We start from the raw sequence: 57,392 nt of genomic DNA, 5'->3' as shown, positions 1-57,392 counted from the left end.
GCTTCATCTCCAACTGCCTTCACAGTCCCCTGAATTTCACTTTAATCATGGCCAGCCTCGTCCAATTGTCTACCATGCTGTTCTGCACTACCTCACCCCCTTACAGCTTGAATGTCTCCTGCCACTTGTCCCAATCTCTTCAATGCCTCTGTTTTCCCCACCAGCCTTAACTCCCTCAGCTCTCTTGGCAGTAATCCCTCTGTTACACTATAGGCATTCAGCTCTCCCCTCTCCTGAACAATCAATTGTCAACCCCTCAGACCGTAATCACCTCAGACATCTGACAGCCCTGGCACATGACAACCTCTGGCCCAGACTGTTGATCTGTTTGTGATGGCCCTGGAGTTGTCCAGTCCCCTGACTATCATCAGATAGATCCCGTGACATCGTTTCCATCATTGAGAGTTAGGTGCAGCAGACTGTCATGGACTACAAACCAGTCATTGGTCATTTATTAGGACATGGAGTAAACCCCTCTGCTAATTTAAACCAGCAGCACAGATAAGAATCTGTTAAAATTTGAAAGACAAAGAATGATCCCAAAAGTCACAATTTTAAAGTAAAAATTGACTATTATATTTAAGTCTAACAGAGCTTAATTAGCTAACAACTATTTACGCCTCCTTTCTCTTAAACCTATCCTTTACCTCCCCCTCTACAATACTAGTCCAATTAAAAATCCCGATTACGATTTACAGAAAAATCATCACATTTTAAAACCTGTCAGCTTTGCTGAGGTTCCTCTGTAGATTTTCCTCTGTAGACTCTCTCTCTAGGTTGGTTTCAATATTTCTTCCTATGCAAATGCCTTCTCCAGATAGGTACCTCTCAGAGAGCTCTTACTAGCGACCCACATCCTATTGGTCTTTTGGTAGTTCTCTTTGGCACTCTGGCTAACTGTTCAAAATGTCTGATTTTTACACCCCAAAACATTGGATCATTTCATTGGTTTTAAGATTATCAAAATACTAAATTCAAACTCGATTGGAGTTTGGTATCTTCGGGCATAATTTAAACAGATTGGCTGAATTTGAATTTGTTTTTGTCTCATGGCAACCCAGTTACTCTAGCTGCTTCGACCAACTGTTACATTGTTACCTTGTTCCAGGCTCTCTTTGCCTCTCTAAAAAGTTACCAACTGGCAGTTCAATCCCATCCTCATCTTCCTGGAGCAGTACAGCTCCAACCCCTATGTCACTAGCATCAATGGCAACTTCAAAAGGTTTTGAAAAGTTTGGTGTAGCTAAAACTGGTGCGGTGGTTAATATTGATTTCAAATGGACGAATGCCTCCTGGCATTGTTCTGTCCACCAAAACTTTGTTCTTCTTCAGCAAATCGGTTAACGTGCCACTACACTGCTGAAGTTTGAAACAAACTTTCGATACAATCCATTGAGTCCTAAGAATTGAAGCACCTCTTTCTTTGAGGTTGGTCATGGAAATTCCTCGTTGGCCTTCGTCTTTGCGTTCCATGGGGTCAACCTTTCATGACCGTCGTTATGTCTCAAGACCATCACCTCTGCTTTTTTGAATTCAGTTTTAAGTTTATCACAAGTTTTGCTTCTCGTGGTCATTCAAAGAGCTCTGCCACCTGTACCATGTGATCTTTCCAGGCCTGACCAAAGATCACTACAACATCCAAATACACTGCACAGTTTGTTAATCCAACCACAACTCTGTTCATGTGTCTTTGGAATGTGGTGGGTGTGTTCTTCATTCCAAAGGGCATCACTTTAAATTGATTTAGCCCATTTGGGGTTACAAATGCAAAAACTTCTTTCGCCGTCTCTGATAAAGGCATCTGCGAGTAACTACACATTAAGTTCAACTTGGTGATGGAACTGGCTTGACTGACTTTCGCAATACAGACCTCCAATCTCAGAATTGGATATGAGTCCAATTTTGTAACAGCGTTGACCTTTCAATAATCCATGTAAAATCATTGAGTCCTGTCTAGTTTGGGAACTAAGACGAACGGCAAACTCCACTCCCTCTGGCTTGGTTCTATGATATCCCCATCCAGCATGGCCTCCACCTCCTTCTGGAACTGTCTGGTTTTGAAAGAATTAGGCCGATAGAGACATTGTGTTATCAGAGCAGTATTCTCTATGTCTACTTCATGTACAATAGCATTAGTCCTCCCCATCTGATTCTTACATTTGTCTTTATACTGCAGTAACAAACCTTTCAAATGCATTCCATGCTTCTGAGACAGATAGTTTACTAACCTCTCCCACGCCTCAAGGACTTCTTAATTTTTAAATCTATTTTGAGGCACATCAAAATCCACATCACCTGGATTTGATTCCTCACTCTGTGTGGCAGTAACTAACACCTGTTTCTCCAGTTCTTTCTCTCTAGTATAATATAGTTTCATGTTCACATGACCAACTCGATACCTTTTTTTCTATCTGCCGAGTTCACCTGACTCAATGTTTTCTCAATTTGATAGGGACCACTAAACCTGACTGTGAAGGGATCTCCTATCACTGGTAACAGTACTAACACGTCATTCCCTTGGGAAAACATCTGAGTCTCAGAGTTTTGAATCTGTCACCTGTTTCGTTCTATGCTGTGCCCTCTTTAGGTGCTGTTTAGCTAACTCACCTACTCGATTTAATCTCTCCCTCACCTCTGATACGTAATCTAAAAGTGAGATCTCTGCCTTTGTTCCTGTCGATTTTTCTTTAATTCATGTCAAATTCATATTTAATTCATATTCATGCTTGAATATTAACTTGAAGGGAGGAAACTGAGTAGATTCATTTGGGGCATCTCTAATGGCAAACAATATGAATGGGATACCTTTATCCCAATCATTTGGGTAATCCTGACAGTATGTCCTCAACATGGTCTTCAAGGTCTGATGCCACCTTTCTAAAGCTCCCTGGGAGTCAGGATGATACGCACTGGATTTAAAGTGCTGTACACCTCAGCTATCTATAACCTCCTTAAATAGCCTAGCAGTAAAATGTGACCCTTGGTCTGACTGAATCTCTCTGAGTAGCCCACACCGTGTGAAGAAAACTACTAACTCCTCTACTCCAGCCTTGATACTCCAGAATTTGAATTGCCTCCAGAAATCTGGGAGACACATCAATTATGGTTAACAAGTACTGGTTCCTATGTTTAGTTCTCAGGAGGGGACCTACACAATCAATTATAACCCGCGTGAAAGGTTCTTCAAATGCAGGAATTGGCAACAAAAGTGCTGGTTTTATTACCGCTTGTGGCTTACCTACCATTTGGTATGTATGACACGTACGGCAAAAGTTATCCACATCCTGTGCATTCCAGGCCAATAAAAATATTTTTGTACCTTAGATTATGCTTCTCATATCCCTTGGTGACCTCTTACAGGTAGTTCATGTGCTACCCATAATACTTCCTATCTGGAAGCTACCAGCAACACAACCTGATGTACTTTAGTCCATTTCTCCTCTACATTAACCTGCCGTAGTCTCAATTTCCATCTTAGGATTCTATCCTTCAAATAATAACCTTCAGGAATATCATCTACCTCTTTATTGGAGTATGCACCCACATTTTAAAAATCATTTTGTCTTTCTGTTCCAAGTCTCTTAGCCTTTCAGGACTAAAACCTTCTGTCTGACCCTCTGCCTGTTTAGGTTTTTCCTGCACTATTACATCAAACAGGGTATCCGCGAACTGAATGTGAACTCCTTCATCTCTCTCTTTAATTTTTGCTTTGTGCTGTGACTTATGATTGTGGGATCTGATTACCACACAGTCTAGGAAAATACCAGGATAGTTCTGTTTTAACTCCTTGGTTTCTTGGACTTCCTTGGGCTTCTCCACAACAAGGGGTGTCACTCCCACCTTGGACCCTGCTAAATCATTCCCAAGACCAAACTGAATTCCTGGAACTGACAGTCTATCAATCACTCTCACTGCAACTTCCCCAGTTATAAATTGGCACTCCAAACTGATTTAGATTAGATTTAGATTACATTACAGCGTGGAAACAGTCCCTTCGGCCCAACAAGTCCACACCGACCCGCCGAAGCGCAACCCACCCATGCCCCTACATTTACCCCTTACCTAACACTACGGGCAATTTAGCATGGCCAATTGACATGACCTGCACATCTTTGGACTGTGGGAGGAAACCGGAGCACCCAGAGGAAACCCACGCAGACACAGGGAGAATGTGCAAACTCCACACAGTCAGTCGCCTGAGGCGGGAATTGAACCCGGGTCTCAGGTGCTGTGAGGCAGCAGTGCTAACTACTGTGCCACCATGCTGCCCACTGATCTTACATCAGGGAATGCTAAATTTCTGTCCATCTTCCTCACAAATAATCACAGTCTCAGCTAACAAGTCAGAAAGAGTGCATATTCGCTCATCTCTTACAATCAGTGACTGGTTCGATCCTGTATCTCTCAAAATTATAACTTCTTGTCCTTCTCCCCCTGTTCTGTCTGAGAAGACTTTACCCACAGAGGCAAATTCTTTGAAGAGATCAGGTACTAAGTCCATACCCAGCCCCTGCCTCAGCTATACATTCTACTGCAGCTCCTCGGCTATTCTTGGGGTTTCATTTACTACCTTCACTAATGCCACTGGCTTAGCTAATTTTACCACATCTTTTCCCACAGTGCGTTTCTGTAATGGCCATCACGCTGAATTTATGTGTCCCACTTTACCACAGTGGGAACACATGAAGCCTTTTACCTCCATTCCACACTCTTGGACTTCTTTTTTAACCTCTGGTAAACATCTACCAGTGTTCTCTACTCGTGGTTTCGTAGTGTAGGATCTCCCCTTCACCCAACTTCTATCCCTCACAGGACGAAATTCTGGCTGGAAGCTTGTCTTATGCACCAACATATAGTCATCTGCTATATTGGTGCATATTGATCAGCACAGTGGCACAGTGGTTAGCACTGCTGCCTCACAGTGCCAGAGACCCAGGTTCAATTCCCGCCTCAGGTGATTGTCTGTGTGGAGTTTACACATTCTCGCTGTGTCTGCGTGGGTTTCCTCCCACAGTCCAAAAATGTGCAGTTTAGGTGAATTGCCCATAGTGTTAGGTGAAGAGGTAAATGTAGGGGAGTGGGTCTGGGTGGGTTGCACTTCGGAGGTTCGGTATGGACTCGTTGGGCTGAAGGGCCTGTTTCCACACTGTAAGTAATCTAATGTAATTCTGCTGCCCTTCTTACTTTCTGTTCTTCCACGTGAATTCTTACCATCTCTGGAAGTGAGTTTTTAAACTCCTCTAGCAGAATAATCTCTCTTAGAGCCTCAAAGATCCTATCTTTAAAGCACACACCCACCTATTAAAATGACTACGTTTAATTCTTTCGAATGCAACATAAGGCTGACCTGGTTCCTTCTTTGTGTTTTTGAACTGCTGTCTAGATGCTTCTGGTACCAATTCATAAGCATTTAAAATATCCTGTTTAACTGCTTCATAATCTCTTGACCCCTCATCTGATAGTGCGGCAAATACCTCACAAGGTCTGTCTACCAGTTTAGTCTGAACTAGCGTTACCCATAAATCCTCGGACCATTCCATCTGCCTCGCCAGCTTTTCAAATAAAGAAGGCTTCAACATCTTTCTCATCAAAATGTGGCAGAATTTTAACATATTTGCATATATCGCTACCTTCTCTTTTACTCTCCATCCTGTTAACTTGATTTTGCTGAATAAGTCACAATTTCTGAAGTTCAAATTCTCTTTTTGCTCAGCTAAGAACCTTCTCTCTCATTCTTTTTCTTCTCTCTCTCTCTCCCCCTTTCTTCTCCCTTTGCTCAGCCACAAATCCTCTCATTCTCTTTCCCTCCTCTCTTTCCTCTCTCTCTCTGTTTATGTTATAACTCCATTTTCCTCAATTGTAATTTAAGCTTTTCTACCTTTACTGCACTTGTCTGTTTCTCTGATACACTTAAGTGTTTGAGTAACTCCCTTCCAATTTTGGCTTTAGCTTTGTCCTTGGTCAAACCCAAATCTAACTTATTGCTAATTCTAAAAGTATGGTCTTTTGCTTTCATTCTAAACTTTCTTGGCAAATTTGAGAAACATGTTCAAATCCCAGAATCTCTTCAGCAATTTTAAGAACCATTTCTCTTATTTTTAATTTAATGAACCACAAGTCATCAAAATTTTTAAAAATTTGTTTCACCTATGTTTTATTGAAAGATCTAGGACACTAACCTGCAAGTTTTAAATCTACTGGGCTTTTTTCTACCTAAAATCTATTCAATTCTGTCCAAATCTCAAACTGGATCTGTCCAAACCAGTTCAAATCACGAATTCAAAGCTCAAACTATTCAAATTCTGGCACCGAGCCCACAAACTGTTCAAATCCAGACAAGGAGCCTCCAAACTGTTACAACACAGAGTAAGCCCCTCTGCTAATTTAAACCAGCAACATAGATAAGAATCTGTTAAAATTCAAGAGGCAAAGAACAATCCCAAAAGTCACTATTTTAAAGTAAAAATTGACAACTTTATTTTATTTAATTCCAACAGAGAATATTAGCTAACATCTATTTATAACTCCTTTCTCTTAAACCTATCTTTTCCCTCTCCTTCTACAATACTAGTCCAATTAAAAATCCCGATTACGATTTACAGAAAAATTATCACGTTTCGAAACCTCTTTGCTGATGTTCCTCTGTAGATTCTCTCTTCAGGTCAGTTTCAATGTTTTTTTCTGTGCAAGCTCCTTCTCCAGACATATATGTCTCAGACAGCTCTTACTAGCAGCATGCATCTGTTGGTCTTTTGGCAGTTCTCTGGCTAACTGTTCAAAATGTCTGATCTTTATACCCCAAAACATCAGATCATTTCATTGGTTTTAATATTATCAAAATACTAAATTCAAACTAGATTGGAGTTTGGTATCTTGGGCATAATTTAAACTGATTGGCCGAATTTGAAGTTTGTTTTTGTCTCATGGCAACCCAGCTACGCAGCTGTTTTGACCAAATGTTACATTGTTGCCTTGTTCTGGACTCTCTGTGCTTCTCTAAGTCCTTGCTAGATTTTCAACTTCCTTAACGGTACAATACCCCCTACTCCTTCATTACACATTTAAGTTGCATTTTGGGGGAAAACATTAGGTCCTATTTATTTTTGTTCCTGTTTCCTTTTGCTGACTGTAAATAAAAGCTCGTATTTGTAACTATCCAATTGCTTACCTGTGAGTGACATTCCCTTATTGGAACAAGCTGCAGGTCTCTAGTTGGCACGAGGGACAGGGATGGTGTTTGGGTGGAATGTAACAAAGAACAAGTAAACTAGGGAGAGACAGTGTTATGAGCAATGTGGTTTTGTGGCATTACACTGCCAATGAGGGGCAATGCCAAATTGCCGATACTTATCCTTGTGTACAGCAGCCTTTCAACGATTGTGAGTGTGATACCTGCTGAGTGGCAACATGTTCAGTGAATGGCATCTGGTAAGTTAGGAATGGAATCAGATGTGAAGGACACTATAATGGCAAGATAGGCATGGTAAGATTATGGCGATAATTCCTGCTGGTCTCATATGAGAATTCCTCCAAAACACTCAAAATAATTTGCACTGAGCAAAAGATACAGCCCAGAGTGTCTGATTTGAAGTCTCTAAAAAGGTCTCCACAGGATATTAGCAAGATCCATTAGGTGGTTGAGCCAAAGAAATATTACTGATTACAACACAAAATTGGTTTTATCAATAGAAAGTCATGCTGTTTGAAAAATTGTTTGTGGATTTTTCATTCCAAAGACTAAACCAGCAGGTTTTAGTTACAATGCAACTGTTTCATCTACATCAAATATTTGATTTTCTTCCACCAAACCTGGGAAGAATATTTACATCATTTGAATGAATCGTTCAGTTACAAAGTGCCAATTTGGCCATACATTTGTCTAAAAGTAAATTTGCCAAAGCAGAATGACTTGGGTCCATGGTGGGCATGGTCAAGGAACACAGAGCAACAAATAGAAGAGCTCGCTCAGATTTTACTATGTCTAAGACAAAATGTGAGATTCTGTGATACATTAACATGAGCAGATGAAAGGTACTTTCAGAAAAGTTGATGGTGCCATGGTGAATTGTGACATTACATCTTGCTTTTACTGCTTTTACTGTTGACACTGTATTAATAATGGGTAGTCCAGCTACCATAGTATTTACATGGTTGGTGCAGTTTAATTGTTGATCAATAGTAAGCCTCAAGTTGATTGGAGGGATTCCGCAATTAGAGTCATAGAGATGTACAGCATGGAAAGAGACCCTTCGGTCCAACCCGTCCATGCTGACCAGATTTCCCAACCCAATCTAGTCCCACCTGCCAGCACCCAGCCCATATCCCTCCAAACTCTTCCTATTCATATACCCATCCAAATGCCTCTTAAATGTTGCAAATGTACCAGCCTCCACCACATCCTCTGGCAGCTCATTCCATACACGTACCACCCTCTGCATGAAAAGATTGCCCCTTAGGTCTCTTTCATACTTTTCCCCTCTCACCCTAAACCTATGCCCTCTAGTCCTGGACACCCTGACCCCAGGGAAAAGACTTTGTCTATTTACCCTATCCATGCCCCTCATGATTTTGTAAACCTCTATAAGGTCACCCCTCACCTCTGACGCTCCAGGGAAAACAGCCCCAGCCTGCTCAAACTCTCCCTGTAGCTCAAATCCTCCAACCCTGGCAATATCCTTGTAAACCTTTTCTGAACCCTTTCAAGTTTCACAACATCTTTCCCAGAGGAAAGAGACCAGAATTGCACACAATATTCCAACAGTGGCCTAACCAATGTCGAGTACAGCTGCAACATGACCTCCCAACTCCTGTACTCAATACTCTGACCAATAAAGGAAAGCATAAAAAACACCTTCTTCACTATCCTGTCTACCTGCGATTCAAGGAACTATGAACCTGCACTCCAAGGTGTCTTTGTTCAGCAACACTCCCTAGGACCTTACCATTAAGTGTATAAGTCCTGCTAAGATTTGCTTTCCCAAAATGCAGCACCTCGCATTTATCTGAATTAAACTCCATCTGCCACTTCTCAGCCCATTGGCCCATCTGGTCAAGGTCCTGTTGTAATCTGAGGTAACCCTCTTCGCTGTCCACTACATCTCCAATTTTGGTGTTATCTGCAAACTTACTAACTGTATCTCTTATGCTCGCATCCAAATCATTTATGTAAATGACAAAAAGTAGAGGATCCAGCACTGATCCTTGTGGCACTCCACTGGTCACAGGCCTCCAGTCTGAAAAACAACCCTCCACCACCACCCTCTGTCTTCTACCTTTGAGCCACCTCTGTATCTAAATGGCTAGTTCTCCCTGTATTCCATGAGATCTAACCTTGCTAATCAATCTCCCATGGGGAACCTTGTCGAACGCCTGACTGAAGTCCATATAGATCACATCTACTGTTCTGTCCTCATCAATCTTCTTTGTTACTTCTTCCAAAAATTCAATCAAGTTTGTGACACGATTTCCCACACACAAAGCCATGTTGACTGTCCCTAATCAATCCTTGCCTTTCCAAATACATGTGCATCCTGTCCCTCAGGATTCTCTCCAACAACTTGCCCACCACTGAGGTCAGACTCACCAGTCTATAGTTCCCTGGCTTGTCTTTACCGCCCTTCTTAAACAGTGGCACCACGTTTGCCAACCTCCAGTCTTCCAGCACCTCACATGTGACTATCGATGATACAAATATCTCAGCAAGAGGCCCAGCAATCACTTCTCTAGCTTTCCACAGAGTTTTCGAGTACACATGATCAGGTCCTCGGGACTTATCCACCTTTAACCGTTTCAAGACATCCAGCACTTCCTCCTCTGTAACCTGGACAGAGTAATGCCATCGAATGTCAAGAGGCGATAGTTAATGTTGTTTGGTTGGAAATGATCACTGCCTGGTCCACATATTACATGCAACTTATCAGCACACCCAAACATTGCTGCACATGCTGGTAGATTCCTGCAGTGTGAGAAGCTATAGAGACACTGAACACTGCACAATCTTCAAAGACATCCCAGCTGAAATTATATTGGTCACTGAAAAAGTGCAGGATGGTTGGCATTAGATACTATCTTGTGAAATTGATGTTTGGTCTCCAAAAGCCACAGCTATCTTTTTTGATGCCTCCATAATCAGTCGAGTTTTTTCATATTCTGATCGACATCAATTCTCTCAGGACCCATTATTATTACAGCCTTGATAGCTTCTTGTATGATGTGTGCTCATAAGGGAATCCCAGCCTTTGGGAAGATATCGAGTATTTAAAAATATGAAAGTGGACTGCACAAGATAATTTGGGGAAAACTAGGGGTTATGAATACAAAGCAATATAAAGCAAACAACTGTGGTTGCTGAAGATCTGAAACAAAAACAGAAATTGCTGGAGATTCAGCAGGTCAGGCAGCGTCTGTGGAGAGCAGTCAGAATTAATGTTTCGAGACCAGTCATTGCTGTCAGCAATCACTCACTAATGAGTCTGATTGTCTACCAAAGAAATTCCGTGTCACAGGTCATGGGTTTAGTGTGTCCTTTTGCAGCTGATAAGCCTGATTCTAGAGCCACATTTCCCACCAAACATTTGGCAGGCATTTCCAGGAGATAGGAGTGGCCCTTTCCTTTGAAATCACTGACATTCCTTTTTTTTGGTTTTATTTCTACATATCCTCTTGCTACTGGGTATTCTTGAAAAATTGTGTCCCTTCCTACAGGAGTTTCCACTAGGTTGGTTTCTTCTGATAAAGGGTCTCTCACTTGTTGACATTCATGTTGCATTTAAAGTCAGAGATGTACAGCACAGAAACAGACCTTTCTGTTCAACCCGCCCATGCCGACCAGATATCCCAACCCAATCTAATCCCACCTGCCAGCACCTGGCCCATATCCCTCCAAACCGTTCCTATTCATATACCCATCCATTATCAGTTGCAACTGTACCAGCCTCCACCACTTCCTCTGGCATTCCATACACGTACCGACAGAGAGTTTTTGAGATATTGCCTTTCTCCACCTCTCATTCAAATGTCTTCCTTGATCCAGAACTCAGGCTTCCTAAGCATGTGGCCAGACCAGCGGAGTTGGTTTCGGATGATCAAGGCCTTGATGTTGCTGATGTTAGGATACCTGTCCTCCCAGCTGATTCAGAGAGACCATCTCGAAGCGTGTTAATGGTAATTTTCAAGGGTCGTGAGGTGGCATCTATACATACACCAGCTTTTGGAGCCATAAGGAAGAGTTGTTATATGCAAGGACCTTGGTATCAGCACAGATGTCACTGTCATCAAAAACTCTCATCCTTGTGTGTGTGAAAACAGTACTTTTAACATTTGATGCAATATTAAATCACTTTATCAATGTTAGCCTTACATAAGAGGATGCTTCCCAGTTAAGGGGAACATTCCACGGGTGGGTGGGGGAATTTCTCAGTTGATCTTAATGGAGAGATAGACTGGACGATGACCTGAAATGGGTTGGTAAAAGATTTGAATCTTCTGAAGGTTAAAGCTGAGACCATGTCTTCGGTATGCTTCCATAAAAGGCATTAAAATGTTGGTTGGAGATACTCTTCTGAGATAGCAGAGATGAGATTCACATACTGAAGTTCCAACAGCAAGGACGGTGCCATTTCCTTCTTGGATTTCAACTGGTTGAGGTTGAAAAGATTTCTTCCTATCCTATGGACAATGTCCACACCAGTGGGTAGCTTGTTATTGACAAGATCAAGAATGATGGTGATGAAGACAGAAAAAAGGGTGGGTGCTTGACCCCTGTTTTGACCTCAAACAGATTGTCATATTACTATTGGTAAGGTTCTTCGCCGACATCTGGTCATAGGGGAGTTGGAGAATGTTGATGAATTTCATTAGATAGCTGGCCTTTGACAGGGCCTTCCATCGCACTTCCCAATTGACAGAGCCAAAAGCCTTGGGACAATTGGCAAAGGCATTATGGACTGGTTGATGTTGTTGCTGACATTTCTCTTGGGAATTACAAAACAATGAAAGCCATGTCCATGTTCATAGTTTGGTTGAATGCCACACTGGCTTTCAGGCAAGATCTGAGACTTTGAGATGGTGCCTAGCCAGGATTTGAATGATGATTTTCCTGTTGATAGCAGCACCCCTCAGATCACCAGAGATTTTTTTTAATCCTGAATTTTCAGAGCAGTTGATGGAAATAATGAGTGACCCTCACTCGTCCAAGTTGGAAATTCACTGCTAGAATCCTGTCTACTCTTATGGCTTTTTCATTCTTCATGAACTTGATGACAACAGTCAACTTCTGCAACACTAGATGGGAGACAAAGATGGGCAGTGGGCTATTTCCTCAACTCATCCTAATTGATGATGAGATCACAGTTTAAAAGACTTTTGAAGTTTTCTATCAGATGCCAATGTTTCCTCTGTCTCTCAAAAGGATACCTTCCTTACTCCGCAGCAGTTCAAAGGAAAGTGTGCTGTGTCCGTATATCACTTTGGTGAATAGAATGAAATCGCAAGTGTCGTGACTGTTGGCAAGGAGTTGCAACTCACAGTCATAGAGATGTACAGCATGGAAACAGACCCTTCGGTCCAACCCGTCCAGATATCCCGACCCAATCTAGTCCCACCTGCGAGCACCTGGCCCACATTCCTCCAAACCCTTCCTATTCAAATACCCATCCAAATGCCTTTTAAATGTTGCAATTGTACCAGCCTCCACCACTTCCTCTGGCAGCTCATTCCATACACGTACCACTCTGTGTGAAAACGTTGCCCCTTAGGTCCCTTTTATATCTTTCCCCTCTCACCTTAAACCTATGTCCTCTAGTTCTGGATTCCCCCACCCCAGGGAAAAGACTTTGTCCCTTTATCCTATCCATGCCCCTCATGATTTTGTAAACCTCCATGAGGTCACCCCTCACCTCCGGTGCTCCGGGGAAAACAGCCCCAGCCTGTTCAAACTCTCCCTATAGCTCAAATCCTCCAACCCTGGCAATATCCTTGTAAATCTTTTCTGAACCCTTTCAAGTTTCACAATATCTTTCCCATAGTAAAGAGACCAGAATTGCACACAATATTCCAACAGTGGCCTAACCAATGTCCTGTACAGCCTCAACATGACCTCCCAACTCCTGTACTCAATACTCTGACCAATAAAGGAAAGCATACAAAATGCCCTCGTCACTATCCTGTCTACCTGTGATTTCACTTTCAAGGAACTATGAACCCGCACTCCAAGGTCTCTTTGTTCAGCAACACTCCCTAGGACCTTACCATAAAGTGTATAAGTCCTGCTAAGATTTGCTTTCCCAAAATGCAGCACCTCACATTTATCTGAATTAAACTCCATCTGCCATTTCTCAGCTCATTGGCCCATCTGGTCAAGATCCTGTTGTAATCTGAGGTAACCCTCTTCGCTGTCCACTACACCTCCAACTTTGATGTCACCTGCAAACTTACTAACTGCACCTCTTATACTCGCATCCAAATCATTTATGCAAATGATAAAAAGTAGAAGACCCAGCACCAATCCTTGTGGTAGTCCACTGGTCACAGGCCACCAGTCTGAAAAACAACCCTCCAACACCACCCTTTGTCTTCTACTTTTCATCCAAATAGCTAGTTCTTCCTGTATTCTGTGAGATCTAACTTCCTATAGGGAGCTTTGTCAAATGCCTTACTGAAGTCCATATAGATCACATCTACCGCTCTGCCTTCAATCTTGTTTGTTACTTCCTCAAAAAACTCAATCAAGTTTGTGAGACATGATTTCCCATGCACAAAGCCATGTTGACTATCCCTGATCAGTCCCTGCCTTTCCAAATACATGTACATCCTGTCCCTCAGGATTACCTCCAACAACCTGACCACCACCGACATCAGGCTCACTGGTCTATAGTTCCCTGGCTTGTCCTTACTACACTTCTTAAACAGTGGCACCACATTAGCCAACCTCGTTTTTCGGCACCTCACCTGTGACTATTGATGCTACAAGTATCTCAGCAAGAGGCTCAGCAATCACTTTTCTAGCTTCCCACAGAGTTCTAGGGTACATTTGATCAGGTCCTGGGGATTTATCCATTCAAGACATCCAGCACTTCCTCCTATGTAATATGGATATTTTGCAAGATGTCACCATCTATTTCCCTACAGTCTCTATCTTCCATATCCTATTCCACAGTAAATACTGATGCAAAATACTCATTTCGTATCTCCCCCATTTTATGCGGCTCTACACAAAGGCCGCCTTGCTGATCTTTGATGGGCCCTATTCTCTCCCTCGTTAACCTTTTGTCCTTTACGTATTTGTAAAAACCCTTTGGATTCTCCTTAATTCTATTTGCCAGAACTATCTCATGTCTCCTTTTTGCCCTCCTGATTTCCCTCTTAAGTATACTCCTACTTCTTTTATACTCTAAGGATTCACTAGATCTATCCTGTCTATACCTTACATATACTTCCTTCTTTTTCTTAACCAAACCCTCAATTTCTCTAGTCATCCAGCATTCCCTATACCTACCAACTTTTCATTTCACCCTTCGAAAGTTCTTACCTAATAATGTCAAAATTGGCCTTTCTCCAATTTAGAATTTCAACATTTACATCTGGTCTATCCTTTTCCATCATTATTTTAAAACAAATAGAATTATGGTCGCTGGCCCCAAAGTGCTCCCCCACTGACACCTCAGTCACCTGCCCTGCCTTATTTCCCAAGAGTAGGTCAAGTTTTGCACCTTCTCTCGTAGGTACATCCACATACTGAATCAGAAGATTGTCCGGTGCACACTTAACAAATTCCTCTCCATCTAAACCTTTAACACTATGGCAATACCAGCCAATGTTGGAAAGTTAAAAACCCTATTATTCTTTCAGATAGCTGAGACGTCCTTACAAGTTTGTTTCTCAATTCCCCTCTATTAGAGGGTCTATAGTACAATCTCAATAAGGTTATCGTCCCTTTCTTATTTCTCAGTTCCACCCAAATAACTTCCCGAGATGTATTTCTGGGAACCTTCTCCCTCAGCACAACTGTAATGCTATCCCTTATCAAAAATGCCACTTCCCCATCTCTCTTGCCTCCCTTTCTATCCTTCCTGTAGCATTTCCCTGAGCTATGTTTCTGTAATTTCGATGATATCCCAGTCCCATGCTCCTAACCATGCCCTGAGTTCAGCTGCCTTCCCTGTTAGACCCCTTACATTAATAAATTAAACTGCATTTATTTCAGTCGTACCTTGTCCCTGCCTGCCCTGACTGACTCGCTTCTGTTCTCAACTGTACCAGTCTCAGATTGATCTCTTTCCTCACTATCTGCCTGGTCCCAGCCCCCTACTTTACTAGTTTAAATCCTCCCTAGCAGCTCTAGCAAAGTTCCCTGCCAGTATATTAGTCCCCTTCCAATTTAGGTGCAATCTGTCCTTCGTGTACAGGTCACCTCTAGCTTCCGCAGTTCACTATTGGCTCCTCACTTCCCTTACTCTTCTTTGTAACTCCACCTTAACCGTTTATGATTTTCCTCATGATCTCTCTGGTGACATGGGTTTGTCAGACATGGAGAGCTTTCCTATTCTTATTGATTATGTCTTGGATGATCTGCATGATTTGGAAGTGCCTGTGTTGTACTGGGACGTACAAAATAAAAAAAATCACACCACCAAGTTATAGTCCAACAGGTTTACTTGGAAGCACTAGCTTTCAGAGCACTGTTCCTTCATCAAGTAACCACCTGATGAAGGAGCATCAGTCTGAAAGCTAATGCCTCAAATAAACCTGTTTGGACTATAACCTGGTGTTATATGATTTTTAGTGGTCATTCTCATTGAACCAGTCTTGGTGGTTCTTGTAACCGATGGGTTTCTTCGCCACAATATGATAGCTACCTTCAGCTCTTTCCAGATTTCCTCCACTTCAATCAAATGAATTCTCTAGAGATTTTGGTGAAGACATTGCTGTACATTCACTGGTCTGCTTGGTGCATGAAGCCACTCAACGTTGAGATTTTTTCCTGAACGGTTTCACTGTCTTCAGCTGCTTCTGGTGGCATTTGATAGACATGTCTGCTGGTCATTGCTTTCATAATGAGGTCATCCTTTAGGTCTCTGGATCAAATAATGATATGCTTTGATTGTGAACTTGTCTTTTTGGTGGAAGCGTGTTGGTGATGACCAGCTGATGTCCCACATATTTGATGAGCAGAATCCCATTGGGGTTTGCAATTTCCAACCGCTTCCTTTCCAAGAATTCCTTTCCAGAGTTGAGCATCCTTTCAAACCTTGTATTGAAGTCCCCAAGGAAGATAAAATTATCTTTATTAGGTGAGTATGGTGTCCACCGCAGAATAGGAGTATTCCTTGGACTCTTCTGTGGCATCGAGAGTTGAAGCTTAGGCTCTCACAACCATTGCCTGCTGGATCTTGGCAAGTTGTGGACAGAGAGTGACACTGATTGTTCATCCCAACAGGGAGTTCCAAGAGTCAAATGACAAGCTTGTCCTTGACAGTGAATCAAATTCTGGGTTGATCCTTGGATTTTCCTCTCCAGAAGAGGTTAACCACCACCTGTTCCTGCAGGACAAGAAATCAATGAAATGCCCAAGTTAACAGATGGTTCCTCAGTCGGGAAGACAGTTGCTCATTATTCATGAACGTGTACATTCCTGATTCTGAGATTGAGCTCGACTCTGGTTTCCAGATTGCAGGGAGGAGAGCCTGCTCTATGTCATTTTCCAGCCAGGTTTGTAACAGAACAATATTTTTCCTGGCACCTTCGCAAGCCCCTTCCTTGCGTGGGGTGAGCAGAGTGGATCTAGAAGGAAGTGAAACAAACTGCCATAATAGGAGTAGGAGAGCATTTTAAAAACTATCGAATCAAACTCTACCACCTTCATGCCAGTCCAAAGCTAGGGACCTGCAGATCTAAACTCTTGCTCCCATCTCCTCTCATCATAGAATTTGTGCATGTTTTTGGGAGTGGGTGGGGATTGGATTCCACTTGTACTGGACATAGTGTGTGGTAATGCGGTTGCCTGGTTCACAATTGAGGCCTGTAGCTCCTCCCATCTAACCTTACCACCATAGGAGATAGGACAGGGAAACACTTGGAAAAAAAAATTCATATCAATGGCTGAGATAGCAGGTAAAGCCTGCAATAGGAAGATTTAGCTATCAAGGTTTCCCTGCCACTGGAACTCTACCTACCTTTGAATCAGATCCAGAATTCTCCTCAAAAGGCAGTGGATGCAAAGTTTTCAAAATCTAGCTGTGCTTGAGTTGATGAGCTGCCATGTCAACTGCTGCAGACATACATTACTGGAGCTCCCTCACAGCATTGTGTACTTTAACATCTGGATGATGGTTTAAGATGGGAACAACAGGTTGTAGTACTCTCACAAATGTGCTACCCTTATCCTTCTGAATGGCAGTGCTCGTAGAATCCTGTCTAAAGGAGTCTTGACGAATTTCTGCAGTGCATCAACATCCACAGTAGAATTCAGATGAGCTTCAGTAGGAGTAGGACAGTGTTTACAGATACAACATCTCAATACGACTACAGCCATATACTGCCATGCAAGAGATAGCATAAACATGTATTTTTAAAACCAGGTTTATCAGCTGTAACATGTATTTTAGCTAAGCTTAGCACTCAATATGGTGAGGTGAAACATAAATCGCTACACTAGACCTCCTTTAGTGGCAATTCAGAATGGACAAGCTGCTTATTTGCATAACAGAAAAAACAGTTTTTCAGTATTTCTCTCCACAGTTTTCAGCAGGGAAGGGGTAGTGTAAAGAGGAAAGGGATGACCCAGACAATGGATGTTTCACAAAGCTTTTTGAGCTAAAATCAATACAGCAGTTGCTAGGGAAAAGAAAGTGAGGACTACTGATGCTCGGAGAGCCAGAATCAAGAAGTATGGTGCTGGAAGAGCAGCATCAAAAGATGTTTTGGACAGCTGCTTCAAAAGAAAGTTGTGTGGAGTGTTTTATTTGTGGAATGCTTCCAGCGAGCAACCGGAAACTAATTGCAAATACTGTTTGTTCAAGCAGCAAAAGAAGGTCAGACAAGCTGGAACAAAGTCAAAGTAGAGATTCAGCCAGCAACAAGTAGCCAGTTGGCCTGTGGATGAGTGACAGGTTTAAAAAGGCACAAGGCCAGTGATTGCTTTTCAGTAGGTGAGCAGCTTGATGAAGTTAAGAGAAAGAGCTCCACCAGCTCAGGAGTGAATGGCTTAGTACAGGAAAAACTACTGAAAGAAACCAGTTTAATTTTCCTTCAGCAGTTGCTGCAACATTTCATTAATAAGTCAGGCTCTTTGCAAGTGGGAGCCAGCCATCCTGTTCCTCGTGCAAGCTAGTGAAAGCATCTGGAGAAGGAAGATTCAGCAGCAGTGTTTTGATCAGCACAAGCAATCATCTCAGCAGATGTTATGAGCAGGGACAGCTGAACTACTTTCCCTTCCACCCACACATTCTCCCCATTTGTGTATATAGAAGTTATTAGTTAGACAAGTAAACTAACTCAGTCTTATTAACAATGGTAACCTGGGCCATGCTTTGTCAATTTGGGTCAAAGACAGGTAAATTGGACAATTGGTATACTTTCATAAAATTTTTTGCTTCTACAGAAGTGAATGATGGGTCTCAATTTCCAGTACACTAAAAGTGATGCTGCAAGTCATATTAATGTGTCAATCTAGAGTTAATCAAATCTACCCAAGTGAAAATGAAATGCGATTTGGCAACTCCACTCAATATTAATTACTACTTCATTAACTATTTCAGTATACAACAGTCAAGTCAGAAAACCATTTTGGGGAATAGAGGGAAGGTGGGAACTTTATTCCCAATGCAGAATAAAAAAAAAATCAGTTGTTACAATTTTGGCCAACAACTTGCATTGCAGTAAGAAAGCTTAAAGAGGTTTCAAAAGCATACAGCAGTTTATTTGAAGACCATCTAACTTTCTAGTACAGAAGTCATTTTGTGCCAAGTGGTCATGACAGAACTTTGAAGCTTTGATATTTCACTGCATTTGGTTTGATCCTTCCAAATCAGAGATGGAGAAGGCATTCACATCCATCTGTTTGAAAATTATTTCTTCATTTGGCTAAAATTCAAGTTGGCTCTAATGTACATTGGATTACTTCAATTCAATGCCAGAGGTTACATTAGGTTTTTAATAGACTAGCGACACCTCTGAACTCTTCAGTCAACTGGATCTACAGGAAGCTTAAATGGTGTCAGCTGATTATTTGAAACCCCCAGAAATGTAAACAAGATTAAAAATTATACAAGTGTCTTTCATGTTTATAAATGGCTGGTGGTATACATGTTTTTATTATGAAGTTGCAGTTCTACATAGAATCAATCCATCATAAACTGTTAGTTGATTACACAAATGAACTTTGAACCCATTAAATGTTAGAGCTAATGTTAGAGCAGATGTTAAAGCAGACGGCAGTAAATATTTCCACAAAAATGGAATATTGATTTAGCATTTTACAGTTTTCCACGTTTACAGCAAAGAATGCATCGAATTACATCCTGGCTTCCCAAATACCTGCTACACCACCCCCCCACCCCCCATCCCAATGCGCTGCCTCCAAAACCCTATCAGACATCAGTAAATTGTCTTCTTTGGACAACATCCTTAGATATCAGCAAAATTTACACATGATGCCAAAGACAACTGATGGCATTTCCATCTAGAAATCAGTGCAATACTTGTCAGGATCTTGAAGACGCGATTTAAAAAATAAGCAGGACCCACAATATTAACTTCCTTTTCTGCAGTGCTCACTAGTTTCCTTAATGAGACCCACACTGAATCTGCCAATTAGGTGTAGACTTCAGAGAGTTGACTTTGAACCTTAGTGCTGCTCATCCTCTCCAAAGATATCATTCTGCTTCCGCTTCATTTCTTCAAAGTCAAACTCAACCCCCATCATCCTCCTGTAAATATCTTTGATGTCATCACAAGTGGTCTCAAAGTGTGTGGTTGCATCATATGTTCTTGAAATGAAAATCTGTTGAAAGATAAAAATAAATCCGTTAATTCAGAAGTGAGTTTGCTGCATGGCAGTTTTCCACTTAGTTATATAGAACCTGTTGTTATCTAAACTATAGAAGACCTCACCTCATTATCCAACTCTGAGCCAGTTACATTTAGGTTGGCTGTTATCCACTTGATTGGAGCCAGGGTACTTTGTTTATTAACTTCTCTTGCCATCACTTCAGATAACCCACACGAAATCTAAACTTAGCCCCATCTTCATCCATACCCTTTCCCAATCAGCATTAGGGAATCAATATCTACACATCTGCAGATATCAACCAGTTTAAAATTCAGACTTTTCAAACCTTTGCTCCTGCAAACCTTAACCATACCAAGGGAGTAGGAAGTAAAGTCTCAGATGATCATGATCACACCAAGTGATGGAATGGGTATGATGCACAACAGCAATACCAGATCAAGTTAGACTACAAAACCACCAAATCTGGATCAACTCTGCTAAAAAAAGAAACAAAAAAAGTGCTCACTGTTCATGTTGAAATGCTTCAGCTTCCTGCTGCCTCCTTAAAAAGGTCTCTCCTCTCCAAATCTCATTTAACATCCAAGCTCAATCCATTTATATCAGCTAAATGGAGATTCCTTGTTCAATTACTTTGCAAAGCCAAACTTCCTCAGTTTTTCCTATGGTCCAAACCTTGAATACACAATCATCTCTTCACATACCTTTTGAATTCACCATGACTAATAACTACCTTGTGTCATCCTCATTCCCACTAGACAACTTCTCTTCATAGCCACCATGCTAGTTGGTTCATAAATGGTGATTTGTACTCAAGCTCAGACCCAGCTCCTTTTTAGGAAGTCCCACTTCCCCAGATGCTTAAAAACCAAGATGTGGAGCTCTAGGAAAACCACTCTCCAACTGCTGGTGGCACAAGAGCCTGAGCGTGTTGCCTCCCAAACTTATGGCCATCTTTCCCCACACAATTTGGAATAGCTGAATCTCTGCTTCCACCTCATTTCAACAATGACTGCTCTAAAAAGTAGGGTTGAATTCAATCTCCCAACTTTATTTTGCCACTAGACTAAACAAATCATTCAACTATTACCAAGAGTGATCAAGCAGTAAGCACTGGTCAGTTGCCAGAAACTTAAATGAACCTTTAATTCCACTGGCTAAATAACCAATTCACATTTGATTCTAGAATGTAATGAATTTATGTCATATTCTTACCTGGCTTTCAGTTCCCACGTCAGTTGGAACATACATATCACTGATGCAAACAAATCTGAAAAGTAGACAAAAGTACCAAATTATCCCAGAAAATTCATGTTACTTTGGTAACAATTCAAACTACCTGCTTATCTTTAAATGGGAGGAGCCAAAATTCAAGTCATTATTATTATTATTGGAGCCATTCCATTAATAGGTGCGTGAAACTTTTAATTTTATGCTGTGACCTAAATTTAGCTGCAAACTTGTAAGTTTGTACAAGATTGAAAGTATTTAGTTAGTATTGCAAAGGCATATAGCAGCTATAGTGGGCTATTTGGTCCTTCAAACCTGCGCCACCATTCAATAAAAAATGTTGACCTAGTGGTGGGCTCAGTTCCATTGTCTTGCCCCAACATTCTAACCTTCAACACCCTTTTCTATTAAAATGTACAACTTACCCTTGAATAAATGACTCATCTACTATTACATCCTGGGCAACAGGATTCCACACTAAATCCACAAATAAAAATTTGCACATCCTGAAACAATGAACTTAGTCTTAAAGTAGGTCCTCTAGCTCTAGTCTCCTCAACCACTTGGTATCCATTACTTGATCCACTCGTAGTTCAATTTAGATCTCCTCGGACTTCCAAACACTAGAGAAATTTTATTGAAATTGATATCTAGACAATGAAAACAAGTTAAAGATGTACTGCAACACCATAATGTACTCCAGTTGTGACATTTAAATGAGAGTCAAAGCAAAAATGAAGGGGGAGGAGAAGAGCACACAAACAGGGGGAATGTGTATTTGGAGGGACAGCATGCAAACTTTGCGGGGGGGGGGGGGGGGGCTGGAAATTGGCTTTACTTTTGATTGGGCTTTCCCACTCTTGTACCCAATATCTGGGCACCTACATCATGGCTTCGGTGCGATCACAAAAAAAAAAGTTTTAAAAAACAAACTTGTTAGGTCCTTAAACAAATGCTATCCATGGCACACCAGTTTCTTTTTAGAGCTTCTCGTCTACACTGTGGTCTGGGACAGCTGACCATTTACTTTAGGACTATTACATCAAGAAGGTTGGACTAAAATAAGGCCAGGATGTTAAGACATACTGTCAAAAAGCAAGCTTACTCTATATTGTTTGAATTAAGCATTGTCCAAAATCTCCAAAACAATTCAAAATATTAAGCATACTTTTGTTCCACAGGTTCCAGAAGTTCCAACGCTGGTTTAATTTCACTTTCTGGATCACTGGTCTCCACTGTTGTGCTAATAATAGCAATGTACTTTCCTTGAGCAGCCACATTGTGTGCGCAGGATATCATGCAAATGTAGATGTCTAAGGAATGATTTTATAAAAAAAAACACTGCTAAGTCAAACAAGTTGAAGCAAGCCAAGTCCTCCATTTTCTAAAGACAATTTCAATGAGATTTACTGCTCCAGAAATTCTCATTTTAAATTTGAAACTTCACTTCAAATTTTTCACAGTTCTATAAACAAAATTGTATATTACCTCATCAGCTTGATGATTCAATGCCCTGTTAACACTAGTTAGGCACTAGAACAATACATTAACTACCACTCCTCTGCTTTGCAAGTGTACCTAGTCTCAAATTATGACTATCTAATCTTTTACTGTCAAAGAATTTGGACCCTTTACACTCTGCTCCCATCTTGTGCAAATTGATCTTTTAAACATATACCAACAAGCAAAACAAGGCGGCAACATTTGTAGGCCTTCCTCATATTAAATAGGCTAGCCGTAAATTGCCACAGACTACTTGGTCTAATTTGTGGAAAACACTTCTGCAATCAAAAGTTGAGCATGACTATCTACACCTCATGGTACCAAAAGAGTGAGTGTACACAATTCTATTGCTAGGATAGAATGAAATGCAGATTTATCAAAGTTACTCACCAGACTTTCTGTTGACCTGAGTTTGGGGAATAATAATCTGACAGGAATTTATATCTGCTATGGTTTTAATGGGGTGACTCATGATGCAGATAACTCGAATCACCTGGCCACTCTTCTTCACACGCTCAGGCACATAACTAGGGTCACAGATCAGCTGCTTACAGCGAGCAATCTGAAAATAAATAATTTGACTAAAATTTAACAGTACCAGAATTTTCATCTCAAAAGCAAAAACTACTATGGATACTGAAAAGAATGGGGAAACTCAGTCTGACTGTATCTGGCAAGAGAAAAACAGCTAATAGTATGAGTCAGTGACCTTTCATCAGGACTGGGAGAAAATGCTGGAAGAAGGAGTTTATTTTGGTGGAGCATCGACTTACCAACATTTCATTCGATCCAGTCTACTGAATTCATTGCTCACACCTGTACACTGGGGAGACAAGCCAGGAGAGAGCAGACAGATGAGACAACCACTTTGCCAAACACCCACGCTAGGTCTGTAAAAATGACCAAGCTTCCAGCTGCTTGCCACTTCAACACAACTTTGTCTCAGACATGCTGTGGTACTCCAGCATAACATCTCATCTTCCACCATGGACTCAATGTATTTAATCTCAGAGCATGGACTTCCTCCCCATATTCACTACCTTCTCCTGACATCCCTAGTTGCTCTGACCCAAGTTCAGCTATTCATAACAAGCAAGTGACAAAGGAGAGCTAGTGGACACTATCCATTTGAATTTCCAGAAGGCCTTTCACAAGGTACCACACAGGAGGCTGGTCAATAAGAAAAAAGGCCCATTGTGTTAATGGCAAGGTACATGGCACAGACACAGATTAGCTCTCAGTAGGCATGGTCTGGATGAAGGGGTCTTTTACAGGATGACAGTTAGTGACTATGTGGCATCCTATTGGAATCAGGATTGGGACCACAACAATTCATGCTATACATCAACAATCTGGATGAAGAAACAGGTGGACTTGGAGTTATGTTCGCAGATTACAAGGTGATAGGTGGAGAGACAGGTATCATTGATGAAATGGGGAGGTTGCACAAAGCCTTGGACATACCAGGAGTAGCTTTTGCACTAGGAGACACTGTAGCATAGCCACAGACACTTTAAAATGGAGGGGAGGAATTTCTTCAGCCAGAGTATTGCAAGTCTGTGGAACTCAATGCTGCAGAAGGCCTTGGGAGGTCAAGTTAGAGTGTCTTAAAAGACATACAGGGAGAAATGAGGACTGCAGATGCTGGAGATCAGAGCTGAAAATGTGTTGCTGAAAACGCACAGGTCAGGCAGCATCCAAGGAGCGAGAGAATCGACATTTTGGGCATGAGCCCTTCCTCAGAAATGAGGACAGTTAAAAGACAGTTGAATAGACCCTTGACTAAACAGAATCAACAGGTACAAGGCGGCAGGAAAATGGGGTTGAGAAACATATCAACCGTGATTGAAAGGAACAGCAGACTTGATGGGCGGAATGACCAACTCTTGTCTTATGGTCTTATTTACACTTCCCATTAGCATCCTACCAGTACTTCTCTCTCAGCTTATCAATGTTTGTTTGACTATCTTGATCTCTCTCTGGGCAGTCACCATCTACTCTAGTCAAACCCCACCCATACCTACCAAAAGAAAATCTCATTACTAATACCATCCTTTTCCCAGCTATTCAGTTCTGGAGGGCGGCCACTGGACTAGAAACGTCAACAGTTCCTCTCGATTGATGCACACAGACCTGCCAAATCTGTTCATACTTTGTATCATAGAGATATTTGGTCCATTGCACCTCTGCCAGTATGCAATAGTTTTGCTGCCAACAGTTTATGGCAAGGTATCCAACTCAAATGACATCTTCACAAATAATCCATGGATTGTTTTGAGGATTGCTCTGTTCTTCAGGTGATTAAAAATGATGAAATTCCAAATGTTCCAACAGTAAAGCCAAGGTCTCTCAAGAGGCCTTAATTCTAAACTCAGCTAACAGAACACAAGAATACACCATAAAATCAGTAATGTAAGAAAGGAAGTTGATTAGTTTAACATTTAGTGACTAAAGCGAAACTTTAGCATTAACTGATAAATATTTACTTAAAAAATGGCCAAAAATGTTTCTCCATTGATTTTCATATTACATTAAGCTGTATTTTGTTGACTAGTTACATCTAATTAATTTAGAAATTGGGAAGCAGATTATGAAAAGATTGGCCATTGACTGCATCTGCTAGTTCAGCCTTTGTCATTTCTTTGCAACTTTACATGAATTCATTTTGTTAAATATGCCCTGAAACGTCCCTCAATCCTGTGTACACTGCTTCTTCAAAGAAATTAATGATTCATTGTCTGATAGACAATGTGCTTTGGGTTTGAAAAGAAAGAAAAAATGTTTTGGTGTCAGGATGTTTGAGCTGAGGGGTTGGGCTTCAAATCTCAATGGACAGGCGGGTGTATATAGAGCTGTCATAGCAGATCACTTTTTTGAAGAGGTTTTGAAAATTTATTTCAAGGCGGCATCTGGATGGGTATATGAATAAGAGGGGTTTGGAGAGATATGGGCCAGGTGCTGGCAGGTGGGACTAGATTGGGTTGGGATCTCTGGTTGGCATGGACAAGTTGGACCGAAGGGTCTGTTTCCATGCTGTACATCTCTATGACTCTAAGTAGAAGTAAGTGACGGCTAACTAAGGTCTTGCATGTGGAACATCTGCAATTTAACTTTGAAGAAATCACTTAGATGTGCTAGAGAGACTTAAACAGTCTGGACTGCAAATGACTATCCAAGTACAAACAAGATAGTCTGCATCACCACTCAAAAGCAGTGATTAGACTACAATAGCTCTCCATGGCAGATTCAATGTGTAACATTAAGTGGGAGTCTTGGGCATCAAGCACTATTTGTAGTTTCTTCAACCCTGAATATCTCACTATTTTGAATGATGGAAATGATTTTTAAAAATCTCAACCACAAAGGATGTAAAATGTTTACACATAAATCTTATGATTGCAGAACTATCGCAGGTCTGTCACCTTCCAATTGTAAATGGAAGACTCAATAGAGTTTCTTTACAACAGAAAGAAATTTCATTGGCTAACTTCAAATACTAATTCTTGCTCAAAAGGTTTAAAGCACTCACCTCTCCCTCAGACTGGACTCCAACTACTTTCCCATTTTCAACAATTATTTCTTCAATAGGCTTGTTTAACATATAGGTCCCACCATAAATGGCACTTAACCTAAGGAAATAAAGCCAGCATTAATACATAATGCTAATTGCTTTGAATAGCTAGGTCAGCCAAGGATAGATTGTGGCTGCAACCTTTTTGTACCTTCAAGAATCAAATCAAAAGATCATAAGAACAGAGACAATAAATTATCAGAAATATTGCCAAACATACATGACATGGGAAATTTGTTCAATTTCCCAAAATACTCCACCATTTCATGGCTCTGCTCAAGTGTGTTCTGTTCTATGGCACTTGTTTCAGATCACAGGACAAAAAGTCAAGAAACATGCAACTTTCTTACATTCAGTTAGATTTTTCAAGTGGACTTTTTTTTCCAGTCCAGGAGTCAAATCAGATACATGAAATCTAGGAGTGTATTCAGATATCAGAAATCAGGATTGCAAATATTGATGTTAAGCCACAACACGTTTATCACTCTGCATTCCAACAACACATGCAAAAATACATAATGCCTTACAAGTGTAAATTCAAAACCTTCAAAGTAGTATAAACACCCCAAGCAGAGAATGAGGATTTGAGGGCATCTTGTACAGGATAAGCATTCATGTTTTAGCCAGGAAATTGCCAGACAATTTGATGGCATATAGCCAAAAAAGGTTTTCTAATAATTAACAAAATATATCATGTTTTATTAAAAGAATGCTGCACGCTAATACTGCTGTTCAATATCTGTATTTGGAAATAGCTCAAAATATTAAGCGGGTTCAAATTTCAAGAGACATTTGAGATCAGGCATTATTTAAAACTGCTGAAATCTGTTAAAGTTGAACATGTCCAGTTTGAAAACTGGTTTCTAAAAATGTGCATTTGCCAGTCTAAATGAGTGGTGTCAAAATTTTCCATTTTTTTCCCCCAAATGTTAGGGATTGGGTGGACAAGACAGGAATACACACAATCTTAAATTTGCACAAATTAAGACGTAACCATCAAAAAAGGTAATGTAGACATTGGTCAATGCCTACATTACCCACACCAAATTAATGATCCGAGCTTCAGTACCATAGAGGACGTTCACGGAGAGGTTGGTACTTTCACCAAAGACAGGGACAAGTGGAATTATGCTTAGTGTACATGTACTTCCTTGCAGGCTGATGAGTGCCAGCAGAAAATGTCTCAGACCAAGCATATAGGACCTGAGCTAGCCTTTAACGATAGGGTTATTATTTAAAAAGTTCTTTTAAGAAAAAGATACTTTGACAAATACACAAGTAAATCTCTTTAATCAAGATCTAAAATTATTAGAAGAGGTTTGTAATTTAGAGCTAGAATAAGTCTTAAACCACAATTCAAAAGAAAGTTCAGTGCCAGAAGTCTAAACTAATTAAAAATGCATTTCATCATTTAACAGAACATTTACCAATTATAATTCTCACCTGGCAAAACCCTGAGGCAACTCTCCAAGGCCGTAAAGAGGGTACAGATATGGACTTTTCCCATAACGAGCCAGTGATTCACTGTAGAGCTTAATTCTGTTTAATGTCTCAAGGCAAGGTTGGTCAATGTAGCTGAAAGGGACAAAGATTTGAACATTACCATCAGCTTCATCATTTGAAAAAAAAGCCCAAAATAGATGCCCACAGTTCTCTGTGGAAGATGCACAGGGAAAATAAAATAAAATAAGATACAGTCAGATATGCAGCACAGAATGGACCCTTCAGTTCAACCAGATATCCTAAATTAAGTTTCACTTGTCAGCATTTGGTCCAAAATTCCTGTAAACGCCTCCTATTCACATACCCATCCAGATGGCTTTTAAGTGTTCTAATTGCACCAGCCACCACCACTTTCTCAGACAGTCCATTCCATTCACATACCACCCTCTGCATGAAAAAGGTTACCCACTTTTAGTGGTCCTTTTAAATCTTTCCCCTCAACTTAAATTTTCCTCTAATTTTGGACTCCCTTACCCTAGGGAAAATACCTTCTCTACTCACTCAATAGATGCCCCTCATGATTTTATAAACCTTTTGAGGCTGAGGAGTGGTGTTAAATATTCCAGGGAGAAAAACAGGCCCAGCCTATTCAGTCCCTCCCATAGTTGAAACCCTCTAACCCTGGCAACATCCTTGAAAAGGTTGAGAAAAGATTTACAAGTTTCACAACATCTTTCCTATAGCAGGGAGACCAGAACTGAATGCAGTATTCAAAAACAGCGTTCACATTTCACTGACACCTAGGAAATAAACCAAGTTGATCAAATGGAAAAGCACAAACTATCCAGTGAAATAGTCTAGTAAACGGTCATTTAAATGAAAATAGAAAATTCACAATCTATATTACAGACAAAAAGCACTATGAACACCTTTATGTCCTTTGAAGTCAAAGATGTGTCAGAGCAAAAGAAAGCCCAACTAGTGAGAATCCAATTTGCTAACAATATACATAAGCTGCATAATTCACGACATGAAAGATGCTGTCCTGGTATCTGATAACACTTGAACAGAGGACTAACGTGGTATAAAATCATAGTCGGACGTACAGCACAGAAACAGACCCTTCAGTCCAACTCATCCATGCTGACCAGACATCTCAACCCAATCTAGTCCCACCTGCCAGCACCTGGCCCATATCCCTCCAAACCCTTCCTATTCATATACCAATCCAGATGCCTTTTAAAATGATGCAATTGTACCAGTCTCCACCACTTCTGGCAGCCAATTCCACACATGCACCACCTTTTGCATAAAAAGGTTGCACGTTAGGTCTCATATCTTACCCCTCTCACCCTAGACCCATGACCTCTAGTTCTGAGACTCCCCCAACCCCAGGGTTTATCCTATTCATGCTGCTCAATTTTATGAACATCTGTAAAGTCACCCCTCAGCCTCCGGCGCTCCAGGTCAAACAACCAGAGCCTGTTCAGCCTCTCGAGAGTGGAAATCCTCCAACCCTGGCAACATCCTTTCTGAACCCTTTAAAGGGTTACAACATCTTTCAGATAGGAAGGAAACCGGAACTGCATAGAATATTCCAAAAATTGCCTAACCAATGTCCTATACAGCCGCAACATGACCTCCCAACTCTTACTTCATAGCCTGACCAATAAAAAGGAAAGCATTCCAAACGTCGCCTTCACTATCCTATCTACCTGTGACTCCACTTTCAAGGAGCTATGAGCCTGCACTCCAAGGTCTTTGTTCAGCAACACTCCCAAGGACCTTACCATTAAGTGTCTAAGTCCTGCTAAGATTTGCTTTCTCTAAATGCAGCACCTTGCATTCTTCAGAATTAAACTCCATCTGCCACCTCAGCCCATTGGGCCATCTGATCAAGATCCCATTGAAGAAGGTTACCTCAGATTACAGTATCCACAACACCTCTAATTTTGGTGTCATCTGCAAGCTTACTAACTAACTAACTCTCTTATGCTCACATCCAAGTCATTTATCTGAATGACAAGTAGTGGACCCAGCACAGATCCTTGTTGTGCTCCACAGATTACAGGCCTCCACTCTGGAAAACAACCCTTCACCACCACCCTGTCTATCTTTGAACCTGTTATGTATCCAAATGGCTAGTTCGCTCTGTATTCCACAAGATCTAACCTTGCTAGCCAGTCTCCCATGGCGAACCTTGTCAAACAGCTTACTGAAGTCCACATCGATCATGTCTGTCAATATGCCCTCAATCCTTTGTTCTCATTTTTAAAAAAAACTCAAGTTTGAGAGATATGATTTGCCACACACAAAGCCATGTCGACTATCCCTAATCAATTCTTGCCTTTCTAAATACACATACACCCTGTCCATCAGATTCTCTCCAACAAACTTGCACACAATCAACGTCAGGCTCACTGTCTATAGTTCCCTGGTTTGTCCATACCATCTTTCTTAAACAGTGGCACCACATTAGCCCACCTCCAGTCTTCCGTCAGCTCACCTGTGACTATTGATGATACCAATATCTCAGCAAGAGGCCCAGCAATCTTCCCTAGCTTCCCACAAGGTTCTACGTTATACCTGATCAGGTCCTAGGGATTTATCCACTTATGCATTTCAAGACATCTTGACCTGGTTGTGCAGAAACGCTCAAAATATATAATTAAGAGGCTTACTTTATTTGCACAAGGGAATAAAAATGCAAAGGTTGGGGACAGTTATTTAACAACACTTCAGAGGAATACAAGTAGAAAATATAATGCCCAGCATGCAGTAAAAGCAGCAAAAAAAGACTAAGAATACAACAAAATGGTTTAACAAATTAACATTCATATACCAGCAGTTGGGGGAAGCATTATTATGGATATTAATATTAAAATACAAGGCAGAAATTGACTTGATATTGTATACAGATATATAAAATGTTGGAGTAATTTTGAGTTGCATATACAACTACTCACTCATCAGTCCTATACAAGGCTAGAGCATGGCCTGTGAAGTCGATGACATCTTTCCCCAAACTAAATTTGTCATATACGTTCTTCATGGTTGATTTCTTAGGGTCGATGCCATCCCAAGTCGTCGGATCATTTTCATCGTAAATAAAAACACGCTGCAAAAACTTTCTAAATCTACTTTTTTCCGTAAAGTTTAATAATTCTAAAAAAAAACAAAAAATACATGAAACACAGGCTAGTTTTTAAAATTTTAAAAAATTTGTTGAAACTAGCTTCAACTCAACATTTCAGGAAATATACTTCACAAAATGTTGTGCCTGGATGGACTTCAATATTGGAAACCTACGAATAAAAAGTGTCACACCAAGAGACTAAACATACGTGGTAAAATTCACATGACACATTGAGCAAATCTTGCAACTTAACTCCATGCACCAAGAGGCACAGTCAGCCATCAGAATTGCATTCAATGTGCAACTTTATTGCACCATACCCCCTTCACTCCACCAACAATAAGTCCAAGTGGTCAATTCTGGTCATATGAAAAGCGTAAGGTGCAAAACCAGGCAGACCTACAAACAGATTAACTAGCATAGACACAATGGACTGCATCAGCTCTGTGCTAAAACGTTTCCTTCCAATCTGATGAAACTAGAACACATGAATACTTGCATGACTAATAGCAAACAGCATGTAACAGGACAGGGCCAAGAGATCCCAAAGGATCAGTTCCAAGTTCTGAAATCTTGTCACACCCAGTCATGAATGTTAGTGGATTTGGAAACAACAGGATGAGGCTGTTGCACAAATATTCTCAAGAACAATAATGTTAAAAGCCAGTGCTGCACAACGGCGCAAAGACAAGGCAATTTACACCCAAACTTCAGAGGTGCTAGGTAGAGGATCCATCTCTGGATGGAAGGGGTTGAGATGCTCAGTTGGAGTCCCACCAGGGCCACTGAGTTCCTGACATCATTTGGTCTTGGTCAAAACTGAATAAGCACTGAAACGTGAACATCACAGATCAATTAACAATCCATTCATGTTAACATTAATTCTAGCTGAAATTGCAAGCCAAGAGTTTCACAAATGCAAGTTTAAAAAAGGAAAACTATAAACTTATGAAATTATTCTGCACAAAAGATTAAGTGAGTTAAATAGCTGTAAAATTGAAGGTTTTGGTAAGAGCACTAAGCAGGTTAGCCAAATGTCTCTGAAATAGCAGTTTCCAGTATTTCAGTCTTATATCTGATTGGTGTTCTGACTGAATAAAGAGCTATTCTACTAGGCTGGGAGGCAACTATGCTGCATAAGCTTGACAAGAACACTTGCTGTTTGAAACAGAGGGAAAAAAGGTAACTGCTACTGCACATCTAGTACTGTTTTCCTGCATGAGTAGCTACAAATAAGGATTGTGTCAGGTTTATTCTATTATTTTTGAGATGGAACTCAATTGCTAGAAGAGATAACAGAGTCATAACATTTATAAACTTTCAGACCACCTCTTAAATCGCAACCACTTTAATTCCTACTCACTGGATGACAAGGCTTCTCTTTCGCAAGATGGCACTTTGTAGATTTTGCTTTTTCTGTAAACATAGCTGCCCTCAACAACCTTAAAGTCCAGGTACCGGGTGACTTCAGTATACAGCAGCATCTTTACAAGTTGCCCTAAAAAAACGTAAAGCATCTTACTTTTTAGAATGCATGCTTGTACATATTTTAATTAAAAACAATTACAAAGCACTACTAAAGCAGGACAGGAAGGGAGAAATACAGGGGTAGGAAGAAAGGCATCAACGAGAAAGAGGGAGGGAGAGTTATATAGGACTCAAAACCTCAGGCCATTGTCAATTATTAGCCAAGATTAGGTTTAAACCTTGAAACCAAGATCTTCTGAATCAGAGGCAAATGCACAACCAAGTCATGATTGACATACTTGAACACCCTATTTTCCTGTGCACCTGTAACATTACCCTAATTACACAGTCAACATATTTATATACTGTTATGTGAATTCCATTTAGCTATTATTCAGTCCAGTAGCAATAAGGAATTGTGCAATTAGCAAAAATATCTACTAGCAGACAGTGGAGTTGTAGACAGCACCAGCCCTTATGCGCATGATCACTTGGTTGACATAACTTGAGAAATCGGTGGGGAGTTCAGGCAGTAGTACCCAAGAGCCAGAAGCAGGAGTACACTATTTGCCTTTCAAGCCTGCTGTGCCATTCATCAAGATAATGAATATCTACGCTAAGCATAATTTTGTTGGTGTTTCGGTTCAACATAGATAAAAACTGCTTGATATTTCAAGAATTTACTATCTCTTCTGTAAATTCTTTTGGAGATTTAGCCATGACACTCGTGGCAGAGAATTCCAGACATTCATTACCCTCTGGGAGAACATCGCAGGCATTGCACTGCTATTTCACCGCTATTCCACCACCATCTGTAGTTAGAGTTCAGGCTACCAAGCCCTGGACTCAGACTGCCGTCTACCTTCCTTTTGTCTTTTTACATTCAGCGGTGGTTGCGGTCACTCTTGCCACTAAGTTACTGCTCATTACATTCAATGACATCTTTAAACAAAAAAGTGTCCTGTAGGTTATACAGAAATACATTTGCAATTTACTTACCATTTGCCATAAGAAACTTTGGAATCAGGTCCACATTCCAATCTCTTCCCCTGCCCATGGATTCAGGTGGCGAACCAGGGAGATTAAACCTTTTGTACAGCTGAAGAGAGGATGAATTTTACAAAGTGTAAGTATATGGGCACTTCACAATTTTCTCTTGCATCTGATTGTTAGAAAAATCAGGACAGACTCTATTCAAGCCAGGTTTGAAGTAGACTCTAGCTTACAGCAGCATTAAGATTTAGTTTAGCAAAAACAGAATAATCAGCATCTTTGAGGGTAATCTCACGATTCCTTGGATTACAGCTGCATTAAATTTGCGAAGGTGGCCAAATATTGTCAGAAGTGAAAAGTGACAAGGTTATAGCATTTAATGAATGAAATCTTTGTATTTGCTGTATGGGAATGGGGGTATACTCCACCTCGTTGCTAAAATCAAGGACAAAGGCAAACTTATGGAGTGGCACTTCACTCAATGACTTGGCCAATGTTACATTAAATTATATTGAGCCCTTGATGCATACATTAGCCTAAACAGGCTGTGTAAAAATTACTACCCAGCTCAGATAAACATTATGGATGTATAAACATCAGTTCCATTTATACAAGACTTTTCATCCATTCCAGAAACAGTGCTGCAGAGGCAAATGATGTCATTGGATGTCTGCAATGACTAAGACAAAGACAAAGACAAAGACAATCTGTTATGCTGTTACTGGTAATATGAATATTTTGGAGATACATGTGCAAGTGAAACATAATCCATATACTTCTAATGACATTTTGAACAACTTTTTTCCCTCAGAACTTCATGGAAGGGTTATCCTAATTTGAACAGAGATATGCTGTGTCTACAAACTTCTGGTCTCAAAATCATTCCAACCAAGTTAAGCCAACAATGAGAATGAAACATGGTACAAGTAAGCCACATCTTATTAATGGTGCAACATTGAATACATTGCTAAACTGAGCAGCATGTGGAAGACATCGGACAGCTCCTAACCCAAGTTTAAGGTTTGACACTGATGCACTCCAATTTTGCCTTTTGGGGAACACTGACCAAAATTCAATTTTGGGTCTTGAAGGAAGAGAGGTTACAGTTTCAGTCTAAGGCAAATGCTAAATGCCCACACTCCATGTAAACAGATCAAATACTAAAAAATTCCTAACAACCTAGACTTCATTTTCTCTAACACACCCAATTCTAAATTCCTTGCATATATAAAACTTGGAGTGTAGCAACCAATCAAAACTAGCATGACAGTGCAAGATAGTCTCAAATGAGCATGCTGATCAAGAGCAAACAAAATCTAACATTGAAGCAATCAAATATTGAAACTTACATCTGGACAAAATTGTTTCCAGTTGTGACCAAAGGAGCAAGAATAGGCCATTAAACCAATCACACCTGCTCCTCTATTTCATAGCATCATAGCTAATCCTCTATCTCAACACTGCACTCCCATTCGCTGTAACCCTTTGCACCCCGAAATGTATTCCTCTCAAATATACTCAGCAGCTTAGCCCCCACAGCCTTCTATGGTAGAGAATTCCAGATTCACCAATTGAGTGAAAAAAAATCTCGTCTTCATCCTAAATAATCCACCAGATATCATTTCTGTATTCACTTGGTCCAAATATCAGCCAAGGGTTTTTAGCACTCAAACAAGATCCCTTTTCTTTTAAGCTCCAGCAAATACAGACCTGTTCAACCCAAACTCCCCTTACACAAAAACCTACTACCCAGGGATCAGACCACTCAGCCTTGACCATACTCTCATGACAAGCATTACTTAAGTTTCTTCTGTCTTTAGTCCCCAGCAGCCCTGCTTTCCCAGGTACAAGCATTACTTAAGTTTCTTCTGTCTTTAGTCCCCAGCAGCCCTGCTTTCCCAGGTATAAGTACCTTGGTAAGCTAAAATACTGTGTCCAATGAAGACACTCCTAGGAGTTTTCAAACCAGCCAAATCACCACCAGGGTGGAATAAATTAACAGATATATTACTAGTACAGACCACAACTCTATATTTAGAGAATCAATTCTAAATTACACTATAACAAAAGATGACTATTATCAACTTTTGTAGTTGAAGATATTCACTTGAGGGAGAATAATCCAAACAAACATTCTATATTCTAACAATAAAAAGTGTCAGTGAATGTCAAAGACTGTCTATAACACTGTACTTAAAACCTCTTCTGGATAATCAAACAAAGAAAGCCATACACAATCCAGAACAATTTACTTAGATTGCCTGTCTCAAAGTTCAGCATAAATAGATGGTGAACTCAACCCATTTCTGTCCCAAGATGCCTGACCTATTTACCCATTATATTGGCTAGCTCAAGATTTTCCAATGGATTTTCAATGATTGAGGGCAGCACAGAGGCTCAGTGGTTAGCACTGCTGCCTCAGCATCAGGGAACAGAGTTCAATTCCTGCCATGGGCGACTGAGTGGAGTTGGCACATTCTCCTAGTGTTTGCATGGGTTTCCTCCCATAATCCAAAGATGTGCAGGTCAGGTGAATTGACCATGCTAAATTGCCAATGTTAGATGCAGAGGTAAATATATGGTAGGGGAATGGGCCTGGGTGGGTTACTCTTTGACAGGTCAGTGTGGACTTGAAGGGCCAGTTTCCATACTGTAGGGAATCTAATCTAGTTTAGAGTTTTACCTTTTGTGGCTATTAAACAGGTCATTTATTATGTACCAATAAAAGGTTTTTAAAAAAGTACCCTTTTCACTTATTTGAACTGCCTTTTTATGACTGAGACTCAGAGGTCTAAGCGTTTCTTGCCACAGGTGATTAGCTATTATTTTTAACTGTCAAGTCTTCAAGGTCCTTGAGAATCCTGAATTTTTGACACTAGCTTCTTGGCATTTATTCAAATACTGTCGTGAATTTTATTTTTCTTTCCTTATAATTTAATTTTAAAAATTAATTGGTCATTTACACACCTTGAGTAATGAGATCTAAACTGCAAATTCTGCAGGTGTACAAGGACGTGAGGTCTGGTTGCGCATGAATATTTCCCAATCACCATTTAAATAAAACACTACATTCTGCTATTTTCCCCATTGAAGTGGATACCTTCGCACTTACCCACATTAACAAAAACAGAAGTTGCTGGTAAAGCTCAGCAGGTCTGGCAGCATCTGTGAAGAAAGAGGTTAGTTGTGTTCTGAGGAAGGGTCACTGGACCCAAAATGTTAACTTCGATTTCTGTTCACAAATGCTGCCAGACCTGCTGAACTTTTCCAGCAATTTCTGTTACAGCATCCACAATTCTTTTGATTTTTATTCACATTATTCGGTATTTGCCAACTCACGCAACTTGACTGTCACCTTGAACTCTCTTTACTTTCACCTCATAGCAAGTTGGGAAACAAAATTTGATCCCTTAATTAAACTGTGATTTAATTAGACTCAATCACAGCATAGGGACAGGCCTTTCAGCTCACCATGTCTATACTGACCAAAACACCAAGCTACACTAAGCCTATGCCCTGGCATTTTAAGTACTCATCCAGATGAGTAACTGTTGTTACAAGAGTATCTGCCTCCATCACCCCCTTCAGGCAGTCAGTCCCATATTTCTACCACCCTCTAGGTTAAATATTTCCCCATCTCCTGATCTCATCCAAACTACTTGCTCTTCACCTCAAACGTACACACTTAGGTCTCAGATGTATTTGCCAGAGGGAAAAAAAGGTTCTCACAATCTACTCTTATTGAGGCATACAATATAAGCATAAATATCTTTGCTCCTCTGCAAATATAGTTGAGAAGTACTAAGACCTGAACCAAGTTGCCCGTTTTGTGTCTTAATATATTCCACTCCCTCAGGTAATCCTATTCAATATATTTAGAGACTTGGGGTTTTCCTTGATCTCATCTACCAAAGATATTTCATGGCTCCTCTTAATTTTCTTTTCAAGCAATTTCTTATGTTTTATACTTCTGAAGTGCCGCCCTGTTTTTAATGTTCACTGTACCTGACAATTGTTTCCTTTAAGCTCCTCAATACTCTTGGACTTGCTGCCCTTGTCAATCACTTAGAGAAAAAGACACTGGCGTTGAATTCCCACTACACTTTTAAAAGACCCACACTTTCCAAATATAGACTTGTCTGCCAGCAGCTGCTATTAACCGGTGTTTGTCAGATCCTATCTGATGATATTGAAACCTGCCTTATCCAATTTAGATACTTAATTTCTGTAATATTCTTATCCCATTCCATAAAGGCTGAGTTGTGGTCACTATTTCCAAAATGATATCTGGTGGCACAGACACTCAGTGGTTAGCACTGCTGCCTCTCAGCGCCAGGGACCTGGGTTAGATTCCCAGCTCGGGCAACTGTGTGGAGTTTGCACGTTCTCCATGTCTGTGTGGGTTTCCTCCCACAGTTCAAAAGATGTGCAGGGCAGGTGAATTGGCCATAGCGTTACGTGGATTAGTCATAGGTAAATATCGGGGAATGGGTGGGTTTCTCTTTGGAGGGTCAGTGTGGACTTGTTGGGCCAAAGGGCCTGTTTCCACACTGTAGGGAATCTAATCTAATTCCTCTGGCATAAACTTCAACCACTTGACCAGCTTCATTCCGTCGGATTAATATCTAGCACTACCCCATCTCTAGGAGAATGTTTCGATATGCTTTCAGGTTTTAAAAAAATTCCACCCAGTCTAATCCTTTCAGACTTTATATATCTGAACAGCTGGTGCTCAAGTCCATGAGCACAGATCAATATTCTAGCTCTAAACATTGCTTTCAAGTCATGCACATTTTATTAAAATATCAAGGCTAAAAATGGAGAGCCTTAACGTGCATATTTTGTGTTAAGCAAGTTGCAAGTAGTTTTCCATATTACTTACATCCTCCAGTGGTGTTATGGATGCACTTTCACCTCCATAGTAAGAGTTGCGATCCATGTGCAGGACCTTCTTCCCTTTCACAGACATTATGCCAGAAAGAATGCATTCCTGTAAAAAAAAGTTAAAGTCAGAATCCAGATTATTCAGAAGAAACAGCTATTGAATCAACCACATTATTCCTTACTGGAAAGCGATGCCACAATGTAAGGCTTGTTGCAGTCCATTTCATTCCATTAAGAATGGATCAATACCAAGTTGTAAAGAGTCAGGGAGGAGAGATCCCACCCAGTGAGTGTGCGTGAATGAGTATAGTTTACAGAATTTGGAGGCAGCGTGGGATATGGTGCACAAGGGGAGCGGGGTGCATTTCTCTAGTTAAGGTTTTTTCAAAAAACATTTAAATTGAAGCCTAGGATCAAGAGCTCAGCACAAAAATGACATCACTGGATCGAGTGTCCCAATGTTAGGTTGCTTGCCTAGTGCCCATTTCAGGATCTCATCTGGATTAAAAGGGAACTTTGAGGGGGAAAGATCCACACCTGGTACCAACAATATAGACAGAAACAGAATAGAGGTTCTGCTAAGGAATTATGAACTGGTGGCTAAATTAAAAACAGAACCAAAAAGCCTCTGAAATATAACCCAAACAACAAGGAAATCAGCACAGCAACAAGAAGTCAGCACAGCTCAAGAATTGGGGTGGGAGAAACAGATTCAAATTCATAGTACATTGGTAGCAGTACTTGGAACTAGGAAGCTTTTCCAATGGGTGGAGCTCTCTGAATCATAATGGGATCAGAGTCCTGACAAATCACATAACGAAGGCTGTAGATAGGACTTTAAATAGTGGGAGAGGGGCTCAGTGTAGCTTAAAGTTTCCAGAAGAGTATGGAAATGATCAGGAATCCAACTTCTGGCACAGGCTGAGAACTAAATTTTTTTTTAAAATAGGCAAATTCTATGAAGATGACAAGGAAAAGGGAGGGGGGGGATTGGAGATTTCTTGCTAATTTATAAAAAGAAAGCAATATTGAAAATACAACAAATAACAGCATCATAAAGAAAAAAAAATACAATACTACTGTTTACTAACTACTAACCTATCCTGTAATACAAAATAAAATCTAACTGAGCAAAACGCCACCAATAAATAACTTAGTGACTAATAACAACAGCTATGCTCAGTGCAAAGCTCCCAAAAAGAATGGGTATCATTGTATACATACCAGTATTAACTCAGGAGCCCTCCCCCTCCAAGAGTCTGTGGCATGTCCAGAAACAATGGGCAAGAGTGATTACATTTTACACTTGGGGCACATTATATTTGGCCCTTTTAAAACTTCACCAGATGGTCCGGTGCCAGATGAACACTGCAGAACCTTTAAATGCGTAGCACACGTCTTATTACAGATTGAGATCTTTCGCACATTTTCCATATATCCTCCTACATTTCAGAGGGGATCTCCACTCCGAGCTCTTGCTCCCAGACATCTCATGACCAGTTAATATCCTGCCAGGTCCTACCACCCAGCAGACGATAGAGGGCACTAACCAAAAAAATAAAAGGGTGACTGCAGCATGTAGCAACCTCTATCAGGCTTTTGGACTTCGTGAGAAGCATAGTCTCCTTCTGAAATCTAACCTGAATAAAATGGAAACAATCTCTGCAGGGCAACTCATACTTGTGGCTCACTTGCTTGAAAGACATCATAATTTCATCAGTCCAACCATGAAATTGGAAGAGCCTCCCATCTCTGTAGATCCCACCTAATATAGCTGAGCAAGTGAGCAGTTAGTCTGAAATAACCGATCAAACACTGGGGTCAGAAAAATGCCCAGATATCGGAACCCTACTCACGACCACTTAAAAAGCCACCTTCAACCTCTGGCACTTTGAGGTTTCCCCAAGGCATAGCCTCAGATTTTGCAAAGTTGGTCTTAAAAATCATTAAATAGCCTCAAACTAATTGATACATTATATTAGATTGGGGTACAGAGATCATCGGGTTTGATAAAAACAAAAAGGACATCATCCACATAAAAGAGTGTAATCTTGTGTACGCTCAATCCCACTTCCGGAGCAGTTGTGAATATTCTGATGAATGGCCTCTGCCAGCAGCTCGATCAATGTAAACAACGGTGAAAGGGGGCAGCCTGGATATCACCACCGCCAATCCTAAAGCTCCCAAACTTCACCTTGTCTGTGATAGTGGCCAGAGGGCAACGATTAAAACTTGCACCCACCTAGCAAAGACCCCACCCAACCAAAACCACTCTAAGAGATACAGTCAATCCACCTAATTAAATGCTTTCTGTGCACCTTAAAAATCACCAACCCTTGAAATCAATCGTTGCTGACAAACTTGGATCATATTCAGCAACCTTCTAACAATATTAGAAGATTTACGGCCCCTTATAAAACCTGGCTGGCCCTTTTAAGAACGAGGAAAATATTAGCTTCTCTCAGATGGTGGTGAGCATTTATGCATATAGGAGTTACTGTACATCTCCAATATTGGTCCTGACGCTTTATAAAAACTAACCCAGGAGACCATCAGGGCCAGATGCTTTCCCACTCAAGTTGCCTAGCTGCCTCCTGCATTTCCTGAACGGTCATGGGGGCATTAAGGAGAGAGACCTGTTCCAAGGTTACCCCCGAGGTGCCCAGGTTCTTAAAGGCTTCCAGTTAGCCCACCTGTCCTCACAGTCGTCAGACTGACAATTCAGAGTAAAAACTCTGAAAAGCCTCATTAATAAGTGGGCAGCACGGTGGCCAGCACTGCTGCCTCAGAGCGCCAGAGACCCAGGTTCAATTCCCACCTCAGGCAACTGGCTGTGTGGAGTTTGCACATTGTGTCTGCGTGGGTTTCCTCCGGGTGCTCCGGTTTCCTCCCACAGTCACAAAAGATGTGCAGGTCAGGTGAATTGGCCATGCTAAAAAATTGTCCATAGTGTTAGGTAAGGGGTAAATGTAGGGGTATGGTGGGTTGCGCTTTGGCGGGTTGGTGTGGACTTGTTGGGCCGAAGGGCCTGTTTCCACACTAAAGTAATCTAATCGAATCCTTTGGGCATCATCATATGTAAAAAGGACACCGGTAATGGATTGGGGAGCACACTTTCCTAGCCAGATATGCCAAATACTTTCCTGGCCTATCCCCATACTCAAATAGTCTTTGTCTAGCAAGAGTTCTTTGAAGTTTGTGTCAGTATTGAATTCAAGGCAGCCTGGGGGGCTGTGATTCGCTGTAGCTTAGTCACCGAAGGCCAATGTGCTCCCTCGGTACTTTTCAACCATGTCTCAAGTAGATGCTGCTGTTCCCCATTCTGTCATTTCCAGCTGGCAGAACAGGAAATAGCAATCCCCTGGCAAAGGCCTTAGTGGTCTACTGGCCGTGCCTGATTTGATAGTCAAGAGCTCCTGAAACTCATTCAAGTAGTATTCACAAATTTGGAATCCTCAAGGGAGAAAAGAATCCAGACGCCAGTACTGCAAACCTAGCCCCTCACTCTTGGCCTTAACCTCCAAATATACTGCCATGGTGATCAGCTATAGCTATGTTCCCAATTTTACAACCCATAATTAAACCCACAAAAGGTAGAGGAGCCAGACAAAGATCAGTCCTCACGTGACATTTACACAGGTTTGAAAAAAAGGCAAGTCCCCACCAGTAGGGCGAGGACATCTCAAAAATATCCACCAGCCCCAATTTCTCACAAGCCAGCCACCTGCTTAGCCAGTAAAGGAATAGTTGGGGGCCTGGATCTATCCAATGGCAGATCCAGGAGGCAATTAAAATTCCCCCCATAAATGTGCAGTGTGCTGAAAGCGCTTAACTTAGAGAAGACATGAACCAATTATGCGTCAGAGGACAGTAGACATTTTAAATGCCATATTCCTCCCCATGTATCAGCACTTTTAAATGTCACAAACCACCTGTACTCATCCTTCACCTGCTCTAATGCGAACGGAGGATTTTTCTCAATAAGTACTGCCACCCCCCTACTTTTAGGTAGTAAAGGATGAAAAGAATACTAGTCATAACCCCTGTTGTAGTTTCAGATGTTCTTAAAGATGAGTTTCCTGAAACAGCAACATCAACCCTTTCCCTCTTAAGGCTAGAAAGTACTTTTTCCTTTTAACAGACAAATGACTTCCCTTGATGCACCATATAACAAGACACAACCATATCTCCTTTCAGACAGGCTTCAACCCCTCGAGGGAGAACCCTGCCTACAATGCACCGAACAGAAGTAAATAAAGACTTAAATCGCAGAATTGCATATACAAAACTACTAAATCATAATACAAACAACTATTGCTACCAAAAAAAAAAGCTACAAAAGAAAGGCAACTATAAAACCATGAATGGGAGACTCTTTCCCCCCCACCCCAAAAAGGGTCTACAACATTTTTAGCTTTATCCACCAAGTCAAAAGTATAAACTGAGTCCTCGTGGCTGATATGGAGCCCTGCAGGGCACCTCAGTACTGGATGCTCAGGTTCCTCAGCCTCCTCTTCGAAGGACGACCTGCTTCGAATTAAAGCTGCAGAGAAGTTCTGCCAAAAATGTTTGACCCCATGTGCATCAGTGCCTGTGGGTCATTTCCCAGTGGATTTGGAGGCTTCAATTACTTTTTGCTTGTCCTTGGAAACACACTAAGACCAGGCAGGGGCACTGTACCAACCCAGACCTGTGTACTGCAATCAGATAGGCCTTCAATCTGCAGCCAGGTGGACTATTGAAAGCCCAGAAGCCACAGCAGCCAGTTTTCTAAGCAGCTGATTGGCTGCCCACCTTTTTCACCCTCCCAGGAGGGAGACAATCTAAAGACTTGCTCCCTGACCTCAATCAGAAGTAGTCAACCTAGTCTTGTAAGACCCACACCTCCAGCGCCACTACCTGGATTCAACTGGATGAGGACTCAATCGGTACTTCTGAGGTAGTGGTTCGATCTTCCACCTCTTCCATCTGCTCCTGAAGCTCCCGTTCATGCTTCTGTAGCATGGATGCAATGAGCACGGATCTCAATTGCAGCCCCAACCTTCAAGCCAAGTCTCGCCATCGTCGCCAATTACTGAGAATTGGTCAGGTTTTCTGGGGTTTCGGGACCGGCTGCTGCTGTGGCCTCTGGTGTGCATGGTGCTGCGGAGAATATCTTCCCTGCTGCTGTTTTTGGCATCCCTCCCACTCCGAAATATTAACAAAATGTATTCTGACAAAGGTTTTAAACTAATACCTCCTCCACATTTGTTGGTCAGGGATGGCAAAAAAACACTAATATGCCTTGACTGTTGGTAGTTCTACAGAATTGCTGCCATCTTGCTGAGTGGGTTGTCTTATTAAAGAATGAAATTAAAATTGATAGCACAAAGAGTCAGAAGGCATAGAATCAGAGTTGAGGAATGGCAAAGGTGAAACAAAAAGACAATTTTGTATAGGCCTCCTAGCAGTAGTCAGGGATGTAGGAAGGAAAATCAAGTGTAAAAAAGGGGCATGAAACAAAAGGGACATTTACAGTAATCATGGGTGACCTCTATAAATAATCGGTGGATTCACAATCAGGTTGGTACCAGATCCCAAGTAAAAGAATTCTTGGATGGTCTAAGATTTTGTTTTGAAGCAGTTTGCAGTACAACCTAGCCCAGTACAGGCAATCCTGGATTTGAAGATGTGCAGTGAGGCAGGCTGGATTAGGGAGCTTAAGGTGAAGAAAGCCCTTTGGGACAGTGACCACAATAGGATAAATTCACCCTAACAAGTTCTCTGAATGGGGAAAGACTTCGGAAACCTGAAGCATGAAAGGGATTCTGCTAAGGTTAAGAAGCAGGTTTAGTTGACAAATGCAATGTCAGCCTTTATTTCAAGGCTAGAATATGTGCACACGGAGGTATACAGCTGAAGCTGTATAGGATCTGGTCAGATAAGATTTTGGAAATTTTTGAGTAGTGTTTGGGCCCCACCTCCAAGAAAGGAGGTGGTGTGTTGGAGCTCTAGATGGATGAGGAGGATCTCATTGAAACTTAGAATACAGAGGGGCACAGGCAGAGTGGATATGGAGATGTCTGTCCTGAGTGAAAACAAGGACTTGAAGACCCTTTAAAACTCAAATGAGGAGGAATTTCTTCAGCCATAGTGGTTAATCTCTAGAACTCAAATGACTTGGCCTTCACTGCCCTCTGCTGCAGTGCATTTAAGGCAGTTATTCTTGATTAAAGATGGATTAAGAGTGTTACGGGGAGAACACGAGTCGAGAAAGATATATTAGCCATGATTAAATGGCAGGGCAGATTCTATGGACTGAATAGCCCAATTATGGTCACTATGGTCTTACGATAACCATAGAGAAATGTTATATTTTGGAAATACCCATAATGCTGCAAGTCAAAGAACGCAATTAGCCTAGTGAACTAGGGACATAAGTCATTTCTAAATAGTCACAGAAACAACTGAAACAATTTGCACTTAATGCAAAACTGCAATAAGTAGCTAGCTTCTAGGAAGGTCTTAAGAGAATTCACAATGAAGGTCACTAGTAAATGCAGGATTAGAAAATTTTATTCAAAATAATCAAAATTTTAAACCTGTCAAACTATTTGCATTGTAACTGAAACTTGAATCTGAAAGCTTTCTTTAAAAAGATCAAATGACAATTCCCCTCCACTGACCCCTCCTTAATTTGAACATTAACCATTCAAATGAAGCCCAAATTTGTATTATGCATTTATTCCTCATTCACTGCATCTGCTTTGGATGAAACAATTCTACTGTACTGACACCCCACTAATTTTCAGCAGGAGCTCAGTGACTCAAAATGAACTGCCTTCAACAGCAGTTCTCACTGATGCCCATTTTCACTCCATTACACTGAAGGTGCATAGTTTCCAGTGTTCTATTATACAAAAAACCCCTAAAATACTTTCAGGGGAGAAGAGGCAAAGCCAGAAAAAGCATGCAGGAGTGAGCATTCAAGACTCTTCAGAATTCTACATTCCTCCCTTTTCTTGGTCTCCAAATATCCTTAACCTGACTTTCCATAAAGACAGTATTTTTCCTGTTCCATATTGGAATGCATACTAGAAAAGGTTTTAAGGCTATTCCACCATATTAGCTCAGATTCCAGAATAAACAGTGCAACACTCTAAACAAAAAAAAATGATTCCTCATAACTCATCAACATTACCAGGCTTGCGCAACCTCAGATTACAACAGGATCTGGACCAGATGGCCCAATGGGCTGAGAAGTGGCAGATGGAGTTTAATTCAGATAAATGCAAGGTGCTACATTTTGGGAAAGCAAATCTTAGCAGGACTTATACACTTAATGGTAAGCTTCTGGGGAGTGTTGCTGAACAAAGACCTTGGAGTGCAGGCTCTAGCTCCTTGAAAGTGGAGTCACAGGTAGACAGGATAGCGAAGGTGGTGCTGGTATGCTTTCCTTTCTTGGTCAGATTACTGAGTACAGGGGTTGGGAGGTTATGTTGCAGCTGTACAGGACATTGGTTAGACTACTGTTGGAATATTGCATGCAATGCTGGTCTCCGCCCTATCAGAAGGATGTTGTAAAACTTGAAAGGGTGCAGAAAAGATTTACAAGGATGTTGCCAGGGTTGGAGGATCTGAGCTACAGGGATAGGCTGAACAGGCTGGGGCTGTTTTCCCTGGAGTGTTGGAGGATGAGGAGTGACCTTAGAGGTTTACAAAATCATGAGGGGGAACGGATTGGATAAATAGACGAAGTATTTTCCCTGGGGTCGGAGAGTCCAGAACTAGAGGGCATAGGTAGGGGGAAAGAGGGGAACGATATATAAAAAGAGACCCAAAGGGCAACGTTTTCCACAGAGGGTAGTACGTGTATGGAACGACCTGCCAGAGGATGTGGTGGAGGCTGGTACAATTGCAACATTTAAAGAGGCATTTGGATGCGTATCTGAATAGGAAGGGTTTGGAGGGATATGGGCTGGGCGCTGGCAGTTGGGACTAGATTGGGTTGGGATATCTGGTCAGCATGGATGGGTTGGACCGAAGGGTCTGTTTTCATGCTGTACATCTCTATGACTGCCTTAAAAGCATACTTCTCAGCAACTGGCTAACTGGAATAATTGATTGTAGACCTGCAATCAATCTTACCAAGGATACCACTTATGCAGATTGCATAGATCTGCAGCTAGCTGCAAAAAGGCTTTTAAAAGAATTTCTCTGTACAGATGAAAATTTACGCATTCCTCTAACAGATTACAAGTTAACCAAATTCTTAGTGAGAAAGAGATGCTGTCATGTGCCATGAATAGAACGGTTTGCCAAATACTGACAATTCCCCTTTAATAGCTAACTACGACTGGTGATAAAGTATGCAAGCAATTGTGCATTCGATAAGTGACACGTGATAACCATACTTCATTTCTAATATATGCACTTCAAAAATAAAGAATGAATCAAACTATAAAAAGATAAGTGTTACCTTCAGCACATACTTCTACATTCATTTTTCAAATCATGAACAAGCAGCAACTAAGCTTAACCACAAAAACAAAGTCTGCCAAATCCAGTGTGGTCTTATCAGAATAGGCTTAGTTATTTTCTAACAAACGCGTTCCTTTAAAAATTTGCATTCAGGTCAGAAAAACCTGTCACTTTTGAAAATCTAGCAAGTCAAAATTTCAGATAACATTCAAGGCAATTTTGTTTTATAAAATATTTAAGAAAAATAGATTTTAAATATTACAAATACAAAACAATGCAATTCAAGACAGTACAAAATAGTACAAAACTAAATCCAAATAATAAAAAATTCTCCAACCCACCCTCCTATATGAATGTATAAACATATATAGAGAAGTATAAAATTAAAAACCTAAACTAGCTGTTTAACTAACTAAATACCTAAAAGTAAATAGTAATAACCCAGCCCAGCCAAACAAAACACTCACATTCACAGTTCCTCCTCCCTGGATATTGGACTCATGAAACAATTATGGCTATATAAAAGCCCTGGTTAGTATGGCAGATAAATCTGTGCCCAGGTATTTCAAAAAAGGGTTGCTATGTCTCGTAAAAGTTCAGTTTTGTCGTGTACCATATTTGAGAGAAAACCCAGGGAACATGCGCCATAACAATCTTCCGCCAACGCGACAGGCCTGGGGGGGGGGGGGGGGGGGGGGGGGTGGGGCTGATATCCAACCTAACAAGATATTCTTCCTTGCACAGAATGTAAGAATATTGAAAAGTTTTGCCTTATGCGAGTCTGCAGGACATTCAATGGGTAGGCCCAAAAGGAGCGAAATAGGGTCCTTCACCACTACACCTAAAATCCTCTCCATTGCACCCACCACAGCACTCCAATGTGTTCGAAGCCTGTCACAAGACCAAAGACAATAGGTAAGAGTACCCGTACAGACTTTGCATTTGGGGCATGCTGAAGATACCCCTGGTTTAAAATTTTGACAAATGGTCTGGGGCGAAGTGGACCCTGTGGAGATGCTTCAACTGTAAAGCATGGGTCCTATTGCAAATTGAGATCTTCCTTTCATTCTCCCAAATATCCTCCCATACCGCTGAAGAAACTTCAACACCCAGCTCCCTTTCCCACATTGTGCAGAGTCGATCAGTTTCCTGCACTTCTTGCTAATAATGGGGCGTTGAGAAAGGACAGTTGTTCGGGAGTCACACGTGGGAGCTTCAGCTCTCAAAAGGATTCCATTTTGGCCTGGCCCTCAATTCTCAGACTGATCTAACTTAGAGTAGAATCTCTGGAACGCCACATTAATCTTTTTAGAATCACGTTAGGTTCCCAGACCCTTCTCTAATCGCTGTAATGGTTCGTGGGGCACTTCTCTTTCTGGCAAGGTATGCCAAGTATTTGCCTGGCTTGTCACCATGCTTGTATAACCTTTGCTTTGCAAAAGCCAGCTCCTTCTTTGTCTGTGTGAGCACTGAATTTAGTGCAGACCGCAGTGCCGTAATCCTCTGTAGTTTGACCAACAAGGGTCAATCAAAATAGGCCTTCTCTGCTGCCTTCAACGTGCTTCAAGGAGACGTTGCTACTCACCTTTGTCACTTCCTACTTGTGGAATATGAAATAACTAACTCTCTGGCATAAGCTTTGGCAGTTTCCCAGAGAACAGATGAGCTATCAACTGAGTCTATGTTGATATCTAGGAATACTTGAAATTCCCTAGAGAAATACTCCAAACTTGCTGTCCATTCGCCAGTACCTTGAAGCCACTGTAACATCCTTAATTTTAACCATGAGGTACACTGGAGCATGATCAGAGATGGCAATATTACCAATCGTATAGGATGCCACCAGATCCAGGGTTACCACAGGGGTCAGAAAGAAAAAAGAAATCCTCATGTGACATTTGTGTGGATTGGAGAAAAATGTGAAATCCCTACCTGTAGGGTGGAGACACCTCCAGACGTCCACCAATCCTAATTCCCCACACAAACCCAATAACTGTTTAGTTTGCGCAGAGAGTATAGAGGGAACTTTAGGCAACCTGTCTACTGTGGGGTCCATGAGGCAGTTAAAATCTCCCCTGTAATGATGTGCTGATACATGAGACTTATCAAGTTAGAAAAAGCATCAACCAAGAATTTAAAAGAGGATGAGCTGGGGGACAATAGACATTTAAAATGCCATATTCTTCCCCATTTATCAAGGCTTTTAAGAATTACAAACCTCCTGTGTCTTTAACTCAAGAATTTAAATGAGATTTTTCCTTACCAATATAGCCACTCCCCTACTTCTGATATTAAATGATGAAAAATAAACTGTCATTAAGCCATTCTGCTCTAATTTCAGATGCTCCTGGTCATCCTGTAACAAAGCTATATCCACCTTCTCCTTTCTAAGATTCAAGAGTACCTTCTTCCTCTTAATTGGTGAGTGACTTCCCTTGATATTCCAGGTACACCACAATTGACTCATTAGCCATAATCTTCTGCAATTACATTTAAATTCCAGAGAGGAGGAACCCAAACCACAAATTGCTGAGCTTTAGTGTCACATGGTCCAAATATAAAAACTAAAGTTATTAAAAATAAAAAACACCAAAAACCAGAAAACAAACCAACATATGAAGCTCCAATGCACTGAGTAGTGGAACTCACTCCATGCCTGGAGGGGGCAACTACCTGTCCCAAACTACCCATAAATAGGCAACTAACCATCTCAACCATCTTCACTTCTCCCAGCTAGAACTGCATCGCAAGCACAAGTTAAAAAGTATAAACACCCCATAGAATATCAATTTTTTATTCATTTATAAAAATGGGCAAATAAATACTCCACCCATCTTTGGTATGTCCTAACTTAGAAATTTTAAAAATGTACATCTTAACCACCAGACAGTTTGAGCCAAATCATCAATAGAGGGAAAAGAGGGGAAAGTCAAAGCTCCAACCGGTTTTCCTCCTTTTCTTTTACAGATTGATAAAGATGTACCCAAGCAACAATATTTATAGATACTACAATTGTTTAAATTAGGTAAGTTTGTCCACAAAGTCTCTTGCCTTCTCCGAAGTGTCAAAGAGATGCATGGATCCATCTAAGGAGATCCGAAGCACTGCCGGATATCTCTGATCACTGAATCCCAAATTCCTTCAATCTTTTCTTGATGCCATCATATGATTTGTGTTTCTGGATCACCGCCACTGAAAAGTCCTGAAAAAAACATGATCTTAGACCCCTCGTAAATTAGGGCCTTCGGATCCTTCCCCTGTAGTCTGGAAGCCTCCGTACTCTCTCCTTATCCCGGAGATAATGGAACCGCACCAGGAAAGGACGAGGGAGTTGACCCAGACCCAACCTCCATGCTGCGAACCGGCGAGCCCTCTATCTTCAATCCTCTCATGCCAGTCTTCAAGTCAAGGAATTGCAGAAGCCAATCTTCAACAAATTCCGCAGGCCACTCACCTTTATCTTCAGACAGACAGATGATCCGAATGTTTTTTCTCCTACCCGTTTTCAAGATCATCCACTTGAATCAGCAAATTACAGACCTTAGTCTTCAGGGCTTGGATCTCTTCCTTGAATGAACTGGCATCAGTTTCCATCACTGTGACCCTGTGCTCCACCTCATCCTCTTCACCAGGTCTCCCAGCTGCTACTCATGCTTCTGCAGCATGAGACTGGAGCCAGCTTCTCTTCAATCTGTTTCCCCAACATCTCGCAAGATTGAGAGCTGGCTCACCCGGTCAGAGGCTGCTGCAGGCCCGGCCTCAGATGCTCTGCTTTTTTAGGCATTTCTGGACAGTTGAAAATACAGGTAAGTCAAATGTTTCTTGGGGCTCCATAATCTTTCCAATGCCCCAAGAAATTCTGATGACCTAGGTTGGGTGGGTTAAAGGACCATCCTGCTCCTGCTATGATGCAAAGCTCTGAGTGTGATCTTCTCAGATCCCTTCCAAATTTTCTTCTCTAGCCAGACAATAGTTAGAAATCCATATTTCACAAAGCATATGATCTCAGTCTGTACCTGCCCTTTTATCTGTTGATCCTAGTATCCACTAAATATTTATTTTGATTGGCACGAAATGCAACAGTTGGGACTCTTACATTTCTGATGAGAAAACCATTCCTTCCAAATAGAGATTTTGCTCAAGGTCTTCATATACTTAACTGTCCATGTTCTAGCATTTTAAAATCTTTAGGTTATCCATTTTAAAAAAGGTCTGAGCTATCTGAAGTCACTCAGTTAAAGCACACAGAAAGCACTAAATATAGCACTTTCCTCAGTGAATTTTTTAAAAGCCTGTCCTGGGAAGAGGGGGCAGAAAAAAAACTTCACATAATGAATACTTCTCACTTTTGTTTTAACAAAACTTAAAATACTGACTGCTTCAATATTGTTAAATGGCTCTACATAATGAATGCCTTCCCACCTTGTTAACGCATTACCCTTGCCTCCAGTACCCCATTGTTAACTGCAAGTTGTTGTGTCATGCTCAGTTGAACCTCATCTCAGAACTTAACTCTTTCCCTACCTGCTTATACCGTATGCACATTCTTAGCAAGATGCCTTGCATCGACCCTTTCAGGTTAAGTCAAGCATAATCAAAAACTCTAATATTTGATTAGATTCTTACATATTAATTTAACACCCAAATCTCAAAGCAACTCCCTGTATTTAAAAGTACAACATAATCATTACACATTTGCTGTTTTCCTGTCTGCAGGGCAGGACAGCACAATAGTCTCACACATCAATTGCAATCCTTAGATATGTACAGGCATTTGCAGTTATAACGTACACAAAATTATAAAGATGCTCAAAATTATGATTTCTTTTGAAAAAGGAGATATCAAGACTTACTAGCAAGTCTGGGACTTTATTTCCTTGTTAATTCTACTTCAGCCGTATACATCAATATTAACTATTCATCCCAAACACTACAGAGTTTCAAAACAGTACACAAATGCACAATTGAGAAGCCTATGCTGAACCATGGGTTTTGGTTGCATTATAGCAATAAAAACCAAGAAAGGTTCATCTTGTTGCATCTCCCTCTAACACATATAAACCCTTGTGAAAAGTACTCATCATTATGTACTATTACTCTCAAATAGTTGTATTCAAAAAGACCATTTGCTGTGACAAAGTTTTAAGTTTACAGAAATAACTTCACTGCCATTATACTGAAAATGTGAATCAGCAAGATGTTGAAAAACTGCATATGCTAGACTGCTTAAAGAATAAAATTGCACAGCACTGAAACAGACCTTTATCAACTCTTCCACACCAGACATCCTAAGCTGACCTAGCCCCATTTCCCAGCATTTGGACCACATCCCTCAAAACACTGCCTATTCATATACCCAAAATACCTTTTAAATATTTACTTGTACCCACCTCCACCACTTCTGGCAGCTCATTCCATACATGCACCACCCTCTGCCTGAAAATGTTACCCCCTGGTCATAGAGTCAGAAATGCACAGCATGGAAACATACCTTCTGGTCCAACTCATCCATGCCAACTAGATGTTCCAATCTAGTCCCACCTGCCAGCACCCAGCCCATATCCCGCCAAACCCTTCCTATTCATATACCCATCCAAATGCCTTTTAATTGTTGCAATTTTACAAGCCTCCACCACTTCCTCTGGCAGCCCATTCTATACACACACATCCTCTGCATGAAAAATATGCCCCTTAGGTCTCTTTTGTATCTTTCCCCCCTCACCCTAAACCTATGCCTTCTAGGTCTGGACACCTCCACCCCAGGGAACAGCCCATCAGACCAGACAATAGGCAGACATGTGAATATTCAGAACTTGACACACAAGTTAGGAGCAAAATAGCAGATGCCGCAAATATCAAACTTAGATCTGGTTTGCAGTTACATCACAATATGGGACAAATCAGAATCCTTACAATGTGTGAGCTGGCCATTCAACCTATCAAGTCCACATTGACCCACCGAATATCCTCCCCCAGACTCATCTATTCCTGCATTTCCTAAGGAAAATCCACCTAGCCCGCACATCCCTGGACATTATAGAGCAATTTAGCATGGTCAATCCACCTAACCTGCACACCTTTGGACTGTGGAAGAAACCAATGCAGACATGGGGAAATCCATACAGCCAACCGAGTGGAAATTAACTCAGATCCTTGGTGCTGAGAGGCAGTGCTAACTACTGTGCCACCCAATGGGGCTCAACAGCCAAAGGTAGTAAAGCAAAACAGAATGGAGTGATATTAGAGGTGAAAACAAAAAGGTTTTTGTTGGCACAGCTATGTGATTAGTATATTTGACCTGCAGATAAAATGCTAATATTTCAATCAATCTGAATTAAAAAATAACAGCAAGGCAGAAAAGCATCAATACCAAAGGCAACCACCATATGGGATGCAATGAATAATTCGTTACATTTAGGTTAATCTATTTGCTCAAACAAATAGCAGAATACTAAGTGGTACATGAATAAGAGGACCTTTGCTAACCCATAGTTCAACCATTTAAAGTATTCCAAGACCCCTTTCCTAATTTACATGACCCAAGAGATGAAATTGTTGCCAATGGTTGCCAAACTCAAGATGTCACTACAATGAAAGAGTCCGCAGTAGAATTAGATTATTTTCTACTTCATGTAGATAGTAGAATGCAGGCAAGCAAGTGTATTTTTCAAGCCAAAGTTTTCAGTATCACCACTAACAAAGATATTCACTGGTCAATACACTATTGCCAAGTGTGCAAAATGGCTACCATGTGTGCCATTTGAATGCTAACCATATCTGTACAGCCAAAAGTTCTACATAATAAAAAGTACACTTGGAACAGACTCAAAGCAAAGATTCTAGTGATTCAGGTACAAAAAAAGAGGAGAGAAAAATTTGCCTGTTAATTCTTCCCAATATTAAATGCACAATATTTTTGATGTGGCAACTAAGGTGGTGTCAAAATGATCAGTACAAAAAGATAGATCCTTAAAAAGGCAAGGAAATTAATAAAGGTGCTTTTCTAAAATTAGAAAACAAATTGCCAAAGCACATTTCAAGTTTTAGCATTTACAATCATGTTAAAATTTAGCAGGTTGCTGTTAAAAACCTTGCAAAAAAACCTTGTCAACATGCATTACTCACCAGACAATTGAAACGTTTGAAATTACCTTTGCAACAATCTGACGACTGCGATGCTTCCACTCCAGTATCAGATGCATGCAATACTCGCAGTTAGAGTCAGAGGTATACAACACAGAAACAGACCCTTCAGTTGAACTCGTAAATACCAACCAGATATTTTAATCTGATTTATTCTTATTTGTCAGCATTTAACCGGTAATCCTCTAAACTCTTCCTGTTCACATATCCATTCAGATGCCTTTTAAAATGCAGTAACTGCATCAGCCTTTACCACCTCCTCTGGCTGGTATGCAAATGCTGGTTAACCTAGCAGTATTCTTAGATTTCAGCAACATCAAAACTCATCTAAATCCATACAAAAGTTCAAAGTTACAAAATTAAAGCAAATATCAAACAACAGACCAAGATAACAAGGAGTTTTCATATAGCCTTTCAATATTGTTTTGTTAAATCACAGAGTGCAATTGTGAAACCATTTCATCCTAATGCGTGCTTTTGTAATATAGGTAATCAAAACAAGTCTCAATTCAATGCAGAACTGAGAGTTGACTAGCTCAGACTTCCACAATTAAACCATGTACCAGCTGCACTATTTGTTATCCAACAGATAAATATTGCTTTTCACTTCCACTTATGAAATATTTGCTTGGTGCATCTTGGGTAATGCTACTCTCAACATTGAGGGTTTAAGTGGCTACTAGTTTGTTAAATATAGTGCTGCCCATCTGTTCCACTTTCTCTTCCAGGTGGGAGTCTCAACTCAGTGGCAGCATCCATCCAGGTCTTGAGTTCTAGATCCTAGAATCCCTACATAGTGGAAAAAGGCCCTTTGGTCCAACAGGTCCACACCAATCCTCCGATGAATAACACCCTCCCCTCTTTCCCCCCCACCCTATTATCCCACATTTACCCCAGAGTAATGCACTAACCTACACATCCCTGAACACTATGGGCAATTTAGCATGGCCAATTCACCTAACCTGCAGATCTTTGTATTATGGGAGGAAACATGGGGAGAACGTGCAAACTCCACACAGTGAGGCTAGAACTGAACCCAGGTCCCTTGGACTGTTAAGCAGCAGTGCTCATCATTGAGCCACTGTGCCACCATGGAATGAAACAATGTCTGGGCTCACATTATAATGAGGTTTCTAACTGTCTTTCAAATGAAATTAAGACCCATCTGTTGGAAAAGGCAAGACATTGTTTTCCTGATGTCCCAGCCATTATCCTTCAATTAAAAAAAGTTGATTAGAATTTGTGGGGCCTTCTGGTGCAAGTTAGCAACTGTCCTTCCCTACATTTTCACACGACCACATTACAAAATGGAATGCATTGGCTATGATGCACCTTGGGATAATAAGTTGTAAAGTGTTGTATTTAACAACAGATTTTCTTCTTTCCTATACTACATGCCTTGGCTTTGGTAACTTGGTAGTTAGTTTTTAAACAGCTTGACCACAAACTTGCATTGACTCCCAAGTCCTGAATCATTAGTCATTTCCTTCATTGTTTAGAAAAACAGTAGGGGCTTAAATTTTTTCACTTTTTAAACAGTTGTTTTCAATTATTAAACAGAAACCAAATCAAAATGCATGCAACAAATTAAAATAGTAGAATAGCTGTTTCTGAAAAATTAAAATAGATTTTCTACAATATGCAATCACCAATGCACATGTTTTCTTAATGGAAGGGCAGAAGGAATGGTAGCTGCAATGTTAGCACTCAACTGAGGGGTATAAATTGTAAATTGCGTTGCTCAAGCTATATTTCACTGATTTTCAGAAAAACAGGTCCAAAGTCCTGTTATGTAACTAGATCAACTGTTGACCCTCTAAACGCACTGATCAAAACAGATTTGAATCATGAGGATATAATTTGCACCCAAAACAGATCACCTCAAGTCTAGGTGAAGAGATAGTATATAAATATTTAAGAATATAAGCAACATGTTTACTTGCACAGTGCTATCAACTTCAGTGACCGAAAATAACTGAAGAAATTGTGATTTCATCCCAAATTAAGATTATGTGGGACTAAGATGAACTCTCATCCCCAGAGGTCACAAATTTAAAACTTGCTCTTGAAGGATCCTTGGTGAGGTGCTGCAGTGCATCATACAGTAATAGATTGCTGCCACTTTGCGCCAGTAGTGAAGGGAGTTGAATGTTGATGGGCTGCTGATCAAATAGGCAAAAACAATGACTGCAGATGCTGGAAACCAGATTCTAGAAGAGTGGTGCTGGAAAAGCACAGCAGTTCAGGCAGCATCCGAAGAGCAAGAAAAGGGCTTTTGCCCGAAACGTCGATTTTCTTGCTGGTCAAATAGGCTTCGTTCTGGATGGTCTCGAGGCCATTGAGGATTGTTGGAGAAGCTACATATATCCAGGCAAGTGAGTATTTCATCACACTCCTGATACGTGTCTAGCAGATGGTGGACAGACTGCTGGGGAATTAGGAGGCACTGCCCTGTAAAAACTTCCACGCATTCACTGCGGTCACACATTCTAGACATCTTTATTACCAAAACCAGGGAAAAATGAATGCAGACACCGCTGGACATGCTCAGTATCCGAAAATAGGTTTTAGCATTTCAACTGCGCCCTTTCTTCCGAACATTTCAGTTGCTGCCAAAATCCGCCGAACAATCGACCATTTTGTTCTGAATTTCAGTATCCGCTGCACCTTGCTGAGGCGGAAAAAAAAATGTACTGCCCGGATATTTAAAAAAAAGTCCAAGAGCTCCCATCGCTAACCATTTCCCCAACCTCAAGCTTCACCGCAGACAACGCACAAGCTTCCGGTGTCCAAAGAGAAACCGTGTCACGGCAACCTTATACTAGCAAAAGGATGGTAGTCTCCCACGTAGGAGAACTAGGTGAGTAAATTCAGGGGGAAAAGACAGCTTCTGCTCCCCTCCCCCACCGGGAGTTGGTCCCTTTGCCCAAACCTCTCCATTCCCCTCCCCCCTCTTCTCCCTGACTCAGCTCGAAGCGGAGAGAGGCCTGAGGCCTAGGCGGGCGCTGCCGAGCAGCCTCGCCCCTTACCGCACACTAAGCAGCGGACCATCAAAACCGAGGGCAGACTCACCGTGAGACCAGTGCCCAGCACGATAACATCGTATTCCTCATTCATCTTGGCCTAGAGCGATTACTTCTTTCTTCTGAATTTCGGGGAAAAAGAGAGAAAAAAAGGCGATGAACGCGGACCGAGAACAATCTCCACCTCTGTTCCCCTCCTCCCGTCACTGAAGCAAGCGCAGGCGCACTACGCGCTCTTTGTAAGGGAGAGCAAACCTGCCAGGCGGAACGCAGGCTCCAAGGCGCATGCGTAGACCTCCACTGCCGCACCCGAGGACCTTTCACGCAGGCGCGTTGCGGTGGATCGCCCCGCCCATGAGCCGTCAAGTGCCACAGTTCCAGAAAGTTCAGGTTTTGGGGGATGGGAGGGAAGGAGGTGCGGTTGCGCAGGTGCAGTGGTCTTCCCGCCGCTATGGGCAGGCCGCGTGCGGGCGAACGCTTGACGGTTGGTGGTCGTCGATAACTTCTGCAGCCCTCCCCAATCTCCTAAAGGGT

General features: G+C 41.1%; 1 protein-coding gene across 1 annotated transcript; it reads right to left on the bottom strand.

Moving 5' to 3' along the window:
- Positions 1-19,291: 19,291 nt before the first annotated feature.
- On the bottom strand, positions 19,292-57,080 carry gdi2 (GDP dissociation inhibitor 2). The gene is made up of 11 exons (XM_072562938.1): positions 56,908-57,080; positions 38,231-38,338; positions 33,355-33,454; positions 32,252-32,386; positions 30,719-30,917; positions 27,753-27,884; positions 26,268-26,367; positions 23,129-23,300; positions 22,404-22,548; positions 21,221-21,275; positions 19,292-19,999 (listed from the first exon to the last, which is right to left on the bottom strand). The coding sequence occupies exons 1-11, from the start codon at positions 56,950-56,952 to the stop codon at positions 19,844-19,846; spliced, it is 1,347 nt and encodes a 448-aa protein (XP_072419039.1). The 5' UTR covers positions 56,953-57,080; the 3' UTR covers positions 19,292-19,843.
- Positions 57,081-57,392: the final 312 nt, after the last annotated feature.

The sequence above is a fragment of the Chiloscyllium punctatum genome, chromosome 44 (genome assembly GCF_047496795.1).
Source record: "Chiloscyllium punctatum isolate Juve2018m chromosome 44, sChiPun1.3, whole genome shotgun sequence".
NCBI lineage: Eukaryota > Metazoa > Chordata > Chondrichthyes > Orectolobiformes > Hemiscylliidae > Chiloscyllium > Chiloscyllium punctatum.
This window is presented reverse-complemented; position numbering and strand designations above follow the sequence as displayed.

What these genes read in the sequence shown, in the direction of transcription:
- gdi2 (XM_072562938.1), bottom strand. Translation starts at nt 56,952, where the DNA reads ATGAATGAGGAATACGATGTTATCGTGCTGGGCACTGGTCTCACG. An exon ending in GAGTCCAGTCTGAGGGAGAG is followed by an intron (nt 23,301 to 26,267) that starts GTGAGTGCTTTA and finishes ATTTATTTTCAG; the next exon opens with ATTGCTCGCTGTAAGCAGCT. An exon ending in CTGGAACCTGTGGAACAAAA is followed by an intron (nt 21,276 to 22,403) that starts GTATGCTTAATA and finishes TCTACTTTTCAG; the next exon opens with ATTTGTTTGCATCAGTGATA.